Source organism: Leptidea sinapis, chromosome 4, assembly GCF_905404315.1.
Source record: "Leptidea sinapis chromosome 4, ilLepSina1.1, whole genome shotgun sequence".
Taxonomy (NCBI): Eukaryota; Metazoa; Arthropoda; class Insecta; order Lepidoptera; family Pieridae; genus Leptidea; species Leptidea sinapis.
In genome coordinates, this window is record NC_066268.1 from 10,395,878 (window position 1) to 10,453,738 (window position 57,861).

Consider the following 57,861-nt stretch of genomic DNA (forward strand, 5'->3'; position numbering starts at 1 on the left):
GCAGCACTGAAAATTTCGGGAATCAAGAAAGTGACACAACATTACTATTTAAAAATGTATTTATTGCTTTTAGAAGTATTATCCGCGAAATTTGACACATTTTTCCATACGATGAAACCAATCATTGACCATTCCATTCGGAAGTTGGGGTCTCCAAAATGGCCGTTTTGTAGGCGTCCACAGCTTCTTAAGGTGATGAAAATCTCTGACCATGCAATTTATTCTTTATTTTAGGGAAAATATAGAAATCATTAGGGCTTAGGTCGGGGCTGAACGGCGGATAGTCTAATAATTCTATGTTTTCTTGCTCTAAAAACTCTTTGGTTCTGTGCGCGGTGTGAGAACTAGCATTGTCGTGATGGAGGATGATGCGGCGGTTGCAGTTCTCTTTACGGAATTCAAAAACGACCTGTGGCAAACAAATGCTAGCATACCATTCTGCATTAACCGTTCTTTGTTCCTCAAGAGGAATAGTCGCAACATGGCCGGTTTTGGATACAAACGTGGCCACCATTTTTTTTGCAACACTCCGTGAACGAACAATTTTTGTTGGCTTTAACTCATTTTCGAACACCCAAACTCATGACTGGTTTTTTGTTTCGGGTTCGTACGCGTATATCCAGAATTTGTCACCTGATACGATGTTGTATACAGTATTTGAGGATCCTGCGTGGAATCATTCGAGAGTTCTGACGCACCAAGTAACGCGAGCCGCTTCTTGCTCTTCACAGAGCAAATGCGGTATCCATCGGGAAAACAACTTTTTTACACCTAATTGTTCATGCAAGATTATTTGTATTTGACTCATGCCAATGTCTAAAGTTGCCTGAATTTTGCGGTATGTCACATGCCAATCTTCCTCAATCAGCTTACGCACAGCATCAACGTTTTCATTGGTGACTGCAGTTTTTGGATGACCTTGACGGGGATCTTCACTGAGCTTGACACGTCCACGTTGAAATTCAGCAAATCAGCGATAAATTGTGGTTATGGGTGGAGCTTCACCACCAAATGCAGAAATCATCCGGTCAACACACTGTTTTTATGTTAAACCACTTCGAAAGTCATAATAAATCATCGCTCTAGAATTTTCTCGAGTCAATTCCATTTTCTCAACGACTAAACAAGTTTGGCAAGACCTTGTGACCGAGATTTTTTTTTAAATAAATAAATGGTATTCGATTTTTAAAACCAAGGAGTTTTCAATTAAAAAGATTATCATATGACAGGAACATTGGAAATATTCCATTTCCGAAACTTTTAGTGCAGCCTATGTACCACAAGTAAATACAGAATATTAATGTCCACTTCCAGGCTAATTATTATCAATGTATCACTAATAGGCAAATAGTATTCAATTAAATTAAATAAGTTACCTCAAAACATATTGTAAATGCCTCACAAGAACTTCAAAGCTGTTTTAAATCAATAATTTGTAAAGAAATAAAAGCTTTGAGCTTTCAATATACAAAATTCAGCAACGTTCAACTTTTCTTATAAAAGGTGGTAATTTGCGAACACTAAGTACAAGTAATACTCTTTCTTGTAATTTTGATGAATTCTGGTCGCAGGATTATTCATGCTCGCTTAAGTAAGCTCGCTTGTGGCGGCGTCGTGGTGATGTTTTTATTTTTCCTACAATATTGCTGAGATACGTGATGACTGGTCCTAGCGTCATGCTCGTGAACGAGTGCTACTTGTGGCGACAGGATGATCTAGTCATCGCGAACCCTGCAGACATCTGCTATTTTTGCTTGGCAGGATCGGAGGCATCTGTAGTTAATTAAACCATGATGTGACCACCGAACAGTTACCATCACTTTTCTATGGATAAGCATTCAAAATTGGATGTGAAATCACTTATTGGAAGTAAAAAAAAACAGTTCAGTACATTGTTGCGGCACTGGATCTGAAAACAGCTTATCATACAGAATCGACTTTGATAATACGTCACAATTCGCCCCAAAAGTTTAGTTAAACCATAGGACATCTATTTTTGTAGTTTTTTTATTTTTATCATTCATATCGAACAATGCCCCTAACTCTTGGTAGTTTAATATGAATGGGTTTCTACCATCGTGCTCAAAGCAAAGGGAATAGTAATTTAACTTGTTATAACGGTATTTACCGAATGTAGGTACCACATAAATATAACGGCTGAGTGAACTGGCCGCCCTTAAAAGCAAAACATAATAAAATTCTCAAGGCTAAGATTTTATAATGCCGATCCTCAGAGTCGGATTGGATATATTGGTATTTTAGAAAACAAATGTAAATGCAAAATCTATATAATTATAAAAATGTAGGAAGGTACGAAATTTAAGTGATAGAATTTGAGGTCCCTTACAAACAGACTTACAATAAAAGCAATAGTCTATGTTCAGAATTTAGTTTTTTGTTTCAGTAAAATATGGAATTATATTTAAACTTTCGGGGGTCAAAGTGGAAGATCATATTATACTTCAAGTTTTTGGGACTGATTCAGGTCTGCGCGTCTCCGGTGCTGAGGAAAGGGCAGCCCCTCGGCCCTTACGTAACTAGTCACGGTCAGCCGTGCGAATTGGAGTGGCTGAGGCTGGACTGCCAATCTTCCGCGCCGCAGCAGCTCTTAGGATTTATTTTATAGGTTAAGTTTGGTTGTTTATTAAAAGTTTTATTTTAAGTGTCTGCCTAATCCGGGACTGGCGGCGTTCATACGCTCGAAATATTAAAAACATAATTTTACGATTCTAGTCGCGTTCGAGAAGCGGGGAACTGCGAAAAGCGCGAATTTGGGGCGAATTTTAAGACAATAATCTGCACCTGTCCCACGGGATCGAAAGAAGCCTGATCTCCATTACCCGGAGCCATAATCCGCCGGAGGATAAAAGCGGCATTATAATCTTACACGAGAATAATGTTTTTATGACTTATCGATTGGAGCGGTTATCGTACCATTAGTACTGAGGCTTATACTTAATGTGTAAACCTATTTAAAATTCTCCCTACTCGTTTGACTTCACGTTAGTACCTACTTCGTTCAAAAGTAATCGGTATTCAAGATCGTTTCTCTCGTACTGAACAAAGTGATTCTATCAGATCCCTACAACATCTATCTAAATTATGTCATTGACGAATTCATTCAAATTCAAATATTATTATTTAAAGTAGGATTTCAAATCACTTACTTGATCGTCAAATACTACCAGACTTTCAAAAAAGTATGCCTCAGACCTGAGAATTGTTGACACAGCCAAAAAGAGCACGTAGCAATTTAAATATCAACGAATGCTGCGATTTATATATATTACTACAGACGTTGTTCTGTAGATAATAAAAAAAAATACTGTTTTATAGGAATTTGCCAATAATTATTCAAAACATCAAGAATTATTTCGTAAAAAATCCTCCCTGTTGTTATAATGGAATTGTTTCACAGCGGAACTGTCAAACTGTGACAACAAAACAAATATTGAAAATAAAAATAATTGTGGCTCCCAAATCGAAATAAAAACTATCCTATCTCTCAAGTTGGACTAAACTGCACTCCATGAAGTTATGCCCATTAAAATCCGTTGAATAGTTTAGGAGTCCATCGCGGACAAACAACGTGACAAGTAAGTTATTTATATACGTTTAGATTATAAACACGAGTGGTAGCAGTAACACTGACTGTATAAATTATAAAATTGACAGCATTAAAATTCTATTGACTAGGTAAGATATGGATATATACTTACTCAAGAGGATATTTTTACGAATTTTGTAAAGAAGTCCAGTCACACACTCCATCGAGCCTTAAGAACTGACTTTTGTTTGTTGTTTTCTATACTATAACAAATATTTCTACGATCTTAGATTTTAGAACATAAGGTGCAGTAAAACCCGTGGTGTGAAGACGAGGAAAAAAACATTTTCCGTTCATAATCTATATCTTACCTCATATTCTTTATCTAAACTATCGAGAATGTCGATATCATGAGAATAGAAATTGACACATCACTTATAATATCAATTACCAACAGGGTGTAGTAAAAGCCTTTGTGTGACGACGAAGAAAAAAAATTACTCGTAGTCACACTGGTGTGACTAACTGGTGTGACCACGAGTCGTGAATCAATTATCGGACGTTGGTAGATTTATTGCCAGGTTTTGGAATTAGTAATAAAATCAAAATTTTCCCTATTGTGGTGGTACCTAACTTCTATTTAAACGTGCAGTAAAAATTTAAGTGAGATCAAAGTCTGTTAACCCTGCCAAGATTTGGCCGTAAGCGCTTGCTGATATTAACTTTATTAATAGGGCTTAGAATTTCCTTTTTAAGAAAGAGATCTTATGTCATAGACGTCATACGTCAGATCATGAATCAGCATTTCAATACGTCTATCTCCAGTTCCAAGAAGGTTCCAAGTCCAAGAAAACTTTTATCTTTAAGTTTCATACAAATATCTAGCTTGCAATATGTCATCACATCGATGCCGATTGAAAAAATACAAAAGTCAGTCAGTAATAGAAATGCCAAAAGGAAATGAACTTGACTTGCCAATAATTTCGAATAGCGACTGATATGGAAATTAGTCGGATTAATGGATATCTCAAACGTGCGTCTAGTTTCGATGCGGTATCTTCGATGTTGGTAGAATTTTCCATTCACACCATGTTTTATATAGACACAGGTGTCTTGTCAGTTCAATAATTTATGTCCCTAATTTAGTTTGAATATTATTTAATTTTAGCTTTATATATAAATATTTAACGCTAATATTTATTAATAAATATTAAAAATGCCATTATTTGAATCAAACTGTCACCAACTGTATTAGCGTAATTTAGAGTGGGTTTAATTAAATAATACATATAGAATCCATTTATAAAACATTGTCATATTTAAATTCAACAGTACTTTTATATGTATCATGTATCGCTGATTTCCACCAAATAGCTGTTTCTGTGCAGAAGAAACAGTTCTCAGTCGTTGTAATAATCTATTATTCACAAAACTCCGCCGATTAATGCCATTAAAAATAATCAAGAAAGAAAATAATAAACAAACTTGACATTAATTTCTTCAGCAACTCCTAATATACACAAAATATAGACAATAGAGTATAGACAAGTGTAATAAAACATCACGCGTGACAATCAACACAGCGCACCGGGACCGCGGGACATACGGATTTACATTTATTTAAACGCCCTTCATCAAGAGCAGAGTTGTGCGAAATTAATGAATACCGCGTCTGCGTGTGACACTAAGGTTAATACTGATAATTTACTCTATTAAATTAAATTCTCAGTTTCTCAGACAAATATCTTATTATCTTAAGTATTGTTACGAGATAGGGGTTCGTGACTGTCGTTGTCGGTATACAATTAATTTTTAGGCGTTTTACTTGAGCATTTTAAATAATTTAAATAAAACTTAGGTTGTCGGCAGTTTCCGCCACTGCACCTGCTGCCCTAAAACTGTTTTCAATATGAGAGGGCGCTAGAGTGTCCACAAAAGTACAAACAAAACAGACATCCCACACCAGAGAAATTCTTTGCCGGCTTCATCCTACACATTTTTGTATTTATGTCTCTTACCTGTCGTTTTTTCCGTTGCATCCGGTTTGAAATCACAACGATTCTAAAGAAGTTTCACTTCAAAAATCTATCAAAGCTCCCCAGTAATAACGTGAGTGCTTATTTGGTAACAAGGCTTTATTTAATGTAATATATTAAAGTATCTGTTAATTATTCCTAAAGTTAATTATCATTAAACTTAACTTCAATCGCCCGTAAAGATTACAGGCACACTCTTTTCTCTTGAACGATACTTTATTTTGAGGCTGTTCCAATTGTATCCATTACCCTTAAATTAATCTCGTTAAATCTAATTTGTCTCCTCGACCAGTGTTGCTGAGTCACTTCTTATGGAAAATGTGAAAAAATGTCAACAAACTTTCAATTTTAGTTTTGTTAGCCCTGGAGAAATAGTTAAAACTTTTAAGTCTCTCGACATGAAAAATACTGCTGATATATGGGGCATTTCTGTTAAAATAATAAGTTCAATAAATCATGTCATAGCACCATATCTTTAATAATTGTATTAATCGTGGCGTGTTTCCTGGCCTTCTGAAACATAGTAAAATCACACCAATATTTAAGTCGGGATGCTCTTCTGACCCGAATAACTATCGTCCTGAGTCGGTTTTGCCGACTTAAATATTGGTGTATTTAAAGCCAAATGCTTACTTATTTTAACTCTCATAAGTTAATTCTTTTGAAACAATTTGGAATAATCAAGAATATTTTTGATGCCTAGGAGGAATCGCAGAATAAACTTGGCATCTTCTGTAATTTATCTAAGGCTTTTGATTGTGTTCAACATTCAACGCTGGTCAGGAAGCAATACCACTATGGCATAAAAGGAACTGCGCTCGATCTTCTGACTTCATATCTAAACAATAGAATTCAGAAGGTCGACGTGAATGGCAGGAGATCTCCTGGGACTCCTCTCAGTATGGGGGTACCACAAGGGTCTATTCTTGGACCGTTCCTCTTCCTTATCTATATAATTGATCTTCCCAATCTTATAGAGAAAAAACATAAGGTAGTATTGTTTGCGGACTACACTTCACTGATTTTCAAAAGAAAAGAAACCAAGCTATATACGACGAAGTGAACGATATTCTATCTGACATCGTGTACTGGCTTAGCGCTAATAACCTGTTGTTAAATAGCAAGACAACTAAATACATAAAATTTACCACACCAAAATATGTCAAAGATGTAGATGCAAGTGTTTTGTTAAACGGAGAGGTGATAGAACCAGTGGAATCTGCTATATTTCTTGGCATAACTCTAGATTACAAATTACAATGGGCCCCCATATTGAAGGATTGGCGAACAGACTTAGTTCTGCAGCATATGCGGTTAAAAAGATTAGACAATTAACTGACATAGATACGGCGCGACTAGTATACTATTGTTATTTGCATAGTATTATGTCCTATGGGATATTGTTATAGGGCAACGCTGCCGATATTAATACAATATTTGTGCTGCAAAAGAGGGATATTCGCGCTATTTATAACCTATGTCCTAAAGAATCATTGAGAGCAAAATTCAAAGAAATTATCATCTTGACTGTTGCTTCTCAATATATTCTTGATAATGTAATTTATGTTCATAGGCACATAAGTGAATTTGCTAGAAACTGTCATAACCATAATGTTAACACCAGGAACAGAGATAAACTTATTATGCCTACTACTCGGCTAAGTCGAGTTAGTAAATCTTTTGTGGGGCGATGTATATGCTTTTACAACAATATCCCAGAAAATGTTCAAAACAAAAGTATTACGTTATTCAAAAGAATTTTTAAAGAACGTTTGTGTGGTAAAGGTTACTATAACATAAATGACTTTCTTAATGATACCACAGATTGGAAATGGAGTGACCGCCCTCAGGCTATTAAATAATAAGTTTAATTGTACAATATTACTTTGCAAACATATTTTTTCGATGAAAAAAAGCCCACCAAAAAGAGAGTTTGTTGCGCCCGTTCTTCTCAGGTCTGAGGCATTCATTTTGGAATGGGTGGTTGTTTTTGACTTTCAATAAGTGATGTCACGTCCTATTTTGAATATTTGAATTATAGTTAAAATAATAATATGTACGGAATTTAGAATATTGGAGTTAATATTAAAAGGTACGGAAGTGATAGCATTTTTTTTCAGTTACTTGGCTAAAACAAGGGTAACGCTATTTGCACGGCTGGCCGACATTCAGAAAATTAAGATTAATTATTAGTCATTGTATATCATTAGTATTGTCAGCGATTTAGTCGTTATAACATACTATTTTAAGTTTATTTCTAAACATTATAATATCGATATTCTAGGCTTATTAACAGGTAGAACTTTATAACATGTTTATGAATGTATAATTTCATAAATAATTACTAAGTAAGTAGCAAAATAAATGTGTTAAGCAACGAGAAAACAAAACCACCAACAGCTGATACGATAACAGTTACCTGAGCCAGCGAACGGGTACGACTCTCCTTGATGGGGTGCGGTACTCCATCGTTGCTCCATTTTAGGATTGGATTAGACTCACTGTTAGAAATATATTTGTAACACCGTGTTATATTACATAATCATTACGTTTAAATAAATATTTTGTCTTGAGATTGCAAGTGAACGCAAAGTAAACACCAACAAAGTATTTATTTTGTTCAAACTTAACCTCTAGATATATTGAGGCCCGCTCTGGGTCATAGTAGTACAAATTAAAATAAAACAGTTGAAAGGGCTGAAAATATAACTTCATGGGCTTCAACCTTTTGCCTGTCCTTATAATAGACGATGGGACGAAGAAACGAAAAAAAAACACTTGAGCATGACAGTGACATGTGTTTACTGTTTACCTTGTGAATTGTCATTGTATGATTGTTGTTATAAATTCGAGCCATCATCGTTGGATGCAAATTTCTAAATAAATACTAGCTGAACTGAGAATAAATTCGGAATTGTTAAGAGAAAACCATGGCACTGAGTTATTTAACAGAAAGTGAAGCGCCCAGAGACTTTCGAGTTTCTTCCACAGAGAGTGATGGACACTATACAAAATGTGTTCTATGTTATACAGTGAAAAGAAATTTTTATTGCGCAGATTGTATACGAAATGGTAATTTTGTACACTCCTCAATGCCTTATTCGGATAAGTAAGTTGAGCAATCGTTTTCATGATCCAAATAAACTAATATTATAAATGACTCGCACGTAATTTTGATGGACCATATGTTTGCTTTTTATTCCATCTATAAAAAAAGCATTAGGAAATAATTTAAACCTAATAAAATTTAGCATTTGGATTAACTGGAACCTAGATGGATAATGTAAATACATTCAAAGATGTAATTGAAATGGGATGGGAAATCCATTATTTTTAAATCTCTAAATTCAAAATTCTCAGTGACCCCTTATTAGTATGAACAGCTATTTTCTTCAGCACAAAAGTAGAATTAATTTCAGCAGCATTAGCCCATAATAATATATGTTATTGTTAATACTGTGGAACTAACTAATATAAACCAATCTTGTGCTTCAATGTCCACTTTCAGACCTTGAATAAGAATAGCTGCTTGATAAGTAAGGCACTATTTTTTTGTAGTTCAAATTTTTTTATTCAAATAGGATATGATATCACTTATTGAAAGTAAAAACTACCACCCATTCTAAAATGAATGCCACAGACCTGAGAGAATAGAAGCAAGAAACTCAGCGGGCTTCTTTTTTTTTTATAAAAATATGGTTACAATCATACAATAACATTTATTATTTAATAACCAACCCCATCTGTGGTATCATTAAGAAAGTCATTTATATTATAGTAACCTTTACCACACAAATGTTTTTAAACAATTCTTTTGAATTTCGTGATACATTTCTTTTAAAAAAAATCTGGGATCTTGTAAAAGCATATACATTGCCCTACAAAAGGCTTAATAACTCAATTTAGCCGAGTAGTAGGCATTATAAGTTTGTCTGTTTCTAGTGATAACATTATGGTTATGACAGTTTCTTGAAGATTCACTTATGTGCCAATGTAGATAAATAACTTTAATGAGAATATATTGAGAGACAACAGTCAAGATCATTATTTCTCTCTTCTCTTCTGAATTTTGCTCTCAATAATTCTTTAGGACCTAGGTTATAAATAATGTGGATAGCCCTCTTCTGCAGCACAAAGATTGTATTCATATTGACAGTGTTACCCCATAGCAATATACCATAGGACATAATACTATGAAATAACTAAAGTAAACTAATTGCGCCACATCTACCATCTACCAGTTAATTATCAATTTTTTTTCACCACATATGCTGTAGAACTAAGTCTAATAGCCAATCATACAATATGGAGACCCCATTGTAATTTGGAATCCAGAGTTATACCAATAAATATAGCAGATTTCACCAATTTTATCACCTCTATATTTTACAAAACACATCAAAATATTTGGTGAGAAAATTCCGAGTTGAATTACTATTTAATGGTGGTAGCAGAAATTAAATAATTATTATATTATATTATGTTTTCAGTTTTTTAGAAAAACAAGCAAAATTAATGAGATTAAAAATTAATAGGCAACATGTACTAAACAGATGTGAAAAGTTATTAGCACCCAAAATAAAAAAGAATGATATCATTACTGAAACAAAAAGATCACGGGATAGATTAGAACTGCTACGCTTAGCCATTGACCAAAGGCGAAATAATATTACAACTATCAAAGGAAATCTTAAAGAATTATTGGATTCAAACAATGAACTGCGAGTTAAGTTGCCAAGATATGAGAAGAGAGTGTCAAGTTTGGGAAAACATGCTCAGCTGCAAAGAATGGAGCTTCAGATTAAGATTAATACTTTCAATGACCAAGCTGAGTCTCTCGCCGAACTGAGGAGATCAAGAATACGGCAGCTCTACAGATATATATTTCCAGTGTACATAAGTTATGATGCCAGGTAGATATTTTATTTCTAATTAATAGTCCTAATTATTATAGTCTCAGTCTGGTAATCAATTCAACACTTAATATTGTAACATTTGAAAGTAATATCCACTGTGATTCTGTAGTCCTCTAATATATCTTACTTATTTATAATTTACTTACATATTAATCTAATTTAAATTAAACTCCTGAATCTTAATTTATATAAATTATGTGACATGTTGTTTGTCTGTGATGGACTCTTAAAATAATGAACGGATTTTTATGGGGATTACTTCATGGAGTGCAGTTTGGTCCAACTTGAGAGATAGGATAGTTTTTATTTCGATTTGGGATCAATAATTATTTTTATTTTCAATATTTGTTTGTATGGGCATATTTTCTATGAGAGAATTTAGTGACACACAGTTTGACAGTTCCTCTGTGAAACAATTTCATTATAACAACAGGGAGCATTTACGAAATAATTCTTGATGTTTTGAAATATTATTGGCAAAGTGCTATAAAACAGTATTTTTTTTATTATCTACAGAACAACATCTGTTCGGGCAGCTAGTATAAACATAAAACCCATATGTATGGTCATTTGTCTCCCTCTTACATAAAAAAATAGATTTTATAATGATAAAGCTGTAAATTAGTTTCTTGCTGTTTCTTCTCATTGAAGCTCAACAGTTCCGAAGAGGTGTTGAATTTATATTCTATTTATAGCACACTAGGCCTCAATTGACTAGAATAGACCACCAAGCTTAGAGTAAGTATTTGGTCAGTGTTAACAAATTTACCATTGTTTTAGGGTTTTGGACAAAGTTTTATTCTCTTATACAAATGATTTGAGTTTTCTTTAGTGTTAATTGCCAATATTTGTCTTTAAACAATTCGACACATGTTTCGACTCTACACGAGGCATCCTCAGGACGTGTTGTCTCGCCAAAATCTGGCACGAGACATCAGACTAGTCTTTTTATTGTCATTTGGATAATTATGGATCTCCGCAAAGTAACACCTACTTCAATAAACTTTATTTATTTATTAGCATCGCCAATACAATAATCACTAACAAATTACCAGATTTTGGCGAGACAGCAAACATGTCCTGAGGATGCCTTGTGTTGAGGCGAAACACCTGTCAAATTGTTTAAAGACAAATATTGGCGGAATTAACACTAAAGAAAACTCAAATCATTTGTATAATTCTGGATTTCCGCAAAGTAACACCTACTTCAATAATGTTTTTTTATTCTCTTATTAAATCTGCACCAAGCCTAGATAATTTATTTGTCTATACACTTAGACTGTAATAGTTGTGATCATGTCGAAAAATAATAGGATTGAAGGCGAAGTTAACACCACTACTTTCAATATCTTGCTCATATGAAAACAAAGTGACTAAGAAATCGTGAGTGTAAGACTTAGTTGTCATGCACACTAAAGTAATAAAGCGGGCCTGTTGTCATGTGTTGCCTAATGCCAAGAGGCTCTATCTATATTAATGATAATATAACTTAAATAAATCATTTAATATGATGCTCTTACATTCAAAGATGTGAGGCCCTTTTGCATCTAGTTTAGTGAGATATTATGTGTAATAAAAATGATCAGATATATTTATATATACAGTATGGATTGCATATCTGTGAAATAAATAAAAATATAAGTAATACTAGTACATAAAAATAACGCAATTATTATTACTTAATTAAAACTTTAAATTGCAAAGGTGAAATTTTCAAACAAAATAAATTTAGATAAACTAAACTCTCTGTACTGACGATGTACATTGACCTCTGGAGTAAGGCACGATTTCGGCTTTTGAAGTCACCGCAACATGTGGCAAGAAGCGAGAAGCAATCATGGCAAAATCGATTTAAATATGTCCGATGAACGACCAGTGACTTAGAACTTGAAGCGGTGGAAAGATTCAAGTTTATTGAATCATTGACCTAGTCACCCAATTCTACAGTGCATTCACATTTGCTCAAAATTAAAATAGTATCTAATCTATATTTTGACCTAACCAGCGCACCGATTTCGTTAATGTTTTGTGTATCTTCAGCAAATGCGAGTATGTAGCTACATTTAATTCATATATGCAAAATTCATACTGTATATATATTTCAAATACATAACATATCAGTATCTTATGCTCCCATAGAGCAACACAGAGCTACCTACATTGTCATGGATCCAGTATTCTGTGAATTGCCCAATCACTTGGCATTGTGTAGAAACATCACCTTATCTTGTAGCTTCCACCTCATTTACCATGGGAGTAGTCAAAAGAGACTTGGATATACCATCTGGATATACCTCCATCTGGATATGTGGTCTTCAACCAAGCTGAAAAATGCCCGGAAGTTCCAGAATGTTAACATGGGAATTTGAATGAAATGAATTTGACTTGGGAAATTATAATTACAGTGAGAGCATAGAAGATCTTGAGTTTGTTGGTGATGATGCAGTTGAGGAGCTGCCAAAGAGACCCCAGCTGCATATAGTTGCACCTTATATAAATGTCGATGGAGAGTTTTCACAAATTCAGTCACCAGGTTGGTACAACATGTCTACTCAACTATGAGTATCAAATTATCACACATTCCCAACAGCCATTTGGATAATAATTAAATGTACGTCTATAGATAGAATAAATAGGTCGGTGAATTCTCTGGCTATCTCTTTCGCCAAATCGCTGTTGGTTATATGTGGATTAGGCCAGTTAACACAACTTGGTGTCCACAGGCGGCTGCAGCAAAGAAGGTTGTGGAGCGGCGTCGGCGCGGATCGGTGCGGCGCTGTCTTTAGCCGCACAGCTTCTGACCCTCATCGCCTGGACCCTGGACTGTCGCCTGCCGCAGCCGCATTCTCTCAAGTATATACATTTTCTATTAATGGAGAACAAATTATACTGTACCTTGGTCATATACTGCACAACGATAGGTACCGCCTGCTGCTAAATATTTTGGAGAAAATTGCTGGTAAAAGAGTGGTAGAAGAAAAAAGTAGTCTTGGCTCAGAAGCATAATTTTTTTAATTAATATAAGGGACTAGACATATAACATGTACTCATAAGAGTACACATAAGCGTACTTTCTAAAACTGACCATAAATCATAATCCAGCGAATTAAGATCGGAACTAGACGATGGCCAGTCTTCAGCTCTGATGAAGTCCGATGAACTAGACCGAGCTTTATGACCCGGCGCTGAGTCTTGCTAGTAGGACTATTTTTGGTTATTGAATATGGTGTTGTTAAGGGGCTTCACTACCTTCTCAAAAATGGTATCTTGATACACTTGTTCCGATGTTTTGATACGTTTTTCACAAAAGTATGGCTGAGTCACGCCTTCATAGCTAACACCCCACCAAACCTTCACTGAAGTCGGATAGTGCCCATTGCACTCTGTCGACTAATTGGGAAGCTTCCTTAGAGCTTTTAGCATAAATACAGTAATTTTGTTTATGTTAAAAGTATTATGATAGTTATTATTCTAATAATAATATTCAAAATGTTGCTCAGTTGTAAATATTTTCTCATCCTTAAAAAAATTCTGTGACCTCCCTTTGAGTACCACTTCAGTAGTTGTTTAAAATTTACCACCCTATTCTGCTTAAAATCAATCAGTTAAGAATTAATGACCAGTACATCTCTTATAGGCTGCAAGTCCTAAGTCATCTTTTAAAATACGCGACATGGTTCTAGGTGCTATCTTCATCACCCGAGATAAAATCTTTTGCTTTCGGACAGGGTTTCTTTTAATTCTTTCCCTTTGGCCACTTTTTTCATACGTACAATACGTGGACAGCCAGATCTTTTCTGTCACAAACAGAAGAGGTCTCATTGTACCTATTAATAGCAAAGTACACAAACATTTTACTAATACCAATCGTATGGAGAGTTTTAAAAATTTCATTCGCCTACTTTGTGTAATGCAATCACAGCGACTCGGTTCTCTTTATCACCCCACTCCATTTTAATATCGCAAAATATTGTACAATGTATTGGCGCCAAAATGAGAAAACACAATGAACAATCATATAAAAATGACAGATTCCAAATTCAAATGTAATATTTTGTTATTGGAACAGTATTTATGGCCAGACTAAGTATATTAGTAACTTTATAATATAATGTTCATAATAAAAGTTTGTAAATAAAGTGATGTTTGTTAGAGATGTTTTTTCTTTTTTGTTAGGTGTTTAATGTGGGAAATAATATAAATGTTAGTATGTAAGTAAATTTTTGTGAAATATATTTAATGACTTTTCAGTTTCTGCATTTTTGTAGAACTTTAAGGTTATTTGTTCTTAATCTAAATTTTACTATAATTTCTAAAAAAAACTGTTTGATTTCCTTGGTTATAGACAGTCTCTCAAAGAAAAATTTAAAGAAATAAATATTATGACTGTTCATTGTCAGTACATTTATGAAAATTTAATATACGTTCACAAAAATCGTCGCCTTTTTGCTCTTAATAGTGATTTTCATTACTATAACACTAGAAATAAGGGATTGCTTGTAACTAATTCTAGTAGGCTTCATAAGATACATAATAGCTTTAAGGGTAAATTTATACACTTCTATAATAAAGTCCCAGCCACTGTTCAGGCAGTATCTATAAATAAATTTTAATGTTTTATAAAAAAATGGCTCTGTCGTAAATCCTATTACTCCACTGCCGAATATCTAAATGATCGGACAGCCTGGGACTAGATTGTGATTATTTTATAGCGATAGAAATGACTGTACAATATTGTATATTTTTATTGAAAATATCGCAAAAAAAGAATGCTGGGAGAGGTTCTTGCGCCGCTTCTTCTCTCTCAGAGCGCCATTTGTTTCCGAAGCGGTAGTAGTATAAAAAAAGACATCAAAAAGAATTCTAAAGGAATCAATTTTGAGAAAATAAATGCCTTTTCTGCCTTTTATCAATTGCTCAGTATATTGGTTACCTTGTCGAGAATAAACTTTAAAGTCATAAATTTTTCTTGTGAATTGTTTTATTTTTTCATTTATCACTACTACTAAGCTTCTTGGGTAATGTTCGTTGCTTATGTTTAAAGTTTTCATTGAAAACAATTCTCATTGTTTATTCTTATTATGAAATTATAGTAATTATATTAGTAGTATCTAGTAGTTATTAGAAAAGACATCAAAAAGAATTCTAAAGGAATCAATTTTGAGAAAATAAATGCCTTTTTAAATAAATTTAAAATAATATAATGGTTAATTGTAATGTTTGTAGCGAGTGTGTAGACGTCAGTGGCGGCGGACAGACGCGTTTGTTGCGTTGGGTACGAGCGGCCGGGAGCGTTCTTTGCGCGCGCTCCGCCGTCTCGCCCGAGCATGCTCGAGGACTCGCCGCTCCGCACGCACTCGCGTTGGCAGCCGCCGCTCATGAGCCCACACTTGGCAGGTCTGTGTGTACCCGGAACAATGAATTGAATGAACACACTGGTGAGGCTCCTTTGCAGAGGAAGCCGGCTAGATTTTCGGTACCACAACGGCGCCTATTTCCACCGTGAAGCACTTATGTGTAAACATTACTGTGTTTCGGTCTGTAGGGCGCTGTGGCTAGTGCAATTACTGGACAAATGAGACTTTTTTTTTTTTTTTGCGCCCAAGCAAGGGAATGGGCTACCCTCCGGGATAACGACGGGAGGGAGGTGGTGAATGCTCATGCATACCAACGCAGCCTAAGTCTGCGTTGGTTATGTGGGACTCACGTGAAACCTAGGTGCCTACCCACTAAACACCACCTGCAGTTGGCTTTGGGCAGGTGCCCTCTAAGCCTACATCGAAGGCGACCTTCTCATGGGGAGAGAGAGGCGCAAGCGGCATTCCCTATGGAGTTTCCGCTGGGATAAAAATGAGACTTAACATCTTATGTCTCAAGGTGACGAGCGCAATTAGTATAGTGCCGCTCAGAATTTTTGGGTTTTTAACAAATCCTGAGCGGCACTGCATTGTTATGGGTAGGGCGTATCAATTACCATCAGCTGAACGTTATTTTCATAAAAAATAAATTAAACGAGTATTTTTTTTATTTCTAAATTTGGATTGCTAAACTGCGCTAAGCTAAACTGTTTCACATACGCCCACTAAACTAGTATTTAATCTAAAATCTAAATTAGACCACTTGTTGCCACAGATACACTACGGTGTTTAATATAATTTATCTACACCCATGCTATAAATGCTCTATTAAAGATTCTGAAACAGTTAGCTTATTGCCAACATTAAAACACCCAATGTCGTAATAACCATTGCATCATCCAAACGAGTGTTGTAATGTTATACTGAATTTCATAACAGTACTCCTTTGTTTTTTTTTTTCGATCCCTTCATGTGCAGGGTTTCAATGGGCAGCCACATTCTTATTGCTCGATGCGTGTATCTGTATGAATTTCAAAAAAAGAAAATTTTCGTTTACGCGCATTACACACTACCAGAGCGTCACGCGCCGTAAAAAAAAAGTAGGTAATTCTAATTCCCGTCATATTTCTTGAAAAAATGAGCGATTCAAGTTTTGTCAGCCCACCGCCGGATATTTTAAACGCTGAAAAAAAAACGCTTAGGTATTAAAACACTCTTGTGATACTATTATAAACCCACATTCGTGTTTTAATACCCCTTATTACACAACAGTTGCATAAATAACTATAAATTAATTACGTGTAAGTTTATTTTTATTTGTTTTTGAATAGTTTTAGGTTACAACATTTAATCAGTTATTATTTTATATTAATCTTTTCAAACCAGCAAACATGCTGAGTTGGGACCACTTTGTGACGTATAGAAAATAATATTCCGTAATTTTGCTTACGTTTAATTTTTTAAGTCTTTTGTAATTAGATGTACTGTACTTTAACATCACAAATGAACACATTTTCTTTATTTCTTTCTAAACTGCTATTTTTATCTGCCAGTGTCGACGCAAAACTTTCGCATAGCGTGTACGATGCGTGGCAGCGCGTGTGGGAAGAAGAGGGTGTATTTGGTGGTGAGGGGGTGGCGGGGGGTGAGGAGGGGGGAGCGGTAGGCGAACCAGATGACCCGGAGCCCCCCGAGTATCTGCAGTGGCCGGACACCGAGCAGGTAACATTGTCTTGTCTCTTTTTGAAAAAACAATAGAACCTAAAATACCTTTCAATCTTTGTGAATTATCAGATGCAGTTTAATACTTAATTTTATCCGTATTAACTATTAAAATACGTTTTAATTTTAATCAATATTTTTGTAATTTTGTTATATTTTTAAAGTGATAACCCTCACTTCTAATATTAGTACATGAATAAAATTTGAAAACAAAGTTTTATGAACGAACGAAGGGACCTCTGGCGTCCCATGCACTGGCATGCCAACTAAACTAACCGTTCGAGTGACGTATCGTAACAAAATCTTGTATGCTTTGTTCAACTCTCAGGTTGTGTCAGGAACGGTTAGCTCAGTTGGCAGAGCACTGGCACAGAACGCTAGAGCTCCTGGGCTCGAGTCCCGCATCGTTCATAAAATTTTGTTTTCAAATTTTATTTATTTTTGTAAATATTTGTATTTTGTAAGTTTGAACTTTATACCTTTTATTTTCAGACTTTATTATTAGTATAAACTTATGATGTATGAGTAACTAACGGACAAAATCAAAATTTAGGCACGGCTGTTAATTTTGTTCCTATTTGTATTTACGCAAAAGTGAAAACATCATATTTAGGTGATAGTAAAATAAAAAAAATAACTCCCTCGCTCTGAAACGCAGACCAACGTGATTGTCTGCAAGAGTACTTTTTAACCGATTTCAAAAAAGAGGTTCTTCTCAATTCGATCGATTTTTCTATTATTTTTGTTAGTGATTACATTATATTGTCGTAATAATTAAATTTACTTTTAGGTAGTCTAATATTTTTCATATCATTTTACTAAGCAAATCTTATAACAATATTTACAATACTACGACTACATAAAATTAAAACTATCATTACGTGGAAGCGTACCAAGAATACTGGCAGCATTACCGCGTTGGATAGCAAGGCTGATCCGTTGACCGAAATAGCTGCCGCCAGCGCTTGGGTTTCCAGTAGCCTTATTGAGGCGCGAAAATAGTATTTTGAACATTTTCCGCGCCTCTGGGCCCCACGGGCCAAGTGTCTCGACACCAAACGGCACAAATATGTATGACTCACTGAGACCAACATATTTGCGACGCTTGCTGTCTTCGGCAGTCGAAGCAGCAGCCCCAGCCCCAACTGACGTAAATTGGACATGAGAAGGAGCCAGAGTGTCGCGCCCTTCCTCGTGTCCAAGCCACCAGCATCATTCCATCAGGACGCTTGCCACGCGGCGGGTAATATCATTTGGCTCTAAAACAGCTGGTATATTAAGAGCGGCAAATGCCCTGCGGATGACTTCATTAATGCTGGCGTGACGACTGATACGGACTGCCGATTTTAGGCAGGATAACCCGTGACGTCCAAGAGCATCTACCTGAACGCCACATCTACATTGATGTGGTTCATTCAGTTTTATACCTAGTTTTACTAAGTAAGTTGATTAAGGAGTTTACGAAATAATACGTTTAGAAGAATACGCACTTTTTTTCCTTTTTAGTGCATATTAAGTATATTGTTTTAGAAAAAATATTTTGAAGTTGGTTTTTCTTGTTAAAATTTTTAATTGGTCGAGTTCAAAGTGAAGTTGATGTTAGTAAGAAGGCTGCCCCAATGTGCGGGGATTAAACAATTAATAAAAAATGTGAATTGACGCGATGTAGGTATTAATATTGTGAAATATCTGTCTGGAGTCTATCTGTCATTAATACAAACAAACATACTAGGGATACTTGATCACGGGTACGTTTACCGCAATACGGGCCTAAGATGGCGACCGCCCTTCTATCAATTAGCGGGTATAATAAAGTAACTAAAATAGCTCATAATAGTGACTTTCATTATTAAAACATTAGAAATAAGGGATTGCTTGTAAATAATTCTAGTAGGCTTCATAAGATACATAATAGCTTTAAGGGTAAATGTATACACTTCTATAATAAAGTCCCAGCCACTGTTCAGGTATTTTCTATAAATAATAATGTTTTATTAAAAAATAGCTTTGTCGTAAATCCTACTGCTACACAGCTGAATATCTAACTGATCCGACAGCCTGGGACCAGATTATGATTATTTTATAGCAGTAGCAATAACAGCACAATATTGTATATTTCATTAAATAGAGAAAAAAAATGAATACTGGGAGAGTTTCTAGCGCCGCTTCTCTCTCAGGGCGCCATTTGTTTCCGAAGCGGTAGTAATATCTAGTATATTAGAAGTGACATTAAAAAGAATTGTTAAGGAATTAATTTTGCGAAAATAAATGCCTTTTAACGCATCTTGTAATATTTCAGTTAAAGGAGCTAAGTGGCACGCCTCCGCCGGCCGCGTCGCTCGTCACCTCCGCCGCCGCGTCCATCGCCTCCATCTGGCGCGGTTGGAGCAAGTGATGATCTCTGACGTCACACTTTTACTCCACCACCCCACACTACTCCAGTCCAATTATGGTTTAAAGGGCGTGTTTACACGGCCCGATGTGATGTTATTTTTCGGTATTATAAATACTTACATATTTTTTGTTATAGTAATACATTTGACATTACAATTGCACCATTGTCAACATACGTACAGACACGTACACTCTATCTAGTCTAATACATAATTAGTACATATTATTATGAATACAGATACAATTAAAAATATACAATATGAGAGTTGAGACACTAATGATATGTAACGAGAGTAATGTTATTTAATTAGATACTTAATTTTTTAACAATCTTCCCTACAATTAAATATTGTGTGGATACATCACAACTGTGTGCGTGACTGTCGTTACTCTAGCGCAAGCACCGACAGGTCCGTAACTCCGCCTTCCCGCTTATAATTCGTGCGTCCGCGTGGTGACCATACATTGCGTAATAAATTACTTTCGGTTAAGTTTTCTAATTGGTCAATTAATATTTATTTCAATAGTATTACTAGCTAACCCAACAGACGTTCTTTCGTAATAAAAAGATAAGGATTAATATCGTATTTCTTTAAACAGCTCTTACATTACCGCTTTATAATTGCCAATTTTTTAAAGTATATAAATGGATATATTACGCTATCATTCAAAGATAGACATATGCCATCGCGGACTTTTCTGTAGAACTATATAAGATACACAATTCCACCATACATTATTTTGTTTTATCTCAAGGGGTTTAGACAGAGTTTTCGTTGAAAGCTCCCAGACGGCTTAATTTTTTCCGACACTTCCAACAAATATCGTTAATTATGTACAAAAATTTATACAAAACCTTTACAAATTATATACCTAAACCTTCATCGAAAACCACGCTTCCATTGTCTAAAATCGGTGCATCAAAATGAAATTCGGTGCTGTAGTTTTTAATTTTATCGTGAACAGACAGACAGACGCAGTGAAGGACTTTGTTTCTGTTTTATTATATGTAGTGACGTGACCCTGTGATTTATTTATCATTGTGAAAGCAAGCCGCAGTGGAAATGGTACGTCAGTTGGTATCATTGGGATGCGGGGTACACTTCTTCGTCCTTATATTTTCCTTTTAGAATTGTTGCTTCGACTATATTGTTGAGTAAATTTTTCACTGCTAGCCGTGTGCCGTTAATATTCCGTAACTTTTTTTTGTTCATATATGACTATCTGTTAATACGGCTTTACTCACGTCTTTGTCGGTGTTGGTACCGACTAGTTTCGGACCATTCGGATGTCCTTCTCTGGGTGAGTGTGGTGGGTTCGCGATAACGTCCCACCTTTTACAAAAAGGTTTGTAAAAACGTGAGTAAAGCCGTATTAATAGATAATTGAATAATGACTCACGAAAGTTTTAATAATTCATGTATGATCTTCAAATATCACGTCCTCACCAGTTGTAAAGGCCGGCAACGCTCCTGTGATTCCTCTGGTGTTGCAAGAGATTGTGGGCGGCGGTGATCACTTAACAACAGGTGACCCGTACGCTCGTTTGTCCTCCTAAAGTTGTTAGTGTCTCACCACGCATGCGGTATTAGGTAAGGTGCGTACAAATTACGCGCGGCAAACCATCGAACATAGACGCGTGAAATGTCGCTTTCGGTTTTTGAGACCGCATCAAATGGCCAGGCCACTGCGTTGCGGCGTCGTATCGCAAAAACAACATCGTACAGAAATGCGTACAAAATCGTAAGATAAGTCGCTAACCAACGTTTCAGTTTCTAGTGAGACATGGACCTGATTAATTTTTTTACGATGCGACGACGCAACACACTGTTGTGGCCTGCCCCAAAGAAGGTTCTGTTGTTCGCTAGCGCGGTTGAGTTGTGGTTATGGCTCGCGCGGCGAATACGAATACGTCAAAATGGACAATTGACAGTGAAATTCACTGTTTTGTTACTCGAAAAAGGTAGTGCAGGCTAGTATAGGAGTCTCCAGGTGCCAGAAATTTTAAATTTATTGCTGATTTGGCTTACAAGAATGAACTGCGGGCCTACCATGAACTCTTATTGCGATTCAATTGACAACCTCAAATGAACTGCTTTGCTATTTCTTACTACGACGTGATTAGAGCTATCTAATTTAGGTTGACGTCAAATCAACTGATTAAATCGCAATGATGTCAATTGAATGTCAAAAATGATATCAACTGAATCGCAAACTGATTTAGTTCGTTCATTCATTCGTACCATGAGGTGTTATTTCAACCTAAACTGGATAGCTTATATGTCAAAGTGAGCGATTCGGAAGAAGTTACTACTTCCTTAGAGGAAAGTGAATTGTGTCGTTAATAACTTTTAAAAATAGTGAAAACATACAGAAAAGGAAAATTTTTTTGATGAAAGATGAGGTGAGAATACTTTATCGGACTTTTTTGTTAAACAAAATACTGAAAATGAATGCCAAAAATGAAAATACTAAACACGAGGCAGTAAGGGCCCGGACTATAGCCTATTCGCGAGAACGAATTAAAAAAAATGTACTCTGTGGTACTGTCAAATCAAACATCAATGGAGGTGCGTTCATAACTCGTTATTTTTACGAAAACACATAAGTAAACATTTAATTTGTAATTCAAAGTACTATATTTATTTATATTTCTATTATATAATAAGTATAAAAAATTGCTTAATGGTTTATAATTTGACGCAATTGCGCAATTTTAAAATGTATTTTTAGTATTTTCTACGCAGAAAAACCGCTAAAATCCTATCATTTTAGGTTTCGAAACGCAATTTTATTTCGTTCATTCTTCATAAGCTATCCAAACGCCATTCAGTAAAAGGCACTTCATGGTACGAATTTCAGTGATTCAGTTTAGTTACCTAAACTGAACTGCATCGGATTCGCATCGCTCATTAAAAGTTGATGGTAGGCCCTGTGGTCTGTCTAGTTGCCGCGTTCTACAAAATTTATATCAACATATTGGCTCGCGCGGCAAATGAAGGTCAACTCGGGTCGTATATGGGCTCGGTCGGCTGCCGCGCGTAATTTGTACGCACCTTAATTGTAATGGTCGCAGATCCAGTCCCAAGATACACAATAGAATATCAGAACAATGTATCAACACTTGTACAACACATAGACCGTGGGATTACCCTGCGCCCCGCACCCCTGGCTCTTGTGATTGGCCCAATCAATCGACAGTGATATTATTTTGTGATTTTCTTAATAAATATTAAATAATGAAATATTGTTTTACTGTAAGTGTGCAAATAGTACGCTATTCATTAATTATACTAATACATAGATACTAGTGAGTCAAGAGATAAATCTTTTGTATTGCAATAGTAGATATTATTCCCCTTATTCATAATAGTCTGCTAACTTAAAGCATTGCTAATTCTCACTCTGTCTTCTTCTATTGACCTAAGTCAGAATGAGAAAAAACACTTCTTAGCGGCTGTTTTAAGTTTGCGGACCATTATGAATAAGGGGGTATATCTTTTAGGTTTTTATAAGCTTTAACAATAATTATAACTTGTCGTTCAACAAGCAGACAGGAACTACGAAAGAAATATAAAACCATTAAAAAAAATAAGTTTATTGTAAAAATGTACACGATATCAACAAATGACACACACAGTCGACTAGGAAATAACAGGTTTTGCATCTTAGACGTGCTCCATAATAGCAAAAAAAAGGCCGATTACAAAATATATTTTGTAATACAATAATTGGTAGTTAAAAAACATATTTTCACACCTGATCTACAATGTCTGATAACGTTGAAGCAAAACTCTTTGCATGCAGGCTTTTTGCTTTTAACGCTTAGGTATTATTGCATAAAGTTTAATGAAAAGAACAAGAAAGTAGCACACAATGTTAAATTTAAATAGAAATATCAGCTTCCATTTGATATTTAGAAAATGTCCAAATTCATGTCCAAATTCCTGTAAACCCTAAAAGTAACAAAAATAGTCCCCGATCTTACATTATGTATTGCGTTTATATTAATTATTTTATATTTACGTTAATAACTTATTACAATTAGCAAATTTGAATCACAAAACGAATCAAAAGAGTAACCTTGACTAAGAGAGGGCAATAAAACCAATGTCATTGCCCACACATTCAATAAGAGATTTGCTAAAATGTTGCCTAAATTGAGGCTGAATGCAGCTAAATGCATTAAACCAGGCCACAGTATTGAATCTGTTACCTAAATTGAGACTGAACGCAGCTAATTGCATGAAATCAGCCACTGTTTTGAATGTGTTGCCTAAATTGAGGCTGAACGTAGTGAAATGCAAGAAATCAGGCCATAGTACCTATTGAAAATGTCGACTAGATTAAGGCTGAACACAGTGAAATGCAAGAAATCATACCATAGTATTTAGTATGTTGCCTCGATTAAAGCTGAACGCAGCAACAGACATGAAACCAGACCACTATAGTGGTATTAAGTATGTCAAACTAGTTAGCAGTGTGTGTGCCCGCGGAGGGGCCCACGCCGTTCCCAGCGCGCATGCGCGTGCGCCAGGGCGCGATGCGCAACCTCCACGCGTTCTATCAACTGCTGCGTAGGCGACTCCGGTCGTGCGTTCTAAAAACAAACACTTTTTTAAAAAAAGTTAACAATGAAAAAACCAACTATTGATATCCAACCATTAATATATAGATAATGAAGGGAACCGACGCTCGGAATCGCGTAAGTATATTTACATTACTTCGGAGTTTTTGATAGCTAGAAAAATCTATAGATTTAATAACTATCTCTTGATTAAGTAATAATTCCATTATGTGCCTAATACTTACAATAGTACTATGAATTATATAATAATACCTACCGCATTACTCTCTTGCCGTTGCATATGAGAGGTTGATGGCAACGCGTCGTTACGATACTGCTGACAAAAACAAAACAATATTATCTCTAACATAACTCAATTATACTTTATTCTGAATTCGAGAATCATTCATGGCGAATATAATTTTGAATATACCTACTTTACAGTTGATAACCTGCTCAACCCCAATATTTTGCATATTAGGAAATTGACTTGAGATGTCGCTCTTGTAAATCTAAACAATATGTTATGTTTTTAAAGTGATAACCCTCACTTCTAGGATTAATACACAAATAAAATTTGAAAAACAAAACTTTATGAACGATGCGGGAACCCACGACCAGCGGAACGCCGGAGGTAAACTCAACTGTAAAGTAGATCCTGTAGATGAAGACACATCCTGAAAGTTGAACAAAGCAAACAGAATTTTATAACGAGGCGGTACTCGAACGGTTAGCTCAGTTGGTTAGAGCACCGGCACGGAACGCCGGAGGTCGTAGGTTCGAATCCCGCATCGTTCATAAAGTTTTGTTTTTCAAATTTTATTTGTATATATACCTACTACCAATCTCTACGTCTAAAGTTATAAAATTTTTGGCAATTACTTAGTGCAAATTACTTTCTGAGTTAATCTTTATATCAACTCATGGACAATCTTGTGCGCAATTAATATATTACCGGTTCGATCAATAAATAACTGCAGTTTATCTGACAGCTCCAGAAACCCGCCATAACATCATCTCAAATGTACCATACACATTTTGATCGAAAATAAATCAAGAGCTATAACATGACACAACTAACCATCTCTGTACAAAGCGGTTTTTTCCGCAACAATCTGCGAGGGGGAGGGGTAGGTGGTGTCATACCGCCAGCCATCTCGCTCGCACTCGTCTTCTCCAGTCTATCAACTGACCGCGATGGACATCTCGTGCAACTACTGTTCTCACTCTCTCTGGCATAACGGCCCATTTGATTGAAATATCTCGAACAGCAAGGATCGCGATGCTCTGTATCCAGCCTTGATTCTTGCAAACTTTTGATAAGAATTTCTTGTTCTTTTATCTTATATTCTTGTTCCCGCTGCCTTTGTCGCTGTCTCCGAATGCATCTTCGGACGTCACACACTATTCGTTTCGTTTCTTCGCACAAGGCCGCCCCCTTAGCTTGTGCCTCTTCTAATTGATTCTGAAGGTCATTTGTAAATTCAGCCTTATCTCTGTAACAATTAATTTTTAATACCGTTAGAAAAAATATAAGTAGGAGTACATAGGAGCGTATGGATCGATAGGGAATCTCTGGTCCGTCTTTAAGATGAGTGTACGAGCTGTTTCGGAAATACCCTTGTCGTATCGACTTGGAAACTTCGCGCAAAGCAGTTCATTTCTCATTGTGGTTGTTTTTGGAAGAAACTTCCTTGAAAATTGCACCGCAGAGTACCACACATCGAGAAGGTGAGGAGTTTTGAAGTAAAAGTTCTTTAGGCCTGACTTAGAGGTTAAGTGATCACCGCTGCCCACATTCTCTTGCAATGCTAGAGAAATGACAGGAGCGTTGCCGACCTTATAGGAAGGTGGACGAAGAGGTAACTTATTGCTTTAGATAAAAGAAATCAAATTCAAGATCGTTTTGTAAATTTAGGTTGAAAAATTACATTTATGAAATTCATATAATTATATTATCCCTACTGGCAATACCTAATACTTCAATGTTAACTTTACTTTATAAGCTTACCTCTCTCTCCAGCGTGTGTCGATAATGTTGCAACCATAGAATACAATACTTACCATAGACTACAAACAGAAGCGTGCGAGAGAGAAGAATATCTCTAACATACAACAAGATAGAAAAGGTAAGCGAATCCATTTTTTTTATGGAAAAGGAGGACAAACGTACGTAGTACGAGTCACCTGTAGGAGCGTACGGGTCACCTGGTGTTAAGTGATCACCGCCGCCCACATTCTCTTGCAACACCAAAGGAATCACAGAAGCGTTGCCGGTCTTTAAGGAAGGTGTACGCGCTTTTTTTGAAGGTACCCATTTCGTATCGTCCCGGAAACACCTCACAAGGAAGTTCATTCCATAGCTTTATAGTACGTGGAAGAAAGCTCCTTGAAAACCGCACTGTGGAGGACCGCCAATCATCCAGATGGTAGGGATGATACGAGGGGAGGCTGATAAGTAATCTACCTAACTATGAAAGAAAAGACTTTGATGGCTAGTTTTTTTTTTATTTTTCTATATAGCCTCCTGCAAGTGAAATACACTTATGACATTTGCAAATAAGTGACATCATGCCGTTATAATAGTAATTTTTATTTTGCTCGTCAAAATGGTCAGTCACAGCCTCCTTCATTTCTTCGTCCGTCGAAAATCTGCGACCCCTCAATTTTTTCTTTAAATCTTTGAATAAGAAATAGTCTATAAGGTGGATGATTAATTTCTGTGAAGCCGTTTTTGCTCAATGCTGACCTCGCCGTTAAGGCTGTGTGTACAGGAGCATTGTCTTGTAAAATCAGAACACCTTTGCTGAGTTTGCCTCTCCGCTTTTCTTTGATTTGTTCACGAAGCTGGTCAAGCAAGTTTGCATAATATTCAGCATTCATTGTTGTATTTTTAGGCAAATAATCTATCACCAAAATCCCTTCGACATCCCAAAATACGGTGGCCATTAGTTTTCCAGCCGACGGCCGAACCTTGAACTTCCTTGGCGGCTTTTCTCCTTTAAATTTCCATTGCATTGACTCTTGTTTGCTTTCCGGATCCCACTGGCGAATCCAAGTTTCATCACAGGTCACAATTCGAGAGATAGTCTCTTCTTCTTTACCTTTGACCAGGTCTAGAAATGCCTGACAACATTCTACTCGCCTTTGTTTGTCAAAGGGGGTCAACATTCTAGGGACCCAACGCGCGCTCACCTTGGACATGCCGAAATGTTCGTAAATAATTTCATGAACTCGTTCCTTGCTAATGCCCACATCTCTGGCTATCTCCCACTGCTTGATTCGCCGATCTGCAAGAATCAGGTTCTTCACCTTTTCAACATTATCTGCGGTAACAGCAGAAATTGGCCTTCCACTACGTGGGTCGTCTTCCAGGCTCTCACGGCCATGTTTAAATTGCTTCGACCAAAACTTTATGACGAATTCAGAAGGACTTGAATCACCAAACACCTTTAACATGCGCTCTCTGATCTGCGTAGGCGTATTTCCTTCTTTACTTAGGAATTTAATCACTGCTCGATGCTCAAATTTCATCATTTTACAATTTTCTTTCGACATGGTGAAATCAAAGCCGCGCCAAAAAAACAAAAGCTAGCGAAAAAAAATAAGCGTCATAATTTTGAAAAAGGAATAAATATAGAATATGATTTTGCAGTGGCCAGTTCGATTTTCAAAACTTTCTTTAACAAAGTAGATTTTATATCAGCCACCCCTCGTAACTTAACTTGTGGCGTGTGTGGAATCAGGTGAAACAGCTCTTCGGAACACTCCCCATGATAAATGCGGTAGAGGACACACAATGAAGCAATGTCTCTACGCAACGCCAAGTGATCCAGCCGTTCACAGAGCACTGGGTCCTTGACAATTCGAGCTGCTTTGCGTTGCACGCGGTCAAATGAATCGACCTAATACTGTTGAATTGTTGTTGTAGCCAATATTGATTGATAAGTGGTAAACAGTCTGCTACGATTACAAGAATTACCTTCCTTAGTATTTTGAATAAACTTCTATATATATTATATTCTTCTATGTATATTCAAGTCTATCTATATCTCATGATCTCTACGTCACCTGTTTCGAGACCTACTACGTGTACGTACCTACAGTGGTGCGCCAGGTGCGAGGCAGTGTGCGCGGCATGTGTCAGCTCTCGCTCCAGCGTTTGTCGACACTGCTGCAACTGGTCTCGGTACGCGCTCACCTGGCTCGACACTCGAACCACTTCTTCATTCAAAGTATTTTTCTGATAAACATAACGTTCAATTTTAAATCGAATAAAAATTTCACACTTCAGCAGACAATTTTTTTTTTAAAGTGATATCCCTTACTTCTTATTATTAGTTAAATTAAATTTATAACCAACGTTGAACCATGCGGGACTCGAACCCGCGACCTCTCGGGTTCCGTCCGAGCGCTCTTCCAACTGAGCCACCAAACCAACCGTTCAAGTGACGCATGGTTCTAAAATCTTAGTATGTCTTGTACAACTCTCAGGTTGTGGCTCTACTTTCTAATTACAATCTACAGGATCTACTTTACAGTTGATAACCTTCTTAACCCCAATAATTGAAAATTAGGGAATAGACTTGAGATGTCGCTCTTTTTTTGTTATTTGTTATTTTTAAAGTAATATTCCTTACTTCTGGGATTTATTAAATTAAATATAATGTGCCCTGTGCTTCCCCAGCTCCCGTACGCTCCTTTGTTCTCCTTTTAAATTAGTACTTAAGGCGCTATAGTCCTAAAAAGTAACATTTTTAAAAAACTACTTAAAAGTTAAAATACTTCTACAAATACTACGGTTCCAATTTTTTGACATGTTTATCTTCATTTCTTTATCTAAATTATCGCTGTTTCGTAAACACGATTACGAAAAAAATTCTTGATAAATTTATTTTTTGAAAAAATAGTCTTTTTTATTTGAATTGTTTATATTATCATAAAACTATGATAGCTATAAACACAAAAGTTATTTTATTCGATAGTTTATTAGTATTTATAAGTTTTCATCGTGGGATTTATCAATACGCTTTGTGAATTATTTTATATTAATTTTTTTCGTAATAAACCAAACGCGACGCCTTGGTTGCATGCTCGCTCAAGCCAGCAGTACGCCCGTGACCACTGTCAAGGAAGGTACTGTGTTCGTGTCTCTCGGGCTCACATTTCGTAAGATTTTAGCAAACAAGTACAAAGCGGGAATCATAGTAAAAAATTATGATGATGCAACAGCGTATTTGTTGAAATATATAGGTTAATGTAAGTCGGAAAGTACTAAAATAAAATTTACGTAATATTATTTTGAATATTATGCCACGCTGGATTTTTGTATATAATATGTACTTTAGGGAAGTTAGATAAATCCAAGATGACCGCCGCACAAAATTATGATTTCATCAATATGGATATCGTATCCGAGGTTCTCAAGGGTGCAGAGAACGATTTTGGGATCATTTTTGAAATCCAAGATGGCCGCCGCACTTAATAATGATTTCAGCAATATGGATATCGTGTCCGAGGTTCTCGAGGGTGCAGAGAACGATTCTGTGATCATTTTTGAATTCAAAGATGGCCGCCGCTCATAATTATGATTTCAGTAATTTGGATATCGTGTCCGAGGTTCTCGAGGGTGCAGAGAACGATTTTGGGATCATTTTTGGAATCCGTACTCTAGTACAACTGTAAGTTTTAAAAAATATTACGCGGTGCTTCTGGGTCGGCGGTCGTTGACCCGAATCGCTCGGTTCTGATATTGCTGAAATCATAATTTTGTGCGGCGGCCATCATGGATTTAAAAAATGATCACAAAATCTTTCTCTGCACCCTCGAGAACCTCGGACACGGTATCCATATTGATGAAATCATAATTATGAGCGGAATATAACATTTCTCTCATACGTCGATAAAAAAGATTTACTTCAAAAATGCATAAAAAATATTATCACAGTAATTTCGTACTCTAGCACAACTGTAAGTTTTAAAAAATATTACGCGGTCCTTCTGGGTCGGCGGTCGTTGACCCGAATGGCTCGGTTCGTTCTCAGCCATGCCCGACGCCCGTGTCCATGCGTACCAATCGAATCTAACGTTCGCGCAATTTTTACATAAAGTGTTGGGAAAACCTCGCCTTAATACTAAAGTACCTAAATATTTCATAATTCTGAATGTAACAACTCAAGTCCAAAAACAATTTATACCTCTTTGATAACAGTCTCAGCTTCTCGAAGTCGTTTGTTTAATTCATTTATTTGTGCCTGCTGGTGTTCACACTTTGCTTCGGCCTTTGCCAACTCTTCTGTCTTATCATTAAGTAACACTGCAATTCATTATAAAACATCATTACAACTTTTACTGTCGCAGTAATTATACACTTACACTTCACATACCACAAAGTTAATGTAATAACAGCTGTATTTTGTACCTTTTATGAGAAATAGCGACGCGTATTAATACATTCTTAAAATACGTAAATTTGTAAACAATTTACAAATTTACCGCTTTATTTTTCAAAGTAATATTATAAAATAAGAAATTATTATTACGTATGTCTTTCATAACTGCCACGTTGTTTCTTTCACCATCAACAGTGAATGCAACATATTCACATACCTACTTAGGTTGCACTAAGCGGATAGAAATCCCTTTTAGAACCGAGTCAAACTCAGGCAGCAAGCAAGTCATATAAAGCCGTGTATTATAGAATAGGACAAAATATAACGACCAATTTTATAGAAGGCCATTTAATTATGGCAATTAATATTGAAAATAACTAAAATGGTCGCTAAAAACTCGTAGTTTTTTGGTATTTGCCTGGCCGCGTTGGCAAGTCGATACGACAAGTAAATTTTGACGTCTCTCATGTCACTTAAAGTTTTCGATGGTTTAAGAAGTATGGAGATTCAGAAGATATTACTACGGACTTATAACCAGTGGGAGCCTGCTTTGCACAGGGGGCCGGCTAGATTATGAGTAGGTACCACAACGGCGCCTATTTCTACCGTGAAGAAGTAATGTGTAAAAATTAATGTGTTTCGATCTGCAGAGCGCTGTAGCTAGTGAAATTACTGGGCAAATGAGACTTAATATGTTATATCTCAAGGTGACGAGCGCAATTGTAGTGCCGCTCAGAATTTTTGGGCTTATGAAGAATCCTGAGCGGCACTGCATTGTAATGGGCAGGGTGTATCAATTACCATCAGCTGAACCTCCTGCTCGTCTCGTGCCGTATTTTCATAAATAAAATTACTATCGAACTAAACAGTAAAAGAAATTAATTTTAATAAAACCGCTACTATTCTTTGAGTAAATGACAATTTTAAGAATGTTGAGTACCTATTAATGAAAATAAATTTTAAAATTAAATAATTATACATATATAATATTACATAAACTATAAAAAATATTTCACCTTGGACTTGCTGTAACTGCAGGCTGTATGCTTCGCAGGTGCACGCGTCTCTCTTCTGCGTTACCGACATCTGATCTCTCAGGAAATCCAGCTAAAAGTTTTTATTGAAAAATCATTCGTGTCCATTATTCTTCTATCAATAAAAAAAAACAAAATGTATATTTCCTCCACTCTAAAGTTCAATAATATAAAAATTTTCGGTTACTTTAAAACTTTATAATTACTCATATTATACCTATATTATCTAATATCTACTAGCTAAACCGACAGGCGTACATCTGTACATAATTAATAAAACTAATAAAAAACTAACTTAAACTTAATAAATAATACTGTTTTTTATGAAAATATGCTCCCTATTGTCCCTAATGAAGTTGTTTCACAGTAGAACTGTCAAACCGTGCGTCAATAAATTCTCTCATAGCAAATATGTGCATACGAAACAAATATTGGAAATAAAAATAATTATGGGTACCAAATCGAAATAAAAGCTATCCTACTCTCAAGTTAGACTAAACTGCACTCCATGAAGTAGTCCCCATTAAAATCCGTTCATGAATTCACTGGAAACAAACATCAGGACTCCGAATTGACATACATTAAGATAAGTTTTATTTTAGGACGTTTTTTAAACGGAGGACCATGATTCAGCGATGGTGTTTAAAGCAGGGAACGGCAGTTGTTTCTTCCTGTTATCTATTTGCATAGTACCTATAATTTACAAATAATATTTTCTTTGTCTTTATGGGAACTCCTGGTCAAATGATCGGATGCCTACCTGTTTCTGGATAACCGTATCGTCTCACATTTTCCCATAACAGTAACTCTATCATGTCTATTACCTCTTTCTCCATCTCTTTCAACTGCTTCTGGTATTGGTGCTCCACTTCGGTGCTCTTTGACATACCCGCTTCCATCTCCTGCACTCTTACTTGAGCTTCGAGTAGCTGCGACTGTTTAAATATAAAACAAAACAATACATTCCACAGACGCTTGTATACAGGCTGTTTAGGCGTGTACAAGAACATGTTATTATTTGAATCTTATTCGGTTTCGTAATGTCTCCTGAGAGAAGAAAGAAATATCAACGTTTTGCTAAACTAGTAAAATCAAATTTTGATGAATTACCTCTAGTAATTTGTTCTTCTCTTTATACCGCACGTTTTCATCTGATAAGCCGCACATACTGTCATCCATCTGAAAAATTTACAGCTTGACAGTAGACAAGTAGGTAATTGTTCTACCAATGATCATTATTAGATTTTAATTTTTTAAATATTACTAAATCCATAATTATTTTAATTCCACCTTCGCACGACACGCCACAAGTTAGGATATCATCCTCACCATCTGGATGTGTGGCGGTCCTCCACAGTGCGGTTTTCAAGGAGCTTTCTTCCACGTACTACAAAGCTGTGGAATGAGCTTCCTTGTGCGGTGTTTCAGGGACGATACGACATGGGTACCTTCAAAAAAAGCGCGTACACCTTCCTTAAAGGCCGGCAACGCTCCTGTGATTCCTCTGGTGTTGCAAGAGATTGTGGGCGGCGGTGATCACTTAACAACAGGTGTCCCGTACGCTTGTTTGTCCTCCTATTCCATAAAAAAAAATGTTATAAATTTATATATATATATATATATATATATATATCTTTAGTGTTAGAAACTTTCCGTAATCGGCATGTACCCCGTGCCGTTGTACGATCAGCGTGATTTTGCGTGGTATATATAAAAGATCTAGTGCCAAAGGGCACTTCCCGATTTTGGAAGGTTAAGAATTAAGTTACAAGTTACTGTAGTTACAAGTCAATCTATCTACTGAGCCACAAATTATATAATAATTATAATGATATTTAGTTAGGTGAAAACAATTCAATGATAATACTTGAAGCATTTAAAACAAAATAAAATGATAATAATACTATAATTCTAAGATGGTGTGTGTTTTAAGACTGTATGAGTTTAGAAAGCTTAAGATTAACGGGCGCACGTGGATATTTTTAGTATCTTTTTTTATGGGAGAACAGAACTAACGGGTCACTTGGTGGGATGTGATCACAGCGGCCCACACTCTCTGTTAACACTAGAATAATGAGTACCAATCTTATAAAACTTCGAATAAAGATATTAGGGGTTAACGTAGTGATCTTCCACGTAGTTCGTTCTTCAAATCAAAGTTTCCATCACGAAAGCGTTTAAACCAAAATCGTACGGTGCGTTCATTATCAGTCCTCTCTCAAAACGCAACATTGATATTGCGAGCTGTTTCTGCTGCGTTAGTCCGCGTCGGAAATCCTTTAAATTGTTTATTTTTAATGATTTTAGTCACTCGAGCGGTTAGCTCAGTTGGGAGAGCACTCGCACGGAACGCGAGAGGTCGAATCGCGCATCGTTCATAAAATTTTGTTTTCAACTTTTATTTTGTGTATTATTCCCAGAAGGGTTCTCACTTTAAAAACATAACAAACTGTAATATAGCTGAATTTGTACTATTAGTATTGAGTAGGATAGATAGTATAGGAACATCTCGAAATTTAAAAAAATAAAGTAATAATAACGCAATTTAATTTCGTGGATTGTCTGATGCTAGTACGTGATGAGGGCCATAAATTTCCATATTCCCTTAATCAATGTGAGGAAGGAATGAACAGGACTGTCATATACATACAGTGAGCAGCTGATGCAGACGGCGGAGCTGCTGGTCCACGTTTACCAGGTCCTCGTGCAGCTCACTCCCCCCGCCCTGCTGTTCCCACACGCCCTGAACCCACCGCCATACAAAACATAAATAAAACAGTTGCATACTTCTATCATTTATTAATTCTAATTCTAAAATATTGAAATCTGGTAAAACTAGTGAGAGAATTTTCTTTAATTAACGCGAGTGTTACACATTTATATAACAAACTTTGTAAGCGATTAACACGCGTGTGATTGTTACTGTGTTAAACTAGATTATTGCGTAAAAGTTAAAATTATTAACTATCCCAGATCAGTCCACGTGAAAATATGATTTGGAAAGATTTCGAAACGTAAACTAAAATAATAATAAAAATATAACTTTTATGCAAAAATCTAATGTTAAAACAGTCACAATTACACGCGTTTAAATCCTTGAAAAAGTATTTTGTTTAGAACTGGTGATAACATCACCAGCACAGCTCAGTAAGTTTATGGTTTACTATATACGACATTGTCTTCATCTCTGTCGATTTAGTTAACATAATGTCTTTTGATTAGTCTGTTGGTACGTGCAGCGTGTAGTTATTTAGTACAAGCAAACTTATTTAAACTTCATGCACTATGCATCTGTATGTTCCACTCCATACCGAGTCATTATTGGAGTTGTTCAGGAGATTTGAGACGGCAGCCTTCAGGTTGTCCATTTCCGACGCTATGTCCTGCAACATTACACTTCGATGACGGGCTACTTGTAAAGATATAGAGATAGAACTCTTCGACAGGCTAAATCAGTCAAATACTGAATGTATATCTACATAATATGTATATTGGTTGTGGCCAAGCATCGTGTCGATAACCATCGCCCAACTTCTTTTTTATGATAATAAGGGACGAGACGAGCAGGACGTACAGCTGATGGTAATTGATACGCCCTGCCCATTACAATGCAGTGCCGCTCAGGATTCTTGAAAGACTCAAAAATTCTGAGCGGCACCTTGAGACATAAGATGTAAAGTCTCATTTGCCCGGTAATTTCACTAGCTACGGCGCCCTTCAGACCGAAACACAGTAATGCTTACACATTACTGCTTCACGGCAGAAATAGGCGCCGTTATGGTACCCATAATCTAGCCGGCAACCTGTGCAAAGGAGCCTCCCACTGGAAAAGTATTTAACACTATAAGGATAACATGAGTGTTTCCAGCCATTAAAAAGGGACGGAGCGCGTTTCCGAAGATGACGTGGAGAAAACTATCTTGAAATCCATAATACTGACAGATATCACACAACCAAGTGTAAGGACGAAAATCTTAGAGTATTTCGACAAAGTGTTCGATATAGCGTTCGTAACTCATGTGGTGTATAACTCCCTCCACATGACCCTCTAAATTTGGGCATCTGTAAGCTTTTGCTTTCATTAAAATAGGAACCTGCGTTTGTTATGACGGGGCTAAAAGGTCAAGTATCTGTTCCTAATATGCCACATCTTAGCACGACTGACAGCTCTTGGGCACATACAGGAGGCATATAATAGAACTACGGACTAAAAACCTCAAACATATATTATGACATCGCAGCAATATAACCTGGTAATGTTGGCAGGAGCGCTGATGCTGATGCACCACGCCACACCGCTGCCCGGAGTACTGGGTCTTCTGTCGGTCTGCGCTGCGCAACTCCACGTGTGAGCGCCGCAGCATCTCAATCAGCTGGTCTTGTTTCGCAGACTTACAACATGACAGCCTCATATATTTATTTATATATAGCTATGAAGTATTGATAAGTAATACCTAGATAAAATAAAAAAGCGCGTACACCTTCCTTAAAGGCCGGCAACGCTCCTGTGATTCCTCTGGTGTTGCAAGAGAATGTGGGCGGCGGAGATCACTTAACACCAGGTGACCCGTACGCTTGTTTATCCTCCTATTCCATAAAAAAAGATAGCTTATTTGCCATATGGCGCTCTCCACGTACGGCTAATGAAATACTACGAAAGTTTTATTTTAAGAGACATTTAAAGAGAATAGACCAACAAGAACTCAGCCGCTAAGCATTCCCTTTGAACCACGCAGCGGTCAAGTGACCTCTACTATACTAAATTATATATGATCCGCGTTCAGTTGGCATTCAGATGCAGAAAGTGCAATGCGAGGCTAAATGCGACAAAAAAGCCGAGTTGTTTTGTGATCTAAAAATCCAAACCAAAGCTCACTGTTACTTAATAAGTATAAAATCATGAGAGTTGCTGCTTCTGTGCATTTACACAACACAATTATTATCATGGAACTTAGTCGTATAAATATAATATACAGTTCTATCATATCGCTTTTGGCGGGAAGCGATGTGATTGGTTAATTTTGACCGCATCATCAACGCCACGCCCATATTCCACCATATGCCCATCCACAAAAATTGGTTGACACGGACTTTATAATACCGGTTTGTATGTTCGGTTTATTCTTTTAAAATGTCTTTGCATTCTGACGTGGTTCCATTGATAATCATATACACTCTTTCATTCATTAGCTTACTTTGCCGTCGTTAGTTATGACGTAGATCCGGCTAGAGGCTTTCGGATTGATCGGGTGTTACAATAACGTTATAACCAAAATATATTATGTCAATATTTTTTTGTAAGTGGTCACAATACACTTTCAAAACATAGTTATTAACAATTTCTTACCTCATAGAAGCATTCCCGGTACAATTCTTCTATAACAGAGAGATTGTCTCTCAAAGTTTCCAGCATCTCTTGCTCCATCCCCTTCCCCTACAACATAGCCCCCACAATATTGATAACTAACAGCTGACAATTGACACCACTACACTGGTAACACTGAGCGCGAACTTTAAATTAGCAACCATGGTCACAAAATAAATTGAAAAAAAACTTAACTGTCGGCTGTGTCACTGTATGCGGCTTTTATGACGAAACGAGAAGAGGGCTTTATTTTAAAGCCATCATCAGCAAAACATAACGTACCTATCGAAAATAGACATCGTCAGGCTTCAGGCGAAGAGTCAGCAGAAAACACGCAAACATGGTGTTTTTAGACAAGTTTTTTGGTGAAAGTATAGCATTTCGAGCTATGAACACTACTTAATCCTATTACACATATCCTTAAGTCTTATTTGTAGGTTGCTAATGCTTGCTGTTGGTTATAGTTAATACTGCCGAGCCTTTTTGAACTACCACTTTTCTTTGAAGCTAAACAAGTTTTTTGGCATGGCGTGACGCATTTTTTTGGTACTTCTCTCATAAAAGTTATTCTTATAGCTTGTACTTTTTTGTGTAGGTTCATTTATTGAGATTAGTAGTGAATAACGAGGATTGTAAGCATATAAACTGTTTTCCACGCAAGAATTTTGAAAATATTGGCTTTGTTACATAGATGGCGGGCCGGCAGCGGTGTACTCATATTGCTCAAGGTCGCTGGCATTTAGTGTCGCCTTAAGACGGGTTGTGTCATAAGTGTGTAATTTATTTTTATTTATTTATTTAAGGAAAACCAACAGCTAATACAATTTCTTTAGAAACTTAAATAGTAACAGATAGCCAATTACAGGTTTTCACTAATAGAAGTAATATAAAATATGTATGTGAACACTATTTTTCGGCTCAAATTCATGACAATAAAGATACTTTTAAACAGATAACAAAAAACAATACTTAATTAAAAAAGTTGAGGGTTATGCACTGCTTTGCCTTTGAAATGCTTGTAGCAAATATGTCAATATCTAATAATCTACTAACATCATTCACTGTTTTACACGCTCGCACCATATATGAGTTTTGCCTATAGTTACTACAAACAGCAGGAACACAAAGTGGAGGGCTATATCTAAGAGTTTTTGAGGTACATCAAAATTAACTTTATGCAGCAGATCTGGGCAATCGACATGATTGCTTATAATTTTTAACATAAATAAAAAGTCAGTTATATTTCGCCGTTCTTTCAGTGGTAAGAAGTGAAACTTTTTACACAAATCAACATAGCTATTAGAATCGTAAGGTACCTTAAATCTAAAACAAAGATATCTTAAAAATCGCCTCTGAACACTTTCTAGACGGTCAACATACGTACTATATGTAGGATTCCAAATTTGTGAAGCATATTCCAGATTACTTCTAACAAAAGTACAATATAGTATCTTAATAGTCTTAATATTATTAAAATTCTTTGAAATTCGCTTAATAAAACCTAATGCCTTTGAAGCCTTGTTAACTATCTTATCAATGTGATCATTGAATAGCAACTTAGAGTCATGGTAAACGCCGAGATCCCTCGTACCATTGCATCTAGAGAGCACCTGACCTCTTAATGTGTAATTTGTTTGTAGGATGTTAATCTTACGGGTATATGTGACTACTGAACATTTTGATGTATTAAGTTCTAGTTTATTAGTAAGACAATACTCCTCTAGGCGGTTGAGATCCTCTTGAAGGGCAATCATGTCAAGGATTGATGTTATTGAAGAGAATATTTTCATATCATCAGCGAAGGAAAGTAAATTGGAAGACTTAAAACAGGAATCTATATCACCTACATAGATAATAAAAAGAAGTGGACCAAGTAGTGATCCCTGGGGAACACCACTAGGAACTGGAACCCAACTAGAAATGTAGTTATTTATTACAACAGCTTGTGAACGATTATCTATGTATGACGAGAACCACCGTAACAAGTCACCCCGTATTCCCGACTGAGATAGCTTACATGTTAATGTATTGTGGTCGATTTTATCAAACGCCTTACTAAAGTCGGTGTAGATTATATCGACTTGCATACCATTATCCATAGCGTCAGTAATAAAATTGTTGAGAAGTAAAAGAGTTAGCATACAATTGCTTATAAATGACCCTCTCAAAGACTTTAGCAATAATGCAAAGTTTTGAAATTGGTCTATAATTCGTAATTTCAGATCGAGACCCTTTCTTATGTACTGGTGTAATAAATGCCGATTTCCATAACTTAGGGACAAAGCCAGTAGAAAGTGATTTACTGAAAAGCATGGAGATAGGAAGAACAATAGTGCAAACAATTATATAACATCAATTTTTTCACAGGCAAACACGTCTGACTTTTTCAATTGCGAATTGGTCGATTAAATCTTCACAATCGCAATCTAAACGTTGAAGTACGTGGGATTGGATGCATAGAAAAGCTAAGCAATATTGAGCAATCTTGATAAGACTAAAAAAAATTCAATCACTTTCAAAATTTTGCCGCCCTAAAAAATTAGCCGCCCTGGGCACTTGCCCCAACTGCCCCTAGTGGAAATCCACCGCTGAAGCTGAGCATAATCTTTGATTTCGTTTTAATAGTCATTTGACAGAAGAGCATTTTCTAAGAAAAAATGACGAAATGTTATCAGGGCCTGGAGATTTAGTTATATCTAGCCTATCAAGTAATAATTTTATTTCATGCACATTAATATCAATATTTTGAATATCAGAATTAATATTTAAATTAGAACTAAGAGTTAAGTCACCGTTATCTGAAGAATAAGAGGATATGCTTCTATTGTTATGTGTCGTGGGGTTAAGAAATATTGTTTGAAAGTATGTTGAGAACGCATTACAGATAGTTTCTCCACTGGTTAAGCTATTATTATTGTATGTCATTAGACTAGGCATACAATGAGATTGTGACCTACTTTTCACAAACTTCCAAAAATGTTTTGGATTTTTTATAATTGAATCCTCAGCTAATTTCATAAACTGTTCATAGCAAATAGATTCTAATTGGTTAACTTTATTACGTAATAAATTATATGTAAAATAATCCGATTTGTTACCGTAGTTCTTAAATTTTTTATGGTATTTACTTTTCTCCTTAATCGCTTTAATCAGAGCTGAGTTATACCAAACTGGATACGAATAGTTCCGTGCACGTTTTATTGGTATATACTGATTTTGAAGTGCATATACCGTTTCATTTAAGAAGCTAACACACTCGTCAATAGGGCGAGATAAAAACTCGCCTTCCCAGTCAATACCTCTGATTCTATTGTTAATATTTTGAAAATCACCTTTATCATAAATATAGCGGAGCCGCGGCGCGTGATCTAATAACGTGGTTTCAAATGATTTTGCATCTATCAACAAAGCAGGGTGGTAAGTATCAATGGGTGTAAGAGGTGCACTCGGATACATAGATTAATTGGTTCGAAAAAACTAGATCTAATAGTCTGTTCTGTTTGTTAAGTATGCCGTTAAACTGATGCAGGCATAATGCGCTCATTTCGTCCGTTAGCGAATACTCATCCGAAGAACTCATGCAAGTACTATTAAAACTACTAATATCTGTAGGTTGCCAAACAATACCGCTTAAATTAAAATCACCAATAACCAAAAAAGCATCGGAAGGGTTGACTGATGACGCATAATTTAATTTTGTGAGGAAGTTTGCCAATTGATTACTAAATGACAAGCAATTATTCTGCTCGCACAAATAAATAACACAGAGATACAAATCAATCCACTTACGTGTATTTGCTTGTTTGATGCGTACACTTATCCAAAGGTCTTCTGCTGTTGAGTTAAATTGCGGCAGCAACTTAACTTGCAAAAGTTTACGTGTAGCTATTAAAACACCACCGCCCTTTGTTTGACCCGTTAAACTATAATCACGGTCACGTCGCCAAACTAGGTACCGATCATCCAGGAACTCGGAGTCAGATACGCTGTCTTCTAACCACGTCTCAGTAAATATAATTGCGTCATAAGAATTCATACAGACTTTACGATAAACTTCATTAGTTTTTGTTCTTAGACCACGGACGTTCTGATAATAAATACTTAAATTATAGATATTATAAGACATTATCAATACTATTACTTAAAAACATAATACGAATCATTTTAATAATAATTTTAAAGGTATAAGGTGTTATTTTACTCGTGCATTTATTAGATAAATACGTAATTTTAAGAAATTGCGGGTAGATTCTAAATACTGTGTCTAAGTAAGAACAGTGAGGCATACGATAAAGATGGCAATTATAGGCAAAACTCATAAGGGTAAGCGATAATGTACTATGCCCATACTCAGGAACATTTAGGTACTTTTACTAGCTTTTCAGCACTGTATGATTTTATGTATGTAAAGCATCAACAACAATTAACTAGATTACTTAAGTAAGTAATAAAAAATATAAGATGATATTACTTCTAATATAATGAATCTATTAATAACCAACTTATAAATACTCGCATATGCCAAATTACTTTGTACTTACATGAGCGCTGACACTAACGTCACACGTCTCTGCAGGCCGCGGGTGCGTTGAGTTAAGCTGTAACATTATATCTCCGAGTATATACGCTGATATTAATTACCTACTAATCATAATACAAGTCAAAAAGTTAAGGAATCAGTGGACGCGAAAATTCTTCCACTTAAATTTCGCTCATCCAATATGTTAATATCAATTCTACCCGCAGATGCGAGGACAGATTTCAATCTCTTGTGTTCTGTTCCCCTCAAGCGTACGAGTACTACCACGATTTGTTATCAAATAATAGTAAATGCGCTATTAGTTTGAGATCTAAAGATAGTAGGTACTTAGACCTCAAGCTCAACCTTTACTTACGTAAAATTTAGCTGAGTGTAATCTGAGCAGGGCCGGATTTAAACTTAATGCCGCCTATGGGCACCGGGAAAAAATCCGCCCCAATACTGAAATTTTACTTAAACTAATAGTTTATATATTTTATTTTTCAAAACTAAAATAAATAATTTATTGCAGAAACTTTATTATATGTTATGTATTCTAAAAACATGAATAAATATTTGTTTTTTTTTTAACAATTATAAATTTGGCACTGAGGGTGACTCATTGCCAAATTTATAATTGTTTAACAATCATTCAGTCAATTATATAACATCAATTTTTTCACAGGCAAACACGTCTGACTTTTTCAATTGCGAATTGGTCGATTAAATCTTCACAATCGCAATCTAAACGTTGAAGTACGTGGGATTGGATGCATAGAAAAGCTAAGCAATCTTGATAAGACTAAAAAAAAATTAATCACTTTCAAAATTTTGCCGCCCTAAAAAATTTGCCGCCCTGGGCACTTGCCCCAACTGCCCCTAGTGGAAATCCACCGCTGAGGCTGAGCATAATCTTTGATTTCGTTTTAATAGTCATTTGACAGCCCAATACAAAAACCAAGCACGCGTTTTATCACACTCAACTAAGTTTTACGTACGTTAAGTCTGAGCAAAGTCTAAGTACGTTTTATAGATCTGCTTTAGTGCCTATGTGTCGCTAAATTGCTAAATGCCTGCAGCGTATAGAGACTACTAGCTTTTACCCCCGACTTCGTCCGCGTTGAATAGTTACTTTGGGCAATTTATTTTTATTTTTAGGATACCTACTTTTCAAATAATACACATACAAGCTGCTCTTTCCGCTGCTGGCAGCGCTCTCTATATTGTACAGCAGATATCCCTTGTCATTGTACACAGTCTCTTTAATAGTGTTTCCCTGTGAATTTTAATCTATTATTTTATCCCCATGTAGGTCAAAGTTTCAAAAATGCTCGAACAAATGTTTACAAATTATTTTGAGCCTAAATATAAAGTTTCATGTTTATTAATTGATAATGACGAATTTTCATAGAAAATGCTATCCACCACAATTTCAACCCCCAGGTTATTTTTTTTGCAATAAAAGGTAGCCTATGTCCTTTTTCAAGCTCTAGTCTACCTCTATACTAAATTTTATCAAAATCGGTTCGGTGGCTTAGGCGTGAAAGCGTAACAAACAAACTTACATTCACATTTATAATATTAGTAGGGAGTCGGGTGTGACAGTTCAATATAAGATCAAATTATCTTTTGTTGAATCATTTCAATCTCCTCTCTGTGAGTGAGATTACCTACTGTTTATCTTCTACAGCTAGGGTTTCAACTTACATGGTGGCTGGTCAGGTCGGTGAGGTCGCGGATCCTCTCCTCCGCCAGGGCGAGGCTCTCCGCTTGCACTCTCACCGTTTCCTCTTTGTTCTTCAACTGGATCACACAGAATATTGTTAATACTCCAGGTATCTATATATATAAGAGATTTCCACGTATATAGTCACTCATCACGATATCTCTGGAACCATTAGAGCTAAAGACTTGAAATTTGGTACGAATATTCTTTTCACGGAGTAGAGGTCAGCTAAGAACGGATTTTACGAAATTCCATCCGCAAGAGTTTTTTTTATGAACAGAACAACGTCTGTCGGGTCAGCTAGTATATTATATTTTAATACTAATTCTGAATTGAAATCCATTCGATACGTTAATTTTAATCGTTTCCTACCATTTTATATATATTTTTTTTTATGATAATAAAGGACGAGACGAGCAGGACGTTCAGCTGATGGTAATTGGTACGCCCTGCCCATTACAATGCAATGCCGCTCAGGATTCTTGAAAAACTCAAAAATTCTGAGCGGCACCACAATTGCGCTCGTCACTCTGAGACTAAGATGTTAGGTCTCATTTGCCCAGTAATTTCACTAGCTACGGCGCCCTTCAGACCGAAACACAGTAATGCTTACACATTACTGCTTCACGGCAGAAATAGGCGCCGTTGTGGTACCCATAATCTAGCCGGCATCCGGTGCAAAAGAGCCTCCCACTGGTAGAAGGTAGGTAGTTTTTTTCGATTAATATTAAATTACTCAATGGAATGGGGTATTAAAGAAACAGAATTGCACGATATAGGATTTGGTCAATGTACAATTATATTACACCTTAATATTCCTACCAATGCTTTATCTAACGTCAAAGCGTACTTCAAGTAAGTCAAATAGTTACATAAGTTCCTGTAGGTTTATAAAACACTTTTGGATCGTTAAACATGTTTGTTAATATACCGATCCGTAAGGCGACTTATGTTGATTATTGAGAAAAATCGGCAATAAACAGAACAATTGGGTAAAACAACCTTTTTTGTTAAAGAATGAATGAATGAAAACTTTATTAATAACAAAAACAAACCACACAGAATAATAGATACAAGTAAAAAACTTACAGATGTTAGAATAAAATAATAAAACACTATATAAAAAAAATACATAAAAAACATTACAATGGTAAAAAACATAAATATAATAGTGATGTTCTTAATTTAAAAGTACTCTGTAGCTGTCATTGTTCTCAAAAGTAACTGACTCGGTGTCATGCTGCGTTGGTATAATACCAATAGATACAGCGCTGATTTTCAGCAGCGGCCTGTATAGAGCAATAAAGATAATTTATTAAATTTTAATGCTTCACTATATAGAGTACACTTTTTAGGGTTCCGTAGTCAAATGGCAAAAAACGGAACGCTTATGGATTCCTCATGTCTGTCTGTCCGTCCGTATGTCACGGCCACATTTTTGCGAAACTATAAGAACTGTAGAAACTTGGTAAGTAAATGTATTAAGAGTTTCACACAAAAATAGAAATAAAAAAATTTGGGTGTTCCCCATACTTAGAACTGAAACTCAAACCCATACGTATGGGGTATTTACTATGGATAAGTCTTCAAAAATGATATTCATATATTTTAGTCTAAACTGAATAGTTAGCACAAGAGGCACATCCAAAGTATAATGTGTGGGGGACACCCCCCCCCCCCCGTAACTTCTAAAATAAGATAATGATAAAACACTTACATTAAAACATCGATGAAAGTTACAACAAACAAGAACTTTTATATGTTACTTGTTGCTACGGAACCCTGAACAGGTGACTCCGACTCGCACATGACCGCTTTTTTTTTATTTAAAGCAAGTTTCTTACCAAAAATCCTACTTAATGGGTAATGAGTCTCTTGTACAATTCAAAGAATTATATTTTTAACTACTGGAATGTTCTTAAAAAGCAGAAACCAACTAGAAGTTGTGTTACGTTTACAACTTAAGGCTCTAAATTATAATCCTTTGTCGATCATAACATGATATCACTTAATTTTGTTATGTGACCCGAAGTTAGTTGAGTTTGTAATACATTCCCCTTGCGTTCAACATTAAAAATAGCTTGAGTTCACCAAAGAAGCCCGCTCGCCGGATATATAAATCCCGCATCGCTTGTGACAGGACGACGGACATCAATACAAGATCAATCACTCCGTCACACCGCGATATATTTGGAGATCGATTGATCTTTCATTTCATTTACTACTAGAGCCGCGCTGCGACTATGCGACTTGAAATTTAACGGTATAATAGCTACTGTCAGAAGCGACCTTAGGGGGTAGCGATCAGGGCGATCGCCCGGGGCCTCGCTCTTGCAGGGGCCCCGCTCTAGGAGGGGCCTCGCGCAACAACGCAAGCAAATGAAAAAATATAAATTTTATAATAATAATAAAATTCTTTATTAGTTTTAACAAATTCTCCATAATAAATAGTGGCAAGAACCTCCTTTTAAGCATATAAAGAATGCTTGTGCCAGGAGACTCCGCTCTTTCTTAGCCTTAAAATAACATGTTTAGAGAACTTAATAATATTTTAAATGTGCGTGTGTGTGTGTGTGTGTGTATGTGTGTTTTAGCGTATGTGTCGTAGGAGAAACTCAGTATCATCATAATTTTGTGGTAGTATCCAGGCGATCAGTGCAATTTTACATTCATGGGCGTTTCTATTATATATACGTAACTGTTTGTTTATTTTATTATAAAGAAATGCCGCACGACATTTATACTGCATGCTGTAGAACTCCGTCCTAAATGGTGTAACAAAGGCAACTTTGTCTTTCCTTCGTTTGTGTTCAATTTTCGTCGGATTTTTTGATCCTTAATTACGTTATAACGTAACGGTAAATTAAAATAAAGTTAAAACTATTAATTAATTCAAAACATAACTGAAAAATTCATTATTGTTGTACTTGAATATGGCGCATCGAAATACTTGATCGAATCGGTTTTTTAATCGCATTGGACACGGGTCAGCTCGGGAGTCGGGACATAATGTTCCTGTTCCTCTATCGCTCGGGGAATCTTCGTGTTTCATTTAATCCGTTAAATCTTGTCACCCGGAAAAATTTTGCTTGAAGTATAAGTTACAAAATCGTTACATCTTATACATTATATCTTTCAATTTTATTGAATAATACGTTGAGTATTTAAAGTATTTAGTGCGCTTGAAATTTGTAAAAAAAAACTCTGTGTACAATAAAATATTTCTGACTTACCTAAATGAAACAAAACAATATTTACGAAATGAGTTCGCGTGATCATAAATCTGGTTGAAAATTTGAGTCAGGTAGTTCAAAGGGAAACGAACTATGAAAAGAAAGGAGGTTAAAGAAAATCTTCGTGGATTTTACAAATATATAAAAATTGATGATCAAGAAACCTGTACAAAACTTTTATTGACTGAAAGTTACTCTAATCCTGATTCAGCTGAGAACATTACGTCCACACCATCAAGAGTGCCGCCGCCGTCATTAAGGCGACGCTAAATGCCGGCGACCTTGAGCGATAAGAGTTCACGGCTCCTAGGTAACAAAGCCAATATTTTCAAAATTCTTGCGGCGAAAATGTAACGTTTTAACAGGCGAAAATAGTTTAATTGCTGATAATCCTCATTATTGATTTCTAATCTGAATAAATGTACCAACACAAAAAAAAGTAAAAGCTATAAGAACAACTTTTATGAAAGTAGTATACTAAACAAATGCATCATGCCGAGAAAAAACTTGTTTAACTGCAAAGAAAACTGGTACTTCATAATAGCTCTGAAGTATTAACTTTAACCAACAGCAAGCATTAGCAACCTACAAGTAAGATTTAAGGGTATGTGTAACAGGATAAAGTAGTGTTCATAGCTCCAAATGCTATATTTTCACCACAAAACTTGTCTAAAAACACCTTGTTTGTGTGTTTTGTGTTTACCCTTCGCCTTAAGATAAAACAACGAGGATGATGATGAATTAACAACATTGTCTCTTAGGTCATCGGTGCCGCCGTCATCGATACAATACAATCAAGAACACGAATCTAAACCCGGATTTATGTCTACATTCATGACTGCTGGAACGGAAAATCTGAATTCTCAAAATAACAGCGAGAGAAATAGCTGAGGAAAATGATATTGACAGACAATTCTAAGAAGTCAGCAGACGACGTAAAAAAGGCATGTTGATGAAGGGAAATATGAAGCTCATGAATTGAATGTGAATGAAATTTTGATAATTAACTTTTTTTATGTCATTGTCGACAATGTGCGCGCCAATTGCCATCCTTGTTTGAGGCTCTTAAACATCATAAGAGCATATTGGTTTCATGTATAATATAAAATTAAATAAAAATATTAAAAAAAAATTGTGAAAGTAAACTTTTGAAGCAATGCATAGACTTGCAAGTATCTATGACAGTAAGAGAATCGTTTGATATTGATGGACATGAATAATTGTACGAAATCGCGCTTATGAAGGAAACGACGACATAAGCTCGGTGCTGAAATATATAATAGAAATAAAGCTACTAAAGATTATCCCACTATCGAAATTGTCATGGGAATTATTACTTCCACACTTGTTACAGTTGCGTCTACTGAAAGGAGATTTTCGAGGCTTAAAGCAATGATATTTAATAGTATAGATAGGTTACGTAGACAACATTCGGTGTTTGAAAATGATACACTAACGCACACATGAATAATTTAACATTGCAATAGCACACTACATTAAGATTACACGTCAAAGAAGGATAGCAAATGCAATTATCGGAAGCGAAAAAGAGATAACTCTAATTTGCTAATTGCTTCTTATTTGTATAAAAAAATAGAGTTAATTCATCAGATATGATTTTTTACCGTACACCGTGATTTATGCCTAAATTACGATTCATTCATGAGTTCATGTAGTAAAAGCTATAAAGTAGTAAAACTGCATACCTGCATACCATAAATAGTCTTTTTTTTTATGATAATAAGGGACGAAACGAGCAGGACGTTCAGCTGATGGTAATTGATACGCCCTGCCCATTACAATGTAGTGCCGCTCAGGATTCTTGAAAAACTCAAAAATTCTGAGCGGCACCACAATTGCGCTCGTCACCTTGAGACATAAGATGTTAAGTCTCATTTGCCCAGTAATTTCACTAGCTACGGCGCCCTTCAGACCTAAACACAGTAATGCTTACACATTACTGCTTCACGGCAGAAATAGGCCATAAATATGTGGTACCCATAATCTAGCCGGCATCCGGTGCAAAGGAGCCTCCCACTGGTAATAAGTCTAATCTTTTTAAGCCTATATACTTACTGCATCACTGACTTTGTCCGACGATTCATGGCGGATCTATCATAGAGTTCCAATGCCTACCTTCATCGCCAAATTGGTTCGATAGTGCTGATTTTCATAAGAACTCATTGAATTTGATTACATCTTAACAAATCTCACATTAAATTTGATTCACCAAATGATACTTTCTATAAACAATGGCTTGATCTGTTGTTGAAGAAACCAAAAACGCATAATGTATACCTACATTTAGAATAGGATTTTCCTTAATTACTCGAAAGGTATGATCATTTTTTATAGGGCAGTAAAACTAATCCGGGAGTATTTGTACTATTTTATACGTAGATAAAATCTTTTCTAATCTGTCTAACACGACGTCGAGATATAAGTTAAAATATAATAAAAAATACCCGGACGCTAAATTTTATGAAAATCGTTGGAGCCGTTTCCGAGATTCAGATTATATATCTAATACATAAAATTCTCATGTCGCGGTGTTTGTAGTTAAACTCCTTCGAAACGGCTTGACCGATTCTCATCAAAATTTTGAGTTCATATTGGGTAGGTCTGAGAATCGGACAGCATCTATTTTTCACCCCCCTAAATGTTAAGGGTGGTCCACGCCAATTTTTTTTTTTACATTTTTTTTTAAATTTGTTTGATTATGAGTCAGTCTTAAAAAATACATACAACTTCAAATTTTCACCCATCTACGATCAACAGTTACTTTTGTATCGCGATTTTAATATCGGCAATACAACGTTTGCTGGGTCAGCTAGTATATATATATATATATACAAGAATTTCTCGTTTCAAGATATAAGATAATAGACACGAATTGATAATCTCGCCCTCCTACTAAGTAAGTAATAATGACATACAACAAGTAGCGTCGCATTCAACTTCTCCTCCAGAGTCCGGGCCCACTCCGCTCCACTCACGCTCTCCGCTCCGCTGCACGCTCTCGTGGCCTCCTACACAGACATCATTGTTATATTGGCAATAAACTATTCACATAATAATTAATGCTACATTTTAAACAGGAACCCATTTCAAGGTGCACCACATCACTGTCGAATAAAAAATTAGAAGAAATGGATTCCTGACATACCAAGATCACGCTATCAAGAAGGCGAATATAACAATTTATTTTCTCGCCTTCTTAATGACTGCACTATTTCACACTTACTGTCGAAGAGTGTAGAAGAATGTCGAAGACAAAATTGTATAAACTTAACAATTAACAGTATGCATACTGAAGCGACTCTCCGGTTGCTGTGTCGCACTGCGCGTTGCTGCACTGCGGGTCCCGTCGCTGCACGTCAAAATATTCTCTCGGAGCCAACTTTTAGGCGACGCGCAGCAACGCACATTGCAGCGCCGCTCTAGTGCGACATCCACCATACGATATGATTGAAAAAATATTTTGACGCATTATACTGCGCTGTTCATTGTTGCGCAGCGCCGCTGTAATGCGGTCTGGTCTTAAGACTACGATGTCCTGTTCGCGGAAAACGTTCATCACCGAACCTGAAGTGTATGCTCGAGCATTGTCTTGAATTAAGATAAAATCCTACCCATTTGAATTCTGTTCAGGATAACCATAAGATTTAACGCCTGCGGTATTTTTCGCCAGTTATATTGGCCCGTTTCAAAATAAGGTCAGTTCTCCCGCCTAAGCGGATTCCGGCCCAAACCATGATTGTTCACTTTGCGAGCGCGGCTTCAAGCCTACCTACAGGACGTTACACACATACATATACATTGGGCTAAATGACGGCGTGGCATAATGCCTAATAAATCGTTCTTTAATTTCTTCGTTACGAGAAGAAAAATAAAATGCAAACAACAAATACAATAAAATTTACAATTGTGTTAAAAAAACGTAACGCGTCTCGGAGTTTTTGGATCCTAAAGTCCAATTAACTGGTGCCGAAAGCAATTACAATTATAATTAATAGACAGATGCGACAATATATAAGAACGCTTATTTAATGAATGGACATGGCCAAAAAAGTACATTACATGCACACAGAACGCTTTAATGTGTTTGACATTATTTCAAATGTCATTGTTACATTGCTATGTCAAGCAAGGATGAAAGAGGATTTGGCAGTTAGTCTACTTTCTTGCAAGTCGGCTACCAGTTTCCTCAATGGGGGCGGCATTTAAGTCTTTATTATATATTGCTTCACTCCGAAGCCCGTGATCGATGGAGTTCCCCAATATTAGATATCTTCACCGTGCATTGTAATGCAGATGACAGTACTGGAGATGCCTTATGTATCAGAATACTGGGTCTAGAAATCTAGAGCGTCAATTGCCAATTCCACGGTTATCTGAAAGGCAAAGTCAAATTATCTTCGAAATTACTTTAAGGCGGTTCATATTTTAGAACTCTACAAGGTGCAGGTCCAGCCACACATAGAGTGTTGCCTTATCAATGGTCTGGTTCACCCCAGCACCAGCTCGAAACAGAATACTTCATGCTCGAATTGTCAGGGTTTTATTACTTCGCGTTGTGTAGCGTACGTCGCTTCATTGTATATCTTCTACCGCATTCATGGGGAGTGTTCCGAAAAGCTGTTTAGCCTGATTCACGCCGCCGAATTCTAAGTTGGCTTAACACGCCAAAAACTTGGATATTATCCTCTCTATCTGGATGTGTGGCGTTCCTTTTCAGTAATCCAAGGAACTCTCAGCCCAGTACAACCAAAATGTGGAATGAGCTTCCTTGCACGTTTACCTTCAAAATCAGCGGTTGCACCTTTCTCAAAGGCCAGCAACGCTCCAGTCATTCCTCATCACTTAACAAAATTCGACATTCATAAAAAAACTGTATATGTGTTATAGGATAATTTAATTAATAAGGTTGAGGAAAATATACTTCTGCTTGGATTATTAAGGATTATAAGGATTATTATAGAATATACAATCAATTTTATATAGCTTACTTTATAAAAGTCACTTGTATCAGAGTCACTCCCCAGCAGGAAGCCATTAAACATCATGATGATGACCAAAATCACCGATGAAACTCCCATAAACACTTTTCCTTTAGTCTGTAGCGACTAGTACTGAAGCGTAGCGTACAAGAAGAAAATAGACATGAATGAACAAACACTGTATAGATAAAATAAAACCGCTGTTTGAATACCGAAATTTCTGTTTTGTTTTTGTCGTAGTATTATAGTTGTAAATATTTATGCGTAAGACCGAATGTCATCGACTGCATGACGTTGAGACACGTACGACGACCAACTGAGCAGCGGACACGATGCATTTCGTCAATATGAGTTTAAAATTAGCCCGCGCCCGCGCTCGCATCTTCGTAAATATTTCAGTTTTAAAGAGGGCGGAAGCTCGTTCTCGATAGGGCTGTCGGCAATACTCTGACTTAAAAGACTTCACACGGCGCTCGACCTTTTGTTATGATTTGTTGATCTTACCGCTTTTATTGATTTGAGTTAATAAAATCAAAAACACAATATACGACATGAAACAACGTGCAGCTACTACAGGAATATAAATCGTTTACTAATTGTAACATTCCTATATTTGACTATGACGATATAACCTGGGACCGTATACAGAAGTAGGCAACCCTATATGAATCTCATTTGTAAGCTCGCAGCATCCTATTAGCTGCCACCTGCCTCCCGCAGCATACTGCGGCAGGCATGTGTCGCTCAGTTGCTCAATCAAATTCCTAGTTAAATACAAAACTGAGCTTCCGCACGCCTAGAAGTTGCGCAAACTTTAGTATTTATTGACACTTAATAGATGCAATCAAAACTACACAGGATGGACAAAGAATCTCAACAAACTGATTTAAAATAAATTGGAATTTATTTTGTATCAGATGTTAAAATTAAAGACAAAAGCCACAAAAAGTTTCCTTAATACATACTGCTATTCGGAATGCCAATATTTTAAATCTGGAGGAGGATGTATTTGCAGTATTCAGAGTATAAGTACTTATGCGATCAATGCTTTTAGTTCTGTAATTATCTCAGATATAACATCTAACTTGGACGTCTCTTATCGGAAAAAATATAAATTATGGTTTGGACTGGTGTACTCTGATGCCCTATCATCTCTCTTCAGGGAAAACAATAACGGAAGAAACTGAAGAAGCTATAAGAACCCTATAAACACCTAAGATTGTCCAAAATGTACATATTAATATTTTTATTCAATTATCACCCCCGACCAAATGAGAACGGCATCTGGTGTACCGCCCTATTAAAAGAATGTTTTGGGGTTATATTTTCCCAACTTTAGTATTTCGCAACTGGTTTTTTTTTTTCAGTTTTTTAAATATTTTTTTAAAGTAGGGAGAAGAAAATAATTAAATAAAACTCAACTTACAAACAGAAACGGAACGCCATTATTTAAATTATTTTACAACCTTTTTCGGGGATCCCCATCGATTGTTTTAAATCTTGAAAGCCAAAAAAAGAACAACTGTCATGACAAAGTGAAAATCAGGGTATTTGAATTTCACATTTGCAAAAACGTGAAACTCTATTTACTAGCTGTTTTATGTCGTGTACTGTGTGTTTTTTGAAACATTGGCTTAGTTATTACTACATTTTCTCCCAACGACGTTGAGTTGAGTTTGTGCTCCTTCGTTCAAAAAACTGTACAGTTTGCGAAAGGACGCTTATTACGTTGTTTTGATTTAACGAAAAGGACGCTGTGTTGTGTTTAAACGTCTTATTTTGTGCTGTGATTGAGGAGTCGAATCTGAACTATTGCAGCAAAAATGCCGATCGTGCGTGTGGCAGAAAGCAAGTGGCAGCAAAAAATTCAATTGTTTCAGGTGGTACTCGGTCGGTGAACATTTCAGGTTTCACGGTATTGACACATTAGAAGTGAGCCGTGACCAAATACCTGGATTGCAGGGAATAAATCCAATACTGCTTCGGGCAAAAATAAAGTCTCGCCACTCTTCAGGAAAAACATACTTTGTTTTTATTGTAACTGAACGAGGTAATCGTGGCAGAGAAGCAATAATAAGTTATTATTGCAACTGCATTGTAGGGCTGAGAACTGTGGGGTGTTGTTCCCATGTGATGAATATCATCTGGTACCTGGGCTATGCTCGCCATGAGGGAGTGACGCGACCAGCTAACTTCTTGGATGACGTTATTTTAAGAGTGTTGTTGATCGAAAAGGCGCCACTATCCATACGTTTCTATACTACATGTAGATAAGATTTGTCCCAATAAGCACCATTTAATGAAAAAGTTGTTTTTGTTATTCAAAATATGCAAGTAGTATATTATGTAGTAGTAGTAGTAGACTATGCCTGGTGGGAGTTCTAAAGTATCCTAGAACATGAGAAAATTGTGGTTTTACACGAAGAAACGCTGTTGCTAGTTGAGCAGTGGGTAGCATTTAACAGACTTCAAAAAAGGGGGAGGTTCTCAATTCGACGCGTATACATATATATTTTGGTTCAATTATGTTTCTTGCTTTTTTATCTGACCGTTTATGTATACATATATATATGTATGTACGTGTGTATATTAGAATGATTTTGTTTCAATTATTTGTGTAGGTATTGATCTCTAACAGTCAAGCAAACGGGGTCGTAACATAACCCCAAAACTTCTTAAAAAAACAAACTTAGCTTATGACTCCCAACTTTATAACAAAAAGAAAATTAATGCCACAAATTCTTATACAATGATCTATTAAATGTAAATATTTCATGTTTCAACACGACTTTTTTTGGTGTACGAGACTTCCACTGAAACCTGCCATTCGCCTTTAGTTTTTGATGTTTAATAAATTATTACAGTAAAATGATTCTATATTCTATGTTATTGCATCTACATCTTTTGTGTGCTGCTAAAACAAAAAGTGGAAACATGGGACGAGATGGCTCATAAAAGATAGAACCCAGCTACTGTTGCTTGCGATCCATCGCAACATGAAGTGATACATAAAAAACTGTACAGTTTGCGAAAGGACTTGGAAGAAATATAAATTACGCCTTCTATTAAAAAACAAACTTCAACGAGTATTGAAAAGGTTACGTTCAACTCAAAAAACCTGAGTAAATGTGTACCGATAACAAATACCTTAAACTTTGCTGAGACAAATAAAAAAAGAAGAAATTATTTCAAAATTAAAATGGATAAACAACGAAGCATCCTGTATAGCCGTGTGTCTGTTATAAACAGTCAATGCCCCCCTCGCCCCGCGGGACTAACGTCACCGCGTGCTTCTGTGTTTCATCACGGGACAGTGGACTCCATTTCATTCCTTCATTATCTGTTCCTTCCATATTATGCCTACATTATTTGCTGTCTCTTTTGCTTTTATCTACCATACAGTCCACGAATTTTAATTGAATGTGATGGTTGTTTTATTATTATTATTATTGTGTTTATTACATTGGTAGTAAATACAAATTTAAATTTCTTATTCAAACCATCTCTAAAATTAAATCTTTTGAATAAAATCCAGCTAAAAATGGAATTCCACATAAAGATAAACTTGAAACATTCATACATAAAGATGAAAAAGGAATATAAAATGAAATCCCCCTTATTATTCGAATATCTTGATTATCATTTATTTTATGGATGATTATTCCCGCACATATAAATAATAAAACTTTAAATATAGCATGAGTTAATAAACGAAAAAAAGCTAATTCTTCAAATCCTATTAGTAAAATTCTCATTATTAAACCTAATTGTCTTAAAGTTGATAAAGCAATAATTTTTAAGTCAAATTCATAATTAGCCGTAATCCCAGCTATTAATGATATTAATGTAATTAGTATTACTATGTGTGTTTAACTTCAAAAGTTATTTGATAACAGTTATATAGTTCATCCTTTATGTATTAACTATTTTAAGCTTAGAGTTTCATTTCCGGTGCATTTATAAATGTAAAGGAACCTAAACTTATAAGACAGACAGACAGTATTATTTTGTATGACTCCAACACATACAATAACACAACATAGTTGGTCTTAGTACGTGATATATTATTCTATTTCATCTGATTATATTACATTGACTTTTACTCCTAAGACCCTGCGTACATGATGAAGCTTACCTACTCAAGCTGGAAAACTAACACACAGCTTATACAAATTTTACGTTATGATTTTATTTTATAATAACAGTATGGAATGAATTGTTTTTTGGGGTAAAAAATATAATGATAACATAAATAATATTTTTAAGCATAATCAGGTATAGAGTCAATATGCGCTCACTTGAATAGCAGTCGTACCTATATAGGATTAATTTTTCAAGCGGCCGTTCACGGCCAAATCAGAAACTATTAGGTATAGCGAAACTTACTCAAATGAGTCTCAGGCTCAATTTTGAAAAAAATTAAAACTCCATCATTGGATTTTTGAAAAATCAACATTGCTGGTTAGTTATTTAAACCATTGATTTTGAAAAAAAACTGTAATACTACAGAAGTCAATAGTGTGGCTAATAAGGATCAAATTCTAGGAAGTACGGCAAATAAGTAAATTGTTACGGCGTCACAAATAAACTTGGTATAAAGTTATAACTGATGATAAATAAAGAAAATGCAAAATGTTAACAATATCGTTGACAACACTGTCAATGCAATGATAATTCTGAAGTTTTCCCAATGACAAGCTGCCTTGCAAATAAACGCGGGAAACGTTATACGTCCGAAGAAACCATTCGTAAGCAAAATGTCTATTTGTAAACAATTTACAGATTTTAATAAACTGTTTCCACCACACTAGCTGTACTGAACGTGTGAGCCAAATCCTCTTGATAGAAGTGGAAAGAAAAAAAACTGGCACCAATAATTTAGACTCTGTTAATCGCCCCTTCGTTGATTACTACTGTTTGGGTTTATTTGTATTTTGTTATGTATGACACTAATACCCATTTAGAACTTGAATTTCATTATTTGAAGAAAAATTTAAAATTGATGAACGATCTATCATATTTTATCAATGCGAGAACTGCCACTCACGCTTATGATACCTATGGTGCGAAATATCTTGAACGCGATCGCCGCTGTGTTAATTGATTCTAAAAATGGTTAACAATAACTGCTTATATTTTTACATAAGCATGATTGATTTCTCTTAAAAATACGGTTCATTTGGTCGAATTTCAAAATATATCTAGGTACGGCAGCTGAATAATATGATTCTGTACCTACTTGTGAAGCGGCCTCATCAATGCTGGTTTGGTCTGCCACTTCCGTCTTTGTGTGCCTTGCAACAATATAAATATATTACTTATTTAATTTATTTATATACAACCGACGGTGAGCGCTGACGTTGGTCAAGCATAGCTATAACTATGAAAAAATATGAACGCGTACAGTCCAGCGCTGATGAATTGCTACGCGCGTACAGCTACGTCGCGCTAATGAGGATCGTCAGTCGAGCTCGTCGGTCTGGCGTACGTCGGTCGTCGGTCCGCTGACGCGTTATGGCGATTATTTTATTCACGCGCGTTAGTTACATTGTAATCAAAAATTCATGTTCTGGTAATTTCGAATATATTGTATAAATATCTCCTTCAAATTGACGCTCTATAATGATTGGGTTAACATGATATCTTCTCTGTCTTTTATTCCGTAATCGTTTGTGTGAGTAGTACGACATATTAAAGAGTTTAAAATTAGATTCATTTTTCTACGCAATTTTACACGCGCAATCAAGTATACTGTCAGCCGAATACTAAATGCAACATAGTCAACGCGTAAAGGTACGCTTGACCGACGTCATCACTCACCGTTGGTCGAGCACTAATCCAGGCTTAAAAATATACAAAAGAACGGCCAACATTCAACAACAAATAAAATAAAGACGTTACAACTTTTCCTTCCCACCTTTAACTATTGCCTATTTCTTGAGGTAATCGTGAACACGGCGGCGATGCTACGATATTCGAATATGCACATACATGCAATATACACTTTAACTTAAACCGTACCGAACTGCCAGGTTGCTGGAACTTCAGATGTA

General features: G+C 36.0%; 2 protein-coding genes across 6 annotated transcripts; one reads left to right on the forward strand and one right to left on the reverse strand.

The window, feature by feature from the left end:
• Positions 1-8,421: 8,421 nt before the first annotated feature.
• On the forward strand, positions 8,422-23,217 carry LOC126979757 (beclin 1-associated autophagy-related key regulator). 2 transcript variants are annotated; one of them, XM_050829276.1, is made up of 7 exons: positions 8,422-8,692; positions 10,074-10,496; positions 12,905-13,032; positions 13,223-13,352; positions 15,726-15,896; positions 17,410-17,578; positions 19,878-23,217. In XM_050829276.1, the coding sequence occupies exons 1-7, from the start codon at positions 8,514-8,516 to the stop codon at positions 19,971-19,973; spliced, it is 1,296 nt and encodes a 431-aa protein (XP_050685233.1). In that variant the 5' UTR covers positions 8,422-8,513; the 3' UTR covers positions 19,974-23,217. The 2 variants fall into 2 exon arrangements, with proteins under 2 accessions (XP_050685233.1, XP_050685234.1); XM_050829277.1 differs by having other exon boundaries at positions 8,518-8,655.
• Positions 23,218-23,554: 337 nt separating this feature from the next.
• Positions 23,555-52,148, reverse strand: LOC126979717 (golgin subfamily A member 6-like protein 22). 4 transcript variants are annotated; one of them, XM_050829202.1, is made up of 16 exons: positions 51,818-52,147; positions 49,745-49,837; positions 43,557-43,652; positions 41,872-41,928; positions 37,313-37,399; positions 36,216-36,356; positions 35,277-35,348; positions 34,616-34,708; positions 33,076-33,144; positions 32,790-32,900; positions 31,948-32,038; positions 30,737-30,855; positions 28,640-28,782; positions 25,621-26,035; positions 24,817-24,873; positions 23,555-24,572 (listed from the first exon to the last, which is right to left on the reverse strand). In XM_050829202.1, the coding sequence occupies exons 1-16, from the start codon at positions 51,905-51,907 to the stop codon at positions 24,447-24,449; spliced, it is 1,860 nt and encodes a 619-aa protein (XP_050685159.1). In that variant the 5' UTR covers positions 51,908-52,147; the 3' UTR covers positions 23,555-24,446. The 4 variants fall into 4 exon arrangements, with proteins under 4 accessions (XP_050685159.1, XP_050685158.1, XP_050685160.1 ...); XM_050829201.1 differs by having other exon boundaries at positions 24,817-24,876; XM_050829203.1 differs by lacking the exon at positions 34,616-34,708 and having other exon boundaries at positions 24,817-24,876; positions 51,818-52,148.
• Positions 52,149-57,861: the final 5,713 nt, after the last annotated feature.

Bases quoted from the DNA above. Each gene is read 5' to 3' on its own strand.
- LOC126979717 (XM_050829201.1), bottom strand. From the start codon at position 51,907: ATGGGAGTTTCATCGGTGATTTTGGTCATCATCATGATGTTTAATGGC. The intron at 34,709-35,276 runs GTATGGAGTGGA...CGGTGGGTTCAG, and splicing joins ACAACTCCAATAATGACTCG to GGCGTGTGGGAACAGCAGGG. The intron at 33,145-34,615 runs GTATGTATATGA...TAAATTTTTCAG, and splicing joins GTCTGCATCAGCTGCTCACT to ATGGATGACAGTATGTGCGG.
- LOC126979757 (XM_050829276.1), top strand. From the start codon at position 8,514: ATGGCACTGAGTTATTTAACAGAAAGTGAAGCGCCCAGAGACTTTCGA. The intron at 8,693-10,073 runs GTAAGTTGAGCA...TTATGTTTTCAG, and splicing joins TCAATGCCTTATTCGGATAA to TTTTTTAGAAAAACAAGCAA. The intron at 13,353-15,725 runs GTATATACATTT...TAATGTTTGTAG, and splicing joins CCGCAGCCGCATTCTCTCAA to CGAGTGTGTAGACGTCAGTG.